At 32.8% G+C, this 72,089-nt stretch overlaps 1 protein-coding gene across 2 annotated transcripts; it reads right to left on the minus strand.

Moving 5' to 3' along the window:
• Positions 1-22,015: 22,015 nt before the first annotated feature.
• Positions 22,016-43,706, minus strand: Rgs21 (regulator of G protein signaling 21). 2 transcript variants are annotated; one of them, XM_076831820.1, is made up of 4 exons: positions 43,696-43,706; positions 39,466-39,527; positions 35,566-35,732; positions 22,016-22,219 (listed from the first exon to the last, which is right to left on the minus strand). In XM_076831820.1, the coding sequence occupies exons 1-4, from the start codon at positions 43,704-43,706 to the stop codon at positions 22,016-22,018; spliced, it is 444 nt and encodes a 147-aa protein (XP_076687935.1). The 2 variants fall into 2 exon arrangements, with proteins under 2 accessions (XP_076687935.1, XP_076687934.1); XM_076831819.1 differs by having other exon boundaries at positions 39,466-39,542.
• Between the last annotated feature and the right edge of the window lie 28,383 nt (positions 43,707-72,089).

The raw sequence follows: 72,089 nt of genomic DNA on the forward strand, positions 1-72,089 counted from the left end.
ATTTTTTGAAGAAACTGTCCTTTCCCCATTGTGTATTTTTAGCATCTTTGTCATATGTGATTTGACCACATATGTCATGTTTTATTTCTGGGCTTTCTATTTGGTTCAATTGATCTGTAGGACTTTAGGCCAGTACCATATAGGACCTTTTGATATTCCATATGAATTTTAGGATTTTTAAAAAATTTCTGCAAAATAAAAATGCCATTGGGGTTTTGATAGTGATTGCATTAATTTCATAGCTCATTTGGAGTTACTTTGGACCTTTTGACAATATTACATCTTCCACTATCACAGATGCCTTTTTATTCATTTGTATCTTCTATTTCCTTTAGTCTTTTTTAATGGTTTTCAGAGCACAGGTATTTAATTTTTTTTGCAAAGTTTGTTATTAAATATTTTATACATTTTGGTGGTATTTAACTGGATTATTTTTTAAATTTCCTTTTAGACTGCTCATTGTTAGTTAATAGGAGTCCAACTCACTTTCTGTGTTAACTTTTTTTTGCAACTTCACAGAATGTTTTTATTTGTCCAAAATTTGTTATTGTTTTGTTGTGTATGCATGTGTGTCTATGAAATCTTTAGGATTTTTTAATATGAAAGAACATGTCACCTGTGAACAAAGATAATTTTGCTTCTTCTTTTTCAATTTGGATGTCTTTTATTTAATTTTCCTTAGGCCTATAGTACTATGTCGACAAGAAAGCGTAAGAGTTATTCCTGACCTTAGAGGAAAAACTGAGTTTTTTTTTTTTTTTTTTTTTTTATTGAATGCTGTTAGGTGTAGGCTTTTGATATATGACCTTTATTAGGTTGAGGTAATTTCCTTCTATTCCCTTTTGCAGAATTTTTTCCCCCAGTCATGAAGAGCTATTAAATGTTGTCAAATGCTTTTTTTAAATGAATTGAGATGACATTTGGTCTTTGTCTTTTATTCTATAAATGTGTATTTCATTGATTAATTTTCATTTGTTGAATTGTCTTTGCATTTCACTTGTACCATAGGTGCCACTCATTTGTAGTTTATAACCCTTTTAATGTACTTTTGAATTTGGTTTGCTAGTATATATATATTATTTTGTGGGCTTTTCGTCTATATATGAAGAAAGCTCATTTGTAGTTTTCTTTTCTTGCAGTACGCTTATCTTATTGGATTTTGCTGGTAATGCTAGTCTCAAGATGAGTTTAGGAGTGTTCACTCTTCAGTTATTTGGAAGAGTTTGAGAAAGATTGTGTTAATTCTTCAAGTTTTGGGTTAAATTCTCTAGTGCAGTCATCTGATCTTATATTTTTCTTTTTGGGAAGTTTTTGGTCACTGATTCAATCTCATTATTAGTTATGTATCTTTTAACATTTCTTATTTATTCATGATACAGTCTTAATAGGTTGTATGCTTCTAGAATTTATCCATTTCTAGGTTGTAAGATTATGAACCAATAATTGTTTATAGCAGTCAAATATCTCTTTTTTTTCCTCCTCCTGGGAATCCCATATTTGTCCACCAGTCATTTTTGTGGCATCCCATAAATTCTTTAGCTTCCTTTGTTTTTCTTCATTATTTTTCTTTTTATACCTCTTACCTGATAATTCCAAATGATTTTGTTTGATTTCATATATTCTTTCTTTGGCTTTATTAAGCATGCTGTTGACTATTCCTTGTGAATTTTTCTAGTATATAGTTATATTTTCCAGCTCAAGGATTCTATTTTTTAAAAATTTTTATAGCACTTTCCCTTTGTTGATATTACTTTGTTCATTTATAGCTTTTATGATTTTGTTCACTTCTCTGTGTTCTGTAGCATATTGGGTTTCATTCTTTGGTAATTCATCGATTTCCATTTCTTTTGGGTTGGTTGCTAGAATTTTATTTTTTGATAGGGTCACGGTTTTCTGTTTTTTGTTGTGCCTTATTACTTTGTGTTATGATTTTTACTTTTGATGAAGCAATAATCTCTTGAAAATTTTGTGTATTGGCTTTATATAATGGAATTCCTTCTCTCTTACCTCAATTGTAGATTCTAGAAACCCGAAGGCAATGTACTGCATACATAGAAAAGTATATAATTTTTCCTGGAAAGGTGGGGTAAACCTTAAAATCAACTCAAATCAACTGGGATTAAGTCAAATTTCTATGATGATATGTATGTGTATTCAAGTAAATGGGAGGTGGAAGCTATAAATATCCATCTGTTAGATCATGTCAAAGTTTCCTATTATATTTTTGAATAAAAATTATTTGGTTTTAAAATAATTTCAAGAGTGAAGAATGAGGATAAAAAATTACAAACCAGTAATGCTGCTTCTGGCCCACGGGGGTGGCTGAACTTAAGATTGCTCCTGTGAATTTCCAGGGACACCAAATAAAACAGACACACACTTTACCTTTAAACAAGCTTCAGGACAGCTTCTCCGCTCTGGGCCTCAAGCTCCCCAAATGGGAGAGCAAGGAATAGTCAGGAGAGGCTGGCGAGACAGAGAGTGAGCATGTTTGGATGTGGGCTTTTATTGGGAGGGCCCTCCTTCTTAGAAAATTCCATCCAAAAAAGGTAAGAAGGGGAGGAGTTACAAGGGACATGTGAGTGTAATTCGACCTAAGGGCTTTAGGGCAACGCCCATGTCTGAAGATGAAACCTAGCAATGTCCACATCACTAGGAGATGTGGTGATGGTCAAAGCCTCTCTGCTCCAGGATGGAAGCTGTGAGTCATTCAGAGCTGCTCCCCACACAGTAATATTTTATTTTCATTGACAAATAAGAAAATAAGAGTGCCTTCAATATATAATTGCCACAGCCACATACACCCAGTAATGGTTGCAATGGTTCTTTGGGTATGGTATGTACTGGCCCACTCTCTCTAGGCTGAAAATTCACCTTGTTAATCTGCTTTGTGAAAATCCACCTGACCCCCCCCCCCTTTTTTTTTTTTTTTTGCCAGCTGGCTCTGAGTCTTTGCCAGTTCAGTGTGTAGTTCTCTGGTGTCTGACTTATTCAGTGCAAGGTAGCAGCAGGTTCCCCTTGTTATCTCCTACAAGTTTGTAGTAAAGTGCCTCTGCTGAGATATCTCCTGTGTATAACTTCACCTGGCATCTCAAAGGACATATTTGTAATAAGTTATCCTGATGGAATAGTACAGTGGTTTCTCTATAAAATGAGCCATGGCTATAGGATCTAAGTGTCAGCCCTGTGGAATCCCTTTTTTGAGTGTTCTGTCTCAACCAGAGAGGTAGTTATTATTCTTTGTACCTGCTTATTGTGGATTTTTAAATTTCTCTTTCCTTCTTACTATTCAATACTATTACCCCAATTCCTTCCTATAGTTAATAATTTCTTATACTAAATGTATGGAGCAGAGAACATTTAGGAATTATTGTTTTCTCTATCCTTTTGGAACCCATATACTACAGTGGTATTTCCATACACATATGTACAATACATCAAATACAGAAAACTGGGGAAAGAATGGAATTATCTATGGCATATATTGAAATCAAAAGTAATACTATATCCCAAAACTAATATGCCAAAACCATTGTTCACATTCTGAATTTTAACTTGGCTGCAACAAATTACATTTTCCATTATGATAATTATAAATTAGTGTTGTTAGTTTAAATTTTATCTTATTTTTATACTATTTTAAAATATTTTATTTTTTAGTGTTGTATAAATTTATTTAAAAACCAGGAATTTATTTGATTATTTATTCAAATAACATTAAAGTAAAAAAAAATTATCAACATTGGTTATCTGTTCCTATATTTTTCACCTTTAAATTGGCTTCATACCTGTTATAAATTGCAGTTTTCACCAAAATTCCTAGGTTGAAGTCCTGACCCAAGTACCTCAGAAGTGATTTTATTTGGAAATAGAATTATTGCAGATATAATTAGTTAAGATAAGGTCTAAATGGCCTGTGGGCATTAATCCAATATGATTTGTGTCCTTGTAAAATGGGGAAATTTGGAAGTAGGCATATCTTTGGGGAGAGCATGATATGCACATGAAGGTGATCATCTACTGGCCAGGGAGTGTGACCTAGAACAGATACTTTCCTTGTAGTCCTAAGGAATCTTCCCTTGCCAATATCTTTATTCCAAATGTCTAGATTTTATTGTGAGATAATTAATTTCTGTTGTTTAAGACATCCAATTTGGAGTACTTTATCATAGTAGGTTTAGTACAACGTGACTGGAGTTTTAAAAATATATATCTTTATTCTCTTCTGCAAATTTACTCAGGGTTCTTGGAGGTTTCTAACATATTTACTTGCTCAGTAGAAAGTTTTGTGTGCATCTATTTTTAAACCTTTATACTCTTTCCAAGTTGTTCCACGAGTTTTCTCATAATATTATTTTATTCAACTAACTAGAACTGGAAAGTATCTGATTTAAAATAGTCTTTATAATGTCACTTCCTTATCGGCCCACATTTTGGCTTTTAAATATTTTGGAGAATCAAAAACCCTTGGACTAAATTGGCCAACATAGAAAAAAGTTATAGAATATATGAATCTGATATGTAACTAGATTGTAATGACACTTGTGTCGAAAGAATGCAAAATAAAATAACTTGCATTCTTATTCTCAAAATTATTCTTACATAAGGTGACTGTCTCTTCTTGTGACTCTTCCTTTCTTTCTGTCTAGTTATTTCCTTATATTCCCTGTATTTTTTTATCAACAAATATTCTTCCTCTCAATTCACATTTTTTTTTTTTCCTGGAAGATGGTAATTATTTAATTACATGTTAGCAAATTTCTTGCCTATCATTTGTGTTCTTAGACTAAAGAGAAATGGCGAGAAGTCAAGAAATCAATAATACTACCAGAAAGAAAAAAAAAATATCCTCTGGATTCAATCATTTCCTATAAATCTTATTTGCTTGTTTCTATGACTAATGAATGCGGTATGGAGATTTTTCACACTGTAGCAGCAACCTGGGTGCAAATCCATTTGCAGAAGTCCTTGAATAAGAATAAAATTCAGCATGCATTCATTGTAAATGCAAATAGTGGAATCTGAGTAGGACAAGAGTGTCAGAGTGGCAGGGTCTGTTTTCAGGTCTTGTAGAAGGCTGTGGTGACTAGGAGGCATAGCATCTTATTTATAAAAATAAGTCTGCAAAAAGTCTGCCTACGCTTGCCATTTGTTGGATGGAGAATACACCTTGAAAAACCTCAGTTTGGGGATACTGAAAAAATTATTAGAGGGAGAAAAGGATAACAAAAAACTATGTCTTTACAACAAGGGAGATATAAGTTATATTCTTTTGAAGGTTTTTTTTGATATTCTGATAAGAAACTTTCTAGAATATTTTCTAAATAAAAGGCAGGGAATAATTTTTTTAAGTTTGAAATTAAAAAAAAATATGTATCTAGTGAATTCTGATTTTTATTAAATTGCACATCTTAGGTTCTATAATGATAATTTTGCAATCATCTTTCCCCACAGGTGTATTTTTCTCCAGCACTTCTCTTGATTATCATAAACTTTAATAAGTAGCAAAGGCTAGGGAATATATTGAAATTCAGAGAGAAAATTAATTGGAAATCAATCCTAAATAATATAGCTCCATTCTAAAAGTAGAATCTGCCTTCTTTCTCAGCTTGTGTATATCAGGGTAAAGTGTCACTGAAATTAGTTTGAGAAGCATGAGGTTGAAACCCTGCTCTGGGCAAAGATGTCCCTGCAGCTACTGCTGTGAGTTCTGTAGGGGGCAGACCCCAAGGCTCTGGTGCTCAGCAATTAAGCTTAATTGGCTAGCCAGCCTTCCTTGGGGGATTGTGGAGACACCTAATTAGCAGCAAGCAGTTGATTTTCCACCAGGGTACTCTTTCACTTCCTCTCATATTTCGACTTTGAACTGAATGAAAGTTTAGAGGTGAAATTTCCCCCTAATGGTGTGAATTTTGATGTGGAGTGATCAGGTAGGAGGGTCCTCTCACCAGGATGGAAGCATTTGCTCTCATTCTGAAACACTTGTGTGATTCCCACTGAGAGTGCCTTCTGGAGATTAGCAGGCAAGATTCATGTAAGAGTTTAGTCTGTGAAAAGTGTTTGTGCTAGTTGTTACTCCACCCATGATCTCACTCTCTCAAGGTGTTGGAACAAGGAGATAGACAAGAGAGAAGCTAGTTGATATTTTACAGAATGTTATTACAGTACTTTGGTCAAACTTTGACATTTTTTTTTTTCCAAATTATTGGTATACAGAACAAGAAATGTATGAGATAGTTTTTCATTACTATAGTAAAATCCCTGACCCAGGATACTAATGGTTTATTTAGTTTACAGTTTTAGAGGTTCAAAGTTCAAGTTCAGGTGGTTGGACTGGGGTATGAATGCCATCTGTTTGACCTCTGGTAAGGATGGCTAGTGTCATAATATCACGGCAGGAGTGCATGTGCATGTAAGAGGTTGCATTGCCAAATATGTCACAGAGGGAGACTGGAGTATCTCCTCCACTGATACTTCTAACCACCCAAGGACAACCCCGAATGCCTGTCTCTCAAAATTTCCACCACCTCCCAATAATACAACCTTGTATCACAAATCTTCGATCACATTGGAACCTTGGTAGACACTCAAAATGTTAGTAGCTAACAAGGAAAAGTGAAATGCATGGTAAGGTCACAAAGTGTTCTTTAAATTACTCTACAGGTTTTCTTCGAACTATCCTGAGTGGATGAGAAATCAAAGGGGGACAGTTAATCTGTGGAAAATAAATAAAAGCAAGGGAGCTATTTGCAAATCAATGTCAAGAGAAAAGGATTAATGGAACTAACTCTTGACAGGGTCCACTGAAGTTGACTTGGAACTAGGAACTCTGGCAATAAGTGTCTCTACCTGTCTGGGAAGGAGGATTCCTTTAGTAGCACAGGTGTACCAACCTAACTTCTGACCAGCTGTTGATCCCAGTGCCCTCATTAACATGAGATTGACTTGTGGATGAAGCTCCTCTAAATAGGATGGCCACCATGACAGTGACAGAGAGGACCAACTAAGGTCAAAAACTATACCACCTGACGTGAAGGTGGAGTTAAACACCTGATTGGCCAAGGGTTCTGAAGGAGGACCCCAGTTTTCAAGTCAACCATTAAACAGTGATCAATTTGGAGATAGCATTATCTCCTTTGTCTTTCTCTGCTTGGGGAATGGCCCGCTTTCTCTCTTGAGAGTGCTCTCTGTTTAAGTCTCACTTTGCTTTTACTTTACTGTCACCTCACTTTCACTTATAATAAAGTTGTCTTGCATGGATTTTGTGTCTGATTTTAAATTTTTTTTTTCATCAAAACACAAGAACTGAGGTTTGGAGTTTCAGATTCCTGCTTTCCTGTGAAAAATCCATTCCCAAATCATAGCAGATTACAAAGTCAAGGCACTTGTAATCATGTCAACCACAGTCATAACCCTTTTAGGGTTTGCAATGACCTCATTTACAGTTTGCAAGAAACAAAAGATATGTCCATCTTAAGTTGATTGTGTTTTCTGATTCTAAATTAGATATTATAAGACTATTTAAAATGTGTTTACTGTATATCAAGTACCCTCTCATTGTTCTGCAAAAGGAAATCATCTTTCTTTGGAGTTTATAACTTGCATATAAAAGAGGTCAAAGAGATAGAATGTTTTGGTGACTATTCCTATATTAACAAGATTGCACATAACATTTTATTTAATATCTGGGAGCAGAAGATGTTTATTTATTTCTAAGGCATTTCAACCCTACAGATATTTTCTTTTAGCAGAAAATTTTGATGTTGTTTTTCTAGTGCTTAAGTTCCTTCAAGAGCTTGCTTCTTACTCCAACAAACAGAATCTTAGCTGCTTTGCAAAGCTTTATCTGAGCTCTCCATCTATGTCCAGGAGCTTGGTGTATTCTTCCTTGAACTCTGCCCTTTTCTTTTAAAAGTATATATCTTTTGGGCTTGTTTAATTTCCTCTCTGTTGCTAAACTATACAATGAAGCAGGTATCCAGTCTACTTTTTCTTTTTTTGTAGTCCTTAGAAATCAGCTCATTGTATGCCTCATAGCAAGTATTCAAGAAGGATTTCTGGGAGGTGTGAATATTAATATCTCTGACTGGTGGCAACAAAGCAAAGCCATAAAGGAGAATCTTTATTTCTCCTTTGGATGGCCACCTACAATCTTGGCTTATTATGTGTGACGTGGGGAGAGAAAGCAGTAAGATTTATAGGGATGCCATACTCCACTTTCAGAAGTCAGATTTAGTAACGGGGAGATCAGCAGATGGTAACAAAGACAATTGGCCCAGTGTTGGGTTTTCCTAAACTTGTGGTGATTTCTCCTTTATCCCCCCATACTTTTTTTTTTTTTTACATCTTTTCCCTTGTCTGGTTTTATTATTCATTTGAGTCTCACTTTTTTTTTTTTTTCAGATTTCTTTTGAGGCCCTTTCTGTTCCAGAAAAACATGTGTGTCCCTTGCACACACACACACACGCACACACATACACACACACACACTTTCTCAAACTCACCTCTGCCCTACCCTGTGTGATACATTTGTGGGGACTTCTTTTATTGCATTTTTGTACTAATTTCCCTGTAATGTGATCAGTGAAAGTTCCATATTATTTAATTCATTGAGAGAAGTTCTTGTTTCTTACTCTTCTATCAATCAAAGTTTTGAAGCAACACACTAATTCGATATCTCTTACATTAATTAATGGTCCAGAGGATCACATGAATGGCTGGACAAATAGATGAATGGATAGATGGATGGGTGGATGGATAGGTGGATAATTGCATGACTTAGAACAATAACTTTCTTTTCCTATTGTCTTGTCAGCTTGCATTATTCTTCCATGTTGTTCACACAATAAATATAAAGATATTTCCTGTTTTGTGGAGCTATTTGTAAGGATTGAAGTACATATAGCATAAATCTAAAAATTAGAGCAATAAAAAAAGCAGAAGAAAGTTCAGTGAACTTTTATGTCTTTTCTGATTACGGTTTTGCTCAAAACTTCTTGCTGTAGTGCATTTAGTGTACATGTAAACTATATCTATGTACTTACCAATTCATGGATTGATAAGGAGCTGTCCTGTGTCACTTTTAGTGGAAAATATGTTTATTTTAAAAATATATATAATGCCAGAATTTGATATTACCCCTGATACACCCAGATGGATTTAAACAGAAATAGGGTAATTATGTTGATGTCCTACTGCATTGGGCTCTCTGGAATTTAACAACACAGTGAATAAGACTGGCTTACAAGTGGGCAACCTTGCTCAGCCACATAACTACAATATGGAACCACAAGTGGTGAGACAAAACTACATTTTTACATGGTAAATTTAGGATTTAAAGTGGTGACTTCCTGAGAGAAGACAGCAAACAGTGGATCTGGGAGCAGCAAAGTTTCAGTTGTGTCGTCTCACTTGTAACACATTTTAAATGCAATCTGTTTAACCTAAAGTATTACTGTCTTTAGAAAATATATGCCTCTTTTCTAAGGTATTCTCTTATTCACTTGTAGGCAGCCTGTTGATAAGCTTCCAGGGGGAAAATTCTCACCTCATACAAAATAATATACTTTGGCATATTTTTATGCGTAGTTGCTCCTCTAACAAAAGATGACTGTTACCTTTTCTGTCTACTGTTATATGAACTCCTATTCAGGGAATGGCCATCTGCAAGGTCAAATGTAGCTCTGTATACATAATCCACACAGCAAAATATCTCAATGTTTTTTCCATGTTCCTTGAAATAAGAACTTACTTACATAAGTACTAGTTAGTTTTTACTTTTGGGTTGTAGGAGACAGTTCTCCGTGGGCCTAACATTTCTACCCATTTGCCAGTAGAAGCACTGATTGCTTTTATTCTAGAATAATTTTTTAAGGGTGTTGTACAGTAAGCAGCCTTGGAAATAAAGTATCTTTCTCCACAGCAGAAGACAGACATGTTTGCTCTTCACTAGAAGAGATTCAAATTCCCTAAGCATGGACTTTCTCTCTTGAAACACAAACCTATGAGCATGTAGCCTATATGCCAGGGCTTCTGCCCATCACCTTGTGGAAATCTGGGCTTGTGGATACTGATGCTCTGACTACTATTACTAGTAGTGCACATTACTAAAAGTAATAAATGTCACTACTGCTGTGAGTTATAGCATATTTTGTTTCAGATTTAGGAGGCAGCGTTTGCTTCCAGTATCCATGAGATTATAGTAGGTTAACTTGTTATCTTGAAAGTGGTATACATCTCCAATACTTTACAACAAGTGAAGGTCATAAAGTAAGATATATTATTTTAAACACTGTGATATAGAATTAATTAATTAATGCTTTGATTTCGATTCATACTTATAACATATGTTACAAGCTCCTACTGATGGTTAAGTTGCTCTATGATAAGTTTAGAATACTACCAAGAAGTGCTTCATTATGATATGGTATGTGCATTTATTCAGTGTTATAGCAAGGGTAAAATTACATTTGCATAATGTATTACATAGATCTCCAAAGCCAGTACACTGCATTTTTTTTGGTCAAAAACTTGCTACTTTTCTAAGCTTACCATTTTAATCTTGAGAGAAAAGTAATCTTTAAGTTTTGCAATTAAAATTTTTCAGATAGTTTCTGTCATAAATTTCTTCAATTATTTTCTTATATTTCATGTTCCTGAGAAATTGTGTTTTTCCCAAGTCATGTATCTGAAATACTCATGCTTAATAAAAAATCTGTTTGTTTAATACATACATGCTTATATATTAAAATTAGATAATTTGTATGTGGTTCATTTTTATGAAACATTATTAATTTATGTTTATTAACATTTTATGTTTTAAATTTTGGGAGTATTCTTAAATTTTTAAGAAGTCTTGTTTCAACAGTAATTCTGAATAACTAATAGTTCATAATGTATGTACATCAGGCCTGAGGGCATAGCCTAGTGGTGTAGCACTTGCCTACCATGCTCAAGGCCCTGGGTTTGATTCTCAGCACCATTTAAAAAAAAAAAAGGATAGCATAATTATTATTCCATAAAATTAAAATTTTCATTCAGTACTTACATGAGGCTTTACATCCTTTTTATTTCATACTGTAAATTAGTAAAAGTAATCAACATAATACTTTTGTTATTATATTCAGAATTTCAAATTACTTAAAAATATAAATGCAGTGAAACATAATAGTGTCCTTCAATGTGAAAGTTTAGTGGATTTTAATGTTAATTTACAATGGTTGACATCTGATAATTATAATGTCAATAGTGAGAGATATACTTGAGGTTAATGAATTAAATGTATTTCATTTCTTCTATTTTTTTTATGCCCATCTTTTTTTTTTTTTTTTGGAAGATGCTAGAAACTGAACCCAGGGCCTTTTGCACTTTTGCATGTGAGACAGGTATTCTACCAACTGAGCTATATCCCCATCCCTATGCCCAAACTTTTATGCCCAACTCTTGTCCCAGATACATATCTTGCTCTGGAACTTTGACCTAATTAACTCTTTTTGCTTCTGCATCCTCGTTTGTATGGGTAACAAATTAGCCAAACTCGGAAATAAGGCAAGGGAAGATAGTAGGATTTTTGTCATCACACTAGAGTTTGGTGAAACAGGCTCATTCAAAGATTATTTTGTTGTCTAGTTCAGGGGTTAGCAAACTGTGACCCACAAGAAATTCAGCCCAAGACATGAAGTTTTTTTCAGTTCTTGAACTAAATTGTAAAAAAGGGGTGGGGGAGATTAGTATGTGACAGAGACTTCATGTGGCATACAATACTAAAATATTTACTATCCGGCTCTTTATAGGAAAGTTTGTCCATTCCTGCGCTAAAGGAATGAATCTTTGTTTGATTTAGTGTATATTGTTGACTAGGATTCAGATACAGTGAAGGTGAATAACAACTTGTTGCAAATGATTTTTGTCTATTGGAGACATAATTTATTTCTGTCTGGTAAAAAACAAAACAAAAAACCCCTAAATATTATTATTATGTTACTCTTCAGGACATTAGTTTGTCTGTTACTTAGTAATAATATTTCAGCATTTTTTAAATTGGCTATAAATACTTCAGACTCTTTCAGTCTCTTTTTAAATAGCTTTGCTATTCCACTGTTTTCCTCATTAATGAATAAAATAGGTTAGTTGACATGTATTTATTCTTATATATACAACTGAATCATATTTTTACTTTTAGAAATTTAAGCCTTAACAATAAATGGAGAATCACCTCTTTTCTATTTATTTACCAGCTCTTACAGGGTTTTAATACAACATCATTTTGGATAAATAAATGTGGATTTTTCCTATATTGCTCATCTTACAGTCTAGATGTTTCCTTAATAGAATCCCAGTTAAGGCCCTCTTTGAATGGTTATTCAATTTTCTCCATTTTTAAAGACTTTATTTTTGTGAAGTTTTAGGTTCTTAGCAAAATTATTGAGAAAGTACAGGGATTTCCCATATACTCCCAGCCCTGACACATGCCTCCTCCATTGAAAACATTCCAAGCTACAGGGTACATTTGTTACATTTGATGAACCTACATTGACAAGTCTTAAGTACTCAAACTGTGAGATTTATATTTGGGTTCCTCTTGGTGTTCTCCATTTTTAAAAATTATGTTGTCTACAACCATGTGTCCTTGCAGCTAGTGCTCATTTGTTCATGCCAGAAGCTTGTGTATTCATCCAGAGACAGATGTGCTTCTTCTTTCTTGTTTTAATTATTATTTGTTATTGCATGATTTAAGTAAGCAACATATAAACAGATAAAATCAGAGCAGGAAGAGATTTAGTTTAGTGAAGACCAAATTGAATATTTTGGAAAGATACAACAAAGGTGAATTGCTCAATCATTGCCGTGCATACAAGTGTGGGTGAAGCATTCCCAACAGATTGGTGCCTTTGGCTGTGACTAGGCTTTTTCTTGGAAGTTCCTAATTTTGAAAACACTTGCGTTCAATGGAAATCCCCTCTGTTAAATCTGAAAATCCTTATTCCTTATGGGTCAATAACAGTTACAAAGCTTATTCCTTTTTGTGTGATATGGTAATAACAAGGTAGTTACATTTTCCTCTTAAAAGGGGTTTGGGGCTAACTGGGCTTACTTAGGGATTAAAAGTCCATTACCAGTTTTTCCTCCTAAAACCTATAAGTCCAAGAATCCAGAGTGTACTTTTGAGGCATTTGGAAGGCGTGGGGGAGCAGGTGCATCTTTTATGCTGAGTAGCTGAGCTCTTTTTACCTAAATTAAGAACACAGACAATTACTGTAAATAGTCTAATGACCCACAGCTAGATTGAAATCCCACATTCGGAAAACAAAACTGGAAGTAATTTCCATATTCAAATTATTTCTTTAAATTCTCATTCACTTTAAGTAATTCTTAATTGAAGAATTTTTCATATGGGTATCAAGTCAAAAACAGGTGATAAAGCTGAAACCAAAAGAACAGATTCACCCTTGAGAGAAAAAAATATTTTTATGACTCCTCACTTTGTTACTGATCATATTGAACAAGATGACTTACAGACTAATATGGAGAATAATACTTATAAGCATAGAAGTATTAGGACAGATGTTTTGTTGATTCATTTTTAATTACAGCATCATGATCCCATAATTTCTATCTTTATAGGAAATTTCCATTATCAACTCCATTGGAACAATACACCTGTTTGTTGTTAGACACAAATATAGAAACCCCAAAGTCTTTACATTTCCTTCTAGGTGCTAGAGACTCCTCCATCAAAATAATGGATTTTTAAATATAAAAATGGATATCAATTTTATTACATTGCTTATTCCCTAATCAATGTGTGAATGGTTCATTTGTGAGCCTTAATCCAGGTTAGAAAGCACAATTAAAGAAGACATTCTTTGAATCTGTGAAGGACCAGAGAAATTTAACTATGTGAAGTTTAATATGATGACATTTCAGGCAGAAGGAACAATGAATATATATACAGATATTTGAAATGTTTTAGTCAGTTATAAGTAATATTCTAATATTACGGGGAATGGAGGATAGGCTAGAGGTGAGATTGAAGTAAGGAACTGTATTATGAAGGGTGATACATGACATAGGAAGAAGTTTGGAAGTTAGGAGCACAAGAGGGTGCTCAAAATTTCAGTTCATAAAATTCTGGCAAAATATGAGTGAATCACAATTTAGCACTATGAGTCTCAGAGAGGGAACTAGTTAGGAAAGACTTTAGAAAGGCAGATGAAATGATAAGGCCCTGGATTGTAGTGGTGGTAGTGTTGACAGGAGTACGTTGAACATTCACCTGTACCTAACAATTAATTAGATGTAAAATGGGAAAAGAAATGTTAAAATGATTTCCTGATTTTTTTACTTAGACATATGGGTAATGAGAGGAATGCTAGAGAATTAACAAAGGTGTTATGGCCTGGAATATAAGATGGTCAAGTCATTTTTAAGTATGAAAATTCGAGATGTTCATGTAATAGCCAGGTGATATCCATCTTGATGGGGCAAACTTTGGGTCACATCCCTTGAATGTTTCCAGGAGGGTCCCTAACAATGTTGTCCCATGTTGATATACTTTTGTAAAACTTTCAGAAGTCATGTATGTTAAACACAGTTGTATAAGACCACTGCCCCATTCTGCTCTCATTTTCCTCCACCACCCTGCACCTCTTGACAGTAGCTGGTTGTGCTTTGAGGATCCAGCTGAGAGGTGAAGATAATACACTATTTCAGGAGTAGAAAAACATTACTTGGGGAGTTAACAACCACTTCCCTATATAATTAAGTTTCCAGCCATCCTGGTTCAGAAACAGCCTTTAGGAACACTTATACTACCTACCATGCTAACTCACCTGACATTGTGATACACAGTGCCAAATATTCCAAGACACCTGGAATAGGAAGGATGTGGGTAATGGAGAAGAAACCAAGTTTGAAAGGTATGGCAATGCAAATGGTGCTGTGGAATGCTCTTCCAATTGTGCAGATGGTGTTGTAAGTGGAGAACTTAGCTTTTACTAATGTTTTGTCAAAACAGAATTTCTTTTTGTTTATGAACTTAGTTGATAATGAGATATAGAACTATAAATTACTATTTTTATTTTTTGAAGTTATTTATGGAAATGAGCTTTATCTTTTATCTAAATTCTGACAAATACCTGTAGTAGTATCACACATACCAAGTTCATCTGGGTGAAAAAGTCTCATGTTATTTGTATTTTAAATATCCACACTAAAAATAATATTTGATCAATCATGTCCAGTGCATTATTGATTCATAATTTTAAATTCTTTATAATATTACAAATTAATCAAGGGAAATAAAGTAAACAACAGTGGTGTGGCAGATGTTTAATTAATGAAAATGGTGTATTACCTTTTGGCTTCTGTGATGCTGTGGTCTTTATCAACCTTTTAATATTTGTAATTATACATCCTCATTTGGTGTATGAATTCACTTTTTTTTTTTTCTTTTTTTTCCAGTACTGGGGATTGAACCCAGGGCTTCATACATGTTAGGCAAGTACTCTACCACAGAGCTACACCCCTTGTCAGATGAGTTTACCTTTTAAAACTCAATTTGCCTTCAGAATTTTACATTACTTTTTCTTAAAGGGGCCTCCATATTGTATAATCGTCACAACACACAGGGCCTAAATCATTTCATGAGAAAAAATATACATACTGGGAGATTGAGGGGTGTGGATGCCTTCAGGAGACTGTGGGGAGCCACATCAGAAGGAGAAGAGAAATGGAAACCTAAAACTGAGAAACTAAGGAGCAGATAGATGGAGAAGGAAGAGGGAATCCCTGAAGCAAAGGGAAACGGAGCTTCTAGGGAAGGAAGTCACTAGTGGAAGATGGCCTCACAGGGACCTTGTTATTAAATTTTAGGAAGGAAGTGATTTGTCCTGTTAAAAGCCCCAGAATGGTCACAATGAGTTGACTAAGAATTGGTCCCTGAATTTAATCCCCCAAAGGCATAGCAATTTCAGTGAAAAAGATGGGAGCCATTGACAAAAGTCCCACTTGTACTAAGTTCATAATGAATTTAAGATGAACAAGTCAATACTGACCACGCAGAAAATTGGTCTGATACTTGATTGTGAAGAGTTTAAATTAGGACAGTTTGAGCACTAAGCATTAGTCAGAGGGAGAGGGAGAGGGAAAGAGAGAGGGGGAGAGGGGAAGGGGGAGGGAGGGAGAGGGGAGAGAGGGGAGGGAGGGAGAGGGGAGAGAGGGGAGGGAGGGGGGAGAGAGAGAAAACAAATACCTTTTTGTTCAAAAGTGGGACATTTGAGCATTTTTAACTGCTAATAGAAGCTGCAAGAGGAGGTTATGTTCACTTAAGGAGGAATTTGCACTTCTTTTACATCCCTCAAAACCATAGGACATGGGTAGCAGTTACAACTCTACTTGTTAAATGGAATGCCTTTGGTATGACCTTCCTTTCACCATTCTGCCTTTTAACAAGAGATCCCTCTTGGTTTTTACATTATTCTCCTATTCTTCCAGGGCTGAAATCATTTGTCCTGCCAACTACAAGACCATTATTCTTTGCATTGCTTCTTTCCTAGTCAGACCTCTTGACTGGGCTCTGGGCTGGGTGTCCTGGGCTTCCAGATGTTTCCTTCACACCTCTTGCTCTCTTCTCTGCTAGATGACCACTACTTTTTTTCTCCCATTGAGTTATTCTTTCTCTTTTCTGTCTCAGTGGATGCTACTTTAAGTTGTTCATGTTCCACTAGTTATATGTTAATATAAAAGTGATAAGAATACCAATATTCATATGCACGTGTCTTGAAATGATCATTATGCTGTAGCTATTTAGGTTACATATGTTATAGGGAGATGAAACTACTTTTCCTTTGAGAAAATACTTTGAATTATAAGCTGCAGTACAAATGTTGCTATCTTTTCAGTCCATGGTTTACTTACAGACTTTACAAGATTTTTTGTGCTTTTCACATTGCTTACATCTGAAGTGCTAATTTAATGAGGATTCTTAAAAAGACAGTGGCTATTAAACATTTGTAAATATACAATTATAGCCTTTAACTCCTAGTGAATTGAAATAAGTCGTTGATACTTATAAAACTGAAACTAAACTACAGAATTCATTAAATAGATATATACATGTGTTCATATATACAGGCAACCTTAGATTTCTCAATAAAGTTCTAAAGGTATTTAAAGCTACTATGCAATGATATTTATTTTCCACTGGCTTCTACTCCATAATATAAAATCTTCCTTTGGGACAAAGGGTTTTCTCTTGCTTAAAACACAGTCAGGGTTCAAACTTTAACCTTTAAGCGTTAGGGTCTATTTATTCTTTCTTAAAAGACTACTAGCAGGAAGAAAAATGTACAAAGGAATCTATAGAACTCTAGGACAAGAAACAAGACTTTAAAAGTACATTTTTAGTAGATTGATCATGAATTCAACCACTTAAATCTCTCCTAATGTGCTCTTGGTTTTTAACAATGGATTATGGCATGTTCCCATAAAAGATTCATATTCAAAAATTAAACCCTGTTTTGAATGATTAATTTTAAAATAATATTTTTTTTCTGCTGAATGATAGACATTTTCTGTTTTTTTTTTTTTTCCATTTAAGAAGAAAAAACAGTCTTGTGATTTTTGAATTCATGAAATGTCTTTGAAGTAAACCTGACATATTTGGATAGTGGAATAAAAACAAAAACTTAAGTCATCATGCACAAAAATATTTACTTTTGAAAGACCTAAACTGACACTATAAAAAATTAAACAGTGTAATTCAAATCTATAAGAAATACACGAGGAATACCCAGTATATCTAAATTAGTGAAATATGTAACTTTTTCTTATTATCAGCTTTTAAAAACAGCCATTTATTTATTGTATTTTATTTCTAAGTCATCATCATTCACAACATTAATGATCCAAATATTACAAACTATTTTCCTAAATGCACAGAAGAAAAAAAAAAGCACTAGAAGGATGAACTCACACTCTTTGTGAGGAGTTAATTGCTTCAAAATTCTTATTTGGGAAAATAGAAATGTTTTATGTAAAATATCTAGGAAGTTAATTAAACAATCACCACCCAAGGAAAAAATATGAATCGAACAAGACAATTTTCATTTCTTAGAAATATTCATAGCTGACTTTAATCTAGATATAAATGTAAAGCATAAATATTTAATGGCTAAACAATAACCTGATTAAATTTCACTGGGTATTTTTTTTCTCATTACTGTTGAATTTTAAGCAAACTGAGGAGAAAAAATAGAATATGGTTTCTTAAGAAAATAAGTTCTTTAAAAATGTTATTTCCCACCTTCTATTATACTTTGAAACACATCAGTATTTGTTCATTTATTATTACAACTAATTATATCTTATATTTTAATATACTGTATAAATAGTAATTGTATATAAAATACAAAAAAAATTCTGAAGTGACATAGTAAAGTAAATATATCAATACTTGTTTCTGATGGTTTCCCATTAAAAGCAGTGGCAAATATAACAAAACATAAAAGGATCATAGTCTATGTGAATATTCATATAATAATTGATTACTACTGAGACAACATCCCATCTTTTTTATGTAGTTGTAAAAGGAGTTCACTTTAAATTACTGACATAACCATGAAATAAGTTACATGACTTTGTGGTTGGGAAGTAAATAAGGCCAATATTAGATATAACTGGGGTGAACTTGTTATTTAGGGACTGTGCAGGGAAGGATAGAGATAAAATCTTTGTAAAAAAATAAATAACAATAAAGGTGAGAAGACCAGTGATACTGAGACCAAACTGTAAGTTTTTGCTTTGAAAAGATATTTCTTTTTAAAATTTCCTTTGCACTTTAAGAATGAATCTCTTCAGTTTTCCAATAATGATTCAAATTGATTTATGTTTATGTTATCACTATATGATTGGGAATACTGGCTAATCAGTTTTCATATAGACAAAAGGAAAGAATATTAAATCTAAATTACAAGTCCTGGATAATGCACTTGAAATGTTCTTTAAATTCCAGTAAAGAAACATAGACTAGTTCTACCAAAATTTATGGCCCAGAATGTTACTGTGCTTTAAAGGCCAAAATGCTACAAGGCTTTATTAAAAGGATGCTAAAAAGGAAAAAAAAAACCACATTTATTAAACAAATGTTTAATTATTTATTAAATAAACATGTATCCTCAACAAGAATACTATGAATACAAAAAGTTGCTACACCATAGAGATTCAGTAATATTGTAGAGAATAGTAACTAAAACAATGGAAGGTAGTGGAATGAACTGTACACATAGGATAAAAATAAAAACAGAAGCAAGATTGGGAAGATAAAGTAAGTTGGAGACTAGGTCACATCTGTAATGCCCTAAAGGTTTTAGATTTTTATAATGAATATTGGAAAAAAGAAAAAAAAAACAAAAAAACTCTTGATTTTTGTTTTGAGACTGAAATAGATCGTTTAAGACAAATATAAAAAGCTATATTTGTATAAACATAAAAGTCATTATTGATGAAATGATTAATATTTGATATACTTATTCAAAAGGATTTCAGAGAAATTTATGGATTGTAGCTCCACATGAATTATTAAAGAAGATAAGATTCTTTTAGAAATATTCCTTCTAACTTAGATCTGAGCTAGTGGTAGGAGAATGTAAGTTGCATTAAAACATTCTGTGAGAACTGTCAGAAAAAAAAAAAACACAACTGGAGGAAAAAAACAATAATTTGAAGGTTATTTCTACTTAAATACATTGCAGTTTTATTGATGTTCTACTGCTTAGTTTAGCTTTTTAATGTAAGTGGTTCCTTTCTTAAAGTCAATGGAAGCATTTTAGAAAATGAGATTACAGAATCATTGATTATTAAAATACATTTTCAGGAATGTTAATATTATTATTCATCTTTTGAAAGTTAATCTTGAATGTTAAATTTCATTCATAAAATCACTGATTGATAGTAACTGATGGAATAAAAGCATGTAGAGGGAGACATGAACAGAATCACATGTGGAAGAGCTACAGCTGATATTTTTCTGAAAAATCTTCACTACCAAAAACCTTTAATTGCTTTCTTTTCTAATTTATTAAATTGGGAGATCTAGAATCATTGCTCAGGATGAGGAGTGAGTTGAGGAGATGAGAAAGGTATTGATATTGAAGGGCTTTGGTTGGATTTCTATTAGAGGTCATTTAACATTCAATTTTCCACAAACCATCTGACAACTGCTCTATTTTAGGTATTATCAAACACCTACTGCTTCTAGTGGTGAAGGTGATATTTGTGACTTCCTTCAGCATCATTAGGGAAAACATGAGTGTCAATCATTAACCAAGAAATCTCACTCTATGATAATAAGACAGAAGTTACCAGCTATTTATATAGAGACACTTCCAATAATAAACGAAAGGATCATTACCGAGTATTTGAGGATGAGTAGGAAAATGGATCCCAGATTTCAGCAGAGTTCTGAATAAGAAAGGGGACCACACAGCTTCTGTCACTATAAGGAGTCTCAGTGGCAAGATGGGGAAGTCACAGCTTTTCCCATCTCTGCCACTTACCATGCATGATCTGAAGAAATAACTGAGCTTTCAGTGTGTGTGTGTTTTTTTTTTTTTCCTGTCCAAAAGTGGAAATGTGACTTTAATTTCTAGGCTCCTGTCTATTTTCAAAACTCTATTTCATTTTTTGGAATAATTAAAACTTACCCATTTTAAACAGAGACTAAATTTTGGTTGGAACCTCCAGAATAAATGCCGAGAAATGCATCGCTATTTTCCCCTAAGTGCACAAAAATGCACACTAAATATTTCACAACCAGTTTGAGTTATGCTGTACTTTAAAGAACTTGCAAATGTACGGGGAATATTCTATTTGCATGTGTTTAAATGTTTATTTTCCATGATGAAGGGGAGGCAAAATTTTGTCTATCAAATGAATAGTTTGCGGAAACATGAAATAAGACATTCTATTTTTTCCTCAGCTTTTAAATGTTCAATCTCAAAATAGAAATAGCAATAAAGATAAATAAATCTGTGCAAATAAAATGGAAACATGCAAGATCTGTTGATTTTTTTTTATAGCTTCTCATATCAACAGGAAGTTATCCATACTCATATGGGACATTTATATAAATGAACAATTTTAGGAAAACCTTAAAATAAAAATTTAAAAATTTTAGTTTTGTGAACAAGTCCCAGTGCTGAATGAGTGAATAGGTACTTAGCTCCACAATTGAATAAATAATGTTGCAGTTTTAAAATTTTTTGATTTTTAAATTAAAACTGTCATTTTTAAAATTTAAGAATGGGCTACATTGTTCACCATACAAGGATTTGTCCATGCTCTTTATTGTACTTTTTTCTTTTATATTCCTATTAAAATGAAAAAGTGAATATTCACTCTCAAACCTCTTTGCATACAAAAGCCTATATAATGCCATTAAATTGATCCAAGGAATGTATTTTGAAAAGCTTTGGCTCCTAGTGCTATTAGACATACCTGTAATTCTGCATACATTCTTATAATTCTTTTTAAGTACTTTGAGAGCCATAGATGTTTAGATGATCATTACATTATAAGAAATAGGTAAGAATAGTTGAAAGAAAACAAATTCACAAAATGGAAGGTTGTGTTTTGGTCCAAAATTTCACTTTTTATGGAAGTGAGTTTTTTGAATAATGCAAATGGCATTTAAAACCATAGATATGGTGCTTAACAGACTCTTACTCTGCAACAGGCAGACATATAGTTTCTTGAAATTATAATGCCATAAAAGTATTATGATTTTAAAATATATTTATCATTATAAACTCTCTCTGTACTCTCTAGTAGGAGATTTTTAAGTACCTGATAAAATGACTAAGTTCTAAACAAATGACTTAGAAATTTAGGTTTGGTGTATAAAAATATTCTGTTGGAATAAAAATGTATTCTAAAGCGTAAAATAATTAGTATTGTGCTCATACATTTGAAACATTTAGCCTTGAAACATAGTGACTAGGTTATCATTTTACCTTCTTCACAAGAAAGGGAGCCACTTTTTATGATTTCCAACCTGTTGGCTATTTACCAGTTTCTTATAAATCTCTGACTTTAGAAAGCGAGGAAAAGAATCCTTGGCCATGAGACTGTAGATTAATTTCTGAGCCTCATCAAAGCATTTGGTTGTTGGTTCAGCAATATTCTTTGAGATGAGGTCCCTGGTACTGAAGTCAATGTTAATCTGTGGAAAATAAGGTTGCATATCATTAGATTAGTTTAATCAAAGAATACATGGTTTGGACAGATGGTAGATACACATATTATTTGAATTTTTTTCCAAGCACAAAACTAATCTGATGCAAAACAGCAGAAAGGTCATGCGTTCATTTTCTGGAATGCAGAACACATGCTTGGTTTAATTATTTTCCTAGCTTAAGAGGGGGTGGCATTGACAGGAAACAAAGGTAAAGCCTTATTTCGAGATTCTCTTTTTATAAAGGCAAATGAAAAAGCAAACAATTTAAAATTATCATTTAAATTTCTTTTCCTAGTTACCTTTTCTTTTCCTAGTACTTTGACCTAAATCCCTAAAATGTACTTTCTGTAGGCAGAACTATAAATAGAATTTGGTAGGTTGAGTCCTACATTCCCAGTCCCTATGGCTCCCCTTACTGTTCTCCAAAACATCTCTTTTCCTTCCAATTTTTCTTTCTTTTTGTTTGAAAAAAATGGGCCAAATAATAGCCCCCTTTTCATTGACTCTCATACTATTCACAAAATGAATATATGTGTATATATAAAATTGATATACATTTAAAATATTTTATATAAAAAGATATCTATATATATCTTCATCAGGGTTATCTGAGATTAATAGACTCAATAGACCATTGCAACACACTACGGACCTGCAAATATGTAAAATGCCCCAAACCTTGTGAAGATACTTTCCTAACTCTACATACATTCCAGGATATGTTCTCAAAAGCAGAAAATCTTTATCTAAGATAACTAATGTAAGCCAAAAATATTCACAAGAACAGAGGAGATTTGAGATTTGAATGTCAAAATAAAATCTCCCCAAAGGCAGGTTCTGTGTCTTATTTATCATTCCATTTCCTAGCACTTAGCAGAATACCTACTATATAATAGGAAATCAATAAATATTTTTGAATAGAACAAAAACATCTCTTGGGCAAAATGGGGAGATTATAAAAATGCTAAAATTTGGGGGTCTGGTAAAATAAAAAAGGCTATAAAAGACTGTTTTATATGCTGCATTGAAATGTGGTTAAAGGAACTACAATCAATTCCCTCTGCAGCTACTAACTTGCTGTTTGTGATTGTAGAAATTTCTATAATTTCCTTTCATCTTCAATTTCCATGGTTTAAAAGAACATGGTAAAAGAACCTATCTAAAGTATTTTAAAGGATTAAATCATATAAGTACTATAGAAATACTTAATTGGTCTATAAATAAGAAAAGAAGAAAGAAAAATTAATTAGAAAAGAATCATCTGGAGTTCACTGTCTGCTTACAGATGTTTTCTTTCTTTAGGGATTTGAGGTACTCATGGATCCAAGAACACACCTGCACTTTTATTCCTTTAATCACCTTCTTAGGTTCTTCATTAATGCACCAGATAGTGTTGAACCTCCCTGAGAGGCCTCAAAACCTAGAATGAATTACCCCCTTCTTTATTCATGAAGATGATTCGAGGAAGTGGGGGGCTTTGAGATCATTATCAAACTGTCCTCTAACACTTACGATCTTGATGACCTAAGGAGAGTGAACTTGATATTTCTGAGCCTCTGCTTTCTCATCCTTAATTTTTATCCTTAATATTAATATTTCATGAATCACTAAGATGTGATGACCAATCCATTTATTGGTACCACAAATATTTATGAGTATCTATTTGAGATTAAATGCCCTGCCTTTATTTGCAGGAAGAAACCCAGTAACAAAACAAGTCGTAGTATTTTAGATTTAAAGTTGAAGGCTAAGAATAAGACAGTTCTCTAAGAATCAGAGGACTATCATTTCTGCAAATGCAGAGTCCTGATGCAAGAAAGAATTTAATTTCGAGAGCCACTGTGCCTTGATGGCTGGAGGGTAATGTGGGTGAAGGGAAGTCCTATGAAGTTCTGTGGGGTGAAGGAGATCTAAGCGAGGCCTTGCAGTGTGTCTGTGCTGTGGCAAGGTTTCCTTATTTTTCTACGGCATGCAATAGGAAGGCATAAAAGTTCTGCTCAGTGAAGGAGGGTAATAACTTATGTAATGAACCTAGTACAGTGCTTCCTTCATAGTGACAATCAATGAATAGTGGCTATTACCAGGAACTTGTAGTCATTTTTAAACATTTACTGCAGCCTTTTTTAATAAACCTATCTTGTGTTATGGAGATATGAAAAAATATGAAAATGAATAAATTTCTTCATTTAGACACATTGTTTGATTCTTTAATATAATAATCTGTTATTTAACTTTATATTTTCCCTAGTGACAAATATAGCAACTTAACATTTAGGTGCTCATCAGGGGAATTTACACTAAAAGCAGGACCAACATGTGCCAGCTATGCAGTGATAGCTATTATTATTATTATTATTATTTATTATTTTTATTGTCATCAGGACTAACTACTTGCACTGACTACCTGCCCCCATTTCCTATTTAAAAAGTCCAAACCTGTGATTTTGGCATTCATGACTTCTACAATGTGATTCTAATGTATACAGTCATTTTCTTCAATGGGTACCATATATTCCTACCAAACTAGACACATTCATGTATTTTTCTACTTTTGAACATTTTTCACACCTTTCTAGTCTAAGTGAAAGTCATCCTTTTTCACATTAGTTTTTTACCCTCCCTAAGGCTGAATTAGAATAATATATACCATGAGAAGTTTACTTGTGGATTTTTGTACTTTCTGACCTCTTAAAGGATTTTTGTGTTACTTAGTTGATATTTACATTTTGAACATCTTTCATGCCTCACACAGTAAGGACTCAACAAATATATGCTGTATAAATCAGGTGAATGAATGGTTGTATATTTGTTTAAAATAATTTTTAAATTTTAAAGAGAACTATTCATGTCAACATAATACTATTATTATTATTGAATTATATTCAACTTGAACTTCTTATTTACTTTTTGGTTTTTCTGATAATGCCTGTTTTCCTACCTCGCAACTGCTGGTGTCAGCCATTGATAGCTAAATGATGAGCAGATACACTGTTCCCAGGAGATAATCAGTAGTTTTATGAAAATATGTCTTGGCAATTACGCTTAATGTCAGTGAAAAAACATCACACCCACATGTTTAGATAAATGTCATTATTTTTCTCTAAGTTGTTCAAGCTAGAAACATAGGAATCATCTCTGACACCTCTTTTTACCCTGCTCTCTTATTAGATGTGTGTGTATGTGTTTAAAATTGTGCCTTTCACCTTGAAATTTCAGTAATATTTTTCAGATCAATCTTTTAAAAAATATTTTCGTTGTAGATGGACATGATATCTTTATTTATTTGTACGATTCTGAGAATCAAACCCAGTACCTCACACATGCTAGGCAAGTGCTCTACCACTGAGCCACAACCCCAGCCCTCATATCAATTTATTTCTCCATTTGAGGCCTTTACAACTAACCTCTTTCTTAAACTATTAAATTTATCATTTCTCTGCTACCTCTTTTTACAACAGCTTTCCTTTCTCAACACTGTGGACGGTTTTTCTACATTAATTTCACCAAAATATCACTTTTATCATATGACTGTTCAGTTGAAACCCATTATTTTCTGTGACATAAAATGTAAATATTTTATTTTAGCTTTGAGAGTGTTCATACCCTACCTTTAGCATGTTCCCAAACCAATTCCTACTTGTTCTTACTGGTCCTCATAAAGCTGCTCTACTCTATTTATAAAGTAAATCTTTCACCTTAAACTGTGGTTCATACTCTTTCATCATCTAAATTCCCTCTCACCTCAACTGTGCAAATTTTCCTCTTCCGAATGATTTATCTTGAGTTGAATATTCTCTAAGAAGCCTTACTTGATAACAGAAGAAAAGTCATTATAATTTTCTTGTCACTATATGTAATTTTGATTTCAAAATTTCAAGAAATTTGATTTCTTGCTTAAACAGATTTGGATACAAAGCTTCTGTTAAAGTTAAGTATTTAATATGATTTTCACAGAAAGAAAATTTGTCACTACAAAGGCAATTTAATAGTTCTCAGGATGGATTCACCCTGTCTTTGGTTTACTATTGTTTCTCTGCTTCTTTTACTCTTATTCTCCACATCCCTCAAAAATGTGAGCAGAGCAGATATTCATTCTCCATGTTCGGTCCCAAGTCTTTTCCTTCTAGTTTTTCGGTTTGTTTGATTTGTGTTTAGGAACATAGTGTTCTTTGATAGAAAAAATATTTTGAACAATAACCTTAATTCTGAAACAACCACAAGGATATCCAAAGATTATCTTAATCATAAAATAGTTAAGTTTTAAAAATTAAATATTAGTCCTAATGTGCTATCATCACAGGTTACCTTATATTAAATATATCACACATGTGACTGTAAGATGATTCAAAAGATTATCACCATATTTTGGGGAAAAAATCTAACTATATCTGAAAACTGGTCATTTTATTTTTACTCTTCCTGATTTTATTCATTTGGGATGTTAATTGAGTAGGTGCTTAAGAATGGTGCTAGGATCTGAGATATAAAGATGATTAATATGAAACATCAATCAAGAAGACAGATTTTGAAAAAGCAACCAAAGGGGGGAAAAAGCTTTCTGGAAGAATAACTTTCCAAAGGAAGTGAGATTTTAAACTGACCTTTGAAATATTATGAATAGGAAATATTTAACAAAAGATTTGCTCATGAGATAGTGAACTAGAAGAAGCCTGGTGGGTTTTGAGGGGAAGAAAGGCAGGATTCAGGAGAGGCATGGAGGTTCTGGATACTGTAGGACCTTATAGGTCTTGTTAAGACATGTTGTCCTTATCTTGAGAGCTTTGAGGAGAATTTTAAATAAGCAAATAGTGTCAACACATATTTTTTAAAAATTCACTGGTTCCCAAGTTGTGGAACAACAGACAGGTTTGGATATAAGGAAGAAATATTAGGAAACCAATGCATTGGGTGGTAGTCACTTTACAGGAATGAAGGGGACGATATGTATTGCAAACATACTCAGAAAGTAGAGTAGATGGGACTTGCTATTTAATACTTATGAGCTGGGGCAATGGAGAAAATCTGTAAGGATGGCTGGATCTTAGAAATATTCTGAAGAATATAGGGCTGATAGATTGGATGTGGTGGTATGAGAGAAAGAGAAGAATCAGATGATGAACAATGGCTTAGGCAGAATAATACAGAACAGAGTTGCATTAATAAAGATGGAGAAGACTTGGAAAGAAAAATGTTTTGAACAGAAAGTCAGAAGTCAGCTTTCAATTTGTGGCAAATTTGAGGTGGCCTTTAAAGCTATAAGATCGAAGAAGATGACTGGGACAGTGAGTGTAAACTGAAAATGAGTAAGGACTATCTCTGTTCATTATAGTGCCCATTAGCTTATGGGTAAGAACAGCAAAAGAAATAGCAAAGAGAGTCAGTAAGGGAGGAAATCCAGTCCAAGAAGCCAATTAAAGATATTTGCATTAAGAGAAGTGACACATTTAGTTAAATGTTGCTTCCAAGTCAATTCTGGAAACTTACGGGATTGGACCCTTTCTTCTTGACTCTATGAAATTTCAGTAATGGGGGGGTGGGGAGTGAAAAGTTAGGATACTGATATCTATCTATCCATCAATCAATTAATCATCTACCTACCTGTCTATCCCTCCGCTACAGTCACTCTGGGGAGCATATCTGTGAACTGAGTCCCTAACTTTGCACTAATCTCAAATGTGATGTTTGGTTCAGTTCAGCTACAAGGTACTTGGATAAATTTCTACCACAAACAGTCAGACATATGAGATTGTGAGCCTGGAGTGTGCTGAAGGTGGGAAACTATCAGGAGGTGACCCTCTGACTTTCTCAGAAAGGCAGACTTCCCCACTGCTTGATCTAAGGCTTTCCTGAGCTGCTTGGGAGCTATTGGAAATAGCTGAACATCTCAGACTATTATGTTTTGAGCCTTGGCTGAAGGTCAAGTCAATTAATGAAATAAAGTTTTAAATATATATATGCATATATATATATACATGTACACACACATATATACACAAATATACACAAAAGTAAATAGATATAGATATAAAAAAAATGCTTGCATTCTGTTTGGATACTCTTTAGTTTCAAGGACTTTGAGAAACATAATATTGTGTTAGTTTCTTTTTCAAAAGGGCATGAATTATCCTAGAAATCTGAGACCACCACACTGCCAATCTCAGAAAATAAGACACAGGATTGTTCTTCTTATGAAATGACAGCTGAGATGTCATCACAGCCATTTAGAGGCTTTTAAATCCTGTCAATTTCGAAAAGGCCTCGACACAGCTGACGCTGACAACAATCCATTGCATTAAAATGACTGCCTTCTGAATGATATTTGTGGTAGTTGTTTAAAAACATTTTTATTATAAAGATACAGAATAATTTAATACTCATGTGGTTTTGTTAACTGAAAGTTATGCAAGCCAAATTTCTTTCTTCTACACCAGCTTCTTAGAATTCTTCTGGCTTTCAACAAATTATTTTCGCAGGAGGAATACGTTTTAAAGTGTACCTGTTGGCTCTCCTGTGACCCTAAACTGTGCTTTATATATTTTTTACATAATTTGAATGAAAGGTTCTCAATTGTGCTCCCACATTCAAATTAGAGAGTCTTTCCTCATTTAGAATGTATAGTGTAGCAGGAGACGATGATTATGCAAAGGATGTGTGCATGCATAAGTAAAACTCCTCACAACGATGGAGCAGGCAGCATCTTAGACCTCATTCACAATAGAGCTGAAAAATTACTATTCAAATTAAAGCCGTCTATAATCATGTTTTTGGTTGCCTAATTCTATTTAATCACCACTAACACTTCTAGTATTACTTCATTTTTGACATCATCAAAGGCAAATGAATGTCCTGAAATATGTTCTTAAAGGTGTCTGTTAAAAATAGCAGTTTTGCAACATTTAGAATAAATTCATCCCTGCACAAGAACTTTATCTGTTTGTTATCATGGGGTTAGGTGACAGAAATAGATGACCCAAGCTGACAGGTAGTGCTAATAACTTAAATTGGGCAAGAAAAATGAAAGAGATAGAATTACGAAGCACCTTGATTAATTAGACAAGTAGTCAAAGCAAAGAAGGGAATGAACAGAAACCAGATGCCTCTTTAATTTCTATGGCAATAAAGGAGATGGCATGTATAAAATCACAATGTATACAGATTGATAAAATTAGCCGTATGCAAGCTACTGCTCTGCCAAAGCAGCTCAAGTGAAATCAGATTGACTGGTTTCCTTCACCACCCCAACCTGCTGGTCCAAGGCTGAGTGGCCCAGAGACATAGGAAAGTTTGAAGAACACCTGAGCTTTTTGGTTTTGACTTGAAATGCAGAAATAATTTTTTTGAGGAACAAATGATACTATAGATTATTAGAAGAAGTATTTTGGACACTTGTTTCTTCCTAATGCCTAAACCTTGGCTTCATGGTCTAAGAAGTTAGAACAGATTAGAGTGTGACAAGAGGAAGAAGGCCTTTTAGAGAGGTAGATTTTATGTGACTTGAGAATTTTATGCTTCGGCCACTAGCATATTCCTCAAGGTTTCCAGACTGTGTCATTAACACCAGGAAATAAGTAGTAGATCTAGGGAAAGGAATTAGAAATGAAAAAGCTGGATGGAATACCTCCCTCCCCATGGATTTTAATGACTGCAGGGCTCATCACTTTATCTCTAAAGCTCAGTTCATTTTTCACCTGCAACATGTAGATGATTATGATACTGTCCTAAGATGCTGAATGTGATAATGAAATGAGATAGTCCACGTAAAAGCACTGTGCAGGTATTACAGTTTTTTTAGTTCTGTTTTTCTTTCTCTTCCTCCTTCCTTTCCTCCCTCTTCTCTCCCCCTCTTTCTTTTATCTCTCTCTCACTTTTAAAGAGATCCTTATATTTTCAAATGGAATCAATAAGAATGTAAAATATTTGGGATCCAGAAGGTGTAGCTTCCTTGATTTATGCTCTTGTTACTCAGTACTCAGGGTCTTTCACAACTGGGCTTGTCTTTCGGGCACTGGCTCGTCCTTTGCTAAATTTTTGTCAAGGTTTATTAATCAGTTCTTCTGAGACATATTCCTTGATCTCCTAGATTTAGGTTTCTCTTTCACAAATGCAACCTCACTTTGTATTTTTCTATCACAATGCTCCTGACAGTTTGTTGTGATATTTACTTATTTAGTACCAGGAATTGATTCCAGGAGCACTTAACCACTGAGCCACATCTCAGTCCTTTTTATTTTGAGACGGGGTCTTGTCAAGTTGCTTAGAGCCTTGCTAAGTTGCTGAGGCTGGTTTTGAACTTGCAATCCTCCTGCCCCAGCCTCCCAAGTTGCTGGGATTACAGGCATGGGCCACCATGCCCACCATAAGTTTTACTTTTTTAAAAACTGGAATCTTCCCAACTAGATGATCAGTGACCCTGACCATCTTTTTTTCTCAGCTATACCAGCACAGTATTTAGGAGATAATTGACAAACTAATCATTAATAAACAATTTAGAAACTGAATAATAAGCAAACTTGTTATATCCAAGAAGATTACCATAGTTGAGCATGAACTTTGGGTTAGCAGTAACTTGTAGGACGCAGACTCCTAAGAACTTGAACACATTAAGGAAGTGAGTGGCATTTAAGAATGCAAAGGAAAAATATGAAAATGAAATAAAGCGCACAAATTGGCATTACCAGTAAAAGCAGAAAATGTTTCTAAGTGATGATTTTTATAGATTTCTCTCAACCAACAATTCAAATACCTATTTCTTCATTGAAGTCTCAGTTTCAAATACAACCTTATTTAAAAGATCTCAATATCCTGTCTCACTACTGTTCTATCATAATATCCTTCCCAGATAGAAGAACAATTTCATTCTTTTTTGCACTTAATCATTTGTGGCTTTGCCATTTTGCTAGTTCTAAAAATTTTATTTTTTAACCCAGTTAGATCAAAGTTTCTTCTGTGGCAAATCATAGTTTCTACTTATCTTCTTACATTTTCTTATTGAGAGGGGCCTAGTAAAACCATTGTGTTATGCTTATGTGTTTGTTATCTGTTTTTTTGCCCAGACTGAGCTTCCCTTTCATGGAGAGTTTTCTATCTTAGAAGGAAGTGAATAATAATTATAGAATAAGCCTTTATTGATGGTAAATGAAATATTAAGCCATAAATAACATTGCACCTCATTAAAAATTAAAGAAGTCAGGCACTGATATTAAAAGTGTCCTATACAGATCCATTAAGCTATCTTCTTTATGACCACAATTTTTTCTTTGTTATGAGTTATTATGTACTCATATTTAATACATCTTAGAATTAAACTTTTTATACTATTTTTTGACTTGAAAAATTAACAACATAGTTGTTCCTAGTTGGTGATAATATGAAGTTGGATTTATAGATATATATTATTTTGGTGCTGGGGATTAAACCCAGACCTTGAACTTGATAAGTACTTGCTCTACCACTGAGATATGCCCCAGTCCCTGGATTTATATAATTTTGAAACACTACAAAGTGATGTTATTTGATATTATTTTCTAATCACACAGAATGACAATCAACATAAATTATATTCTTTTTAATGACATTTTTCATCATTTACGACCAATTTTCTTTTTAATGTAAAGGAATGAGGATATAAATACATTATAAAATTTAAAATATGTCCATGTCTTATGTGAGTATGAAGGTATTATTTTAAATTTTCTAAGTTAAACATTTTCTGAAAACTAAGTGATATTATTTTCTTGAGAATTTCCAAATCCTATGAAATTAGTGCTCTAAGCTGAAGAAAGAATGAGTACAAGTTTAAGAATTCTAGTTTTCTTTGCAACTCCCAGGATCTTACTGTGTACAGACGAGGGACATTTTTAAAAAAACTACATTGCTTAATTAACAATTTTCTCATTTTCTAGTCAATTAGTCAAAATACCTGGGTCACAGTAGATTTTTCCTGCAGCATTTTCTCCTGAACCTAACGAGGTACAGTTGACTGTAAGAGTTGCTTCTTCCCACTTTTTTTTTTTTTCTGAAGCTGTTTTATTAACATGTTGTTTGATATGTTTAGATTTCTACTTTTATGAAGTCATTTAAAGGTGCTTGTCTTCAAATGATCATAGAAGTTAACTAGTGGCTGCTTTCATGTCTATAAAATTCAATAGTGCATATAGGGACTTTAAAGAAAAAAGAGATTACATTTTAAAAAAAACTGTTCTGCTTGATATAAACCCTGAATACATTATTTTGTTTTTCATTCTCATCTCTTCTATGTGGATGGGTTTGTATACTTTTTTAGATGAGGAAACTGAGGCTCAGAGAGGTGAAATAGCTTTATAGGAGATTATGTGCAAATGAGGCGTCAGGATTTGAACCCAGGTCTAGGCATTGCTAACCTTCAGATTTTCTACCATATCACAAAATTCCCTAATATAGAATCCAGAGAGACGGTCATAGTATTAAGGAGAGGCCATAAATATAGTGAAATTATTAGTTCCTTTCTTAGAGATCTAAGTATTTAGTCTCTGCCTAGTAGGGCAAAAAACTGATAACCATAAAAATTCTCAGTCTATAAATAGGGGACATTTATTAGTAAGTTTAGTATAGTCCAATTGCAAACTGTCTAATTGTAGTCAATTGAAAATTAAGTTATGCTAGCAATTTTATAGATAAGGCAGTAAAGATATAAGAAGTTAAAAAGGAAAGTAAATGGAATTTAATAGATTTTTGGATAACTTTGTCACAGTTCTTTATTTTAGGATTTTCTAATGATGAAATTGGTTATCATTTTGATTTTTTTATTAAGAATAAGCTATTCAATAATTGAATATAGAAAATTGAGACTATTTTACATGAATTTCATCTTAAATTAATATTCTACCTATGAAAATCATTGTGTCTTCCAATCTTCATATTAAATTTATCATCTAATCATGTCAAGTCAGCCTATTAGATGAACCTAGAGTATTTGCCATCATGTCTTTCTTTATCTTCACTTGCTTCCTTCCTAACCTCATAACCCCCTTCTCTGCTTGGGTTAGCAATATAAAAATACTTATGATTTATAGAACATGCTAGCGTGTCTTTTTACCTCAGTACTTAACCAGTGTACTCTCAGTCTGAAATATTCTTTCTTCATTTGCTCTCTTCGTAAAACATGACCTGTTTTTCATGACCTTTCTTTTACCTGTGGGAACCATGCTATCAATCTGTCCTTCAACTCTCCAGGTAAAATTAATCATTCTTTTCCTAGTGCTAAAATGAATTTTAAATATGATTTTATTATCACATATTCCATTGTATGTTTGTCTTGTCTTATTGTCAGTCTCTCTTTTTATTCTGTGACTTCTTTGTGGAGACAAACAAAACATCAGTTTAATGAATAAGCACATTAACAACTGTGTTGTATCTCACATAAAACTGATAAACTATAGAAAAATATTTTGAAGATTGCAACTGGTATAAAACATAGCAAGCAATGCTCTTTAATAATTTGAATTAGAAACAATGAATAGTAAATAATAGGAAAGAGAATGAGTATATGTGTGTATGTGTAAAGACATGATTTGTTTCCAATGAATTGTGTCATATCTGACAGTCTATGTTTAGAGATTCTTCAAGGAGACAATTTATTACTTGAAAAGAAGCCATAATTTAATTATATTTTATTTACTTAAAATTGATTAGATGGGTAAAGTATAAAAACCTATAAAAATTTATGTCCTAAAATAATAACTATATAACTATGATATTTAATTAAATTATTACAGTGTGCATTTACTTTGGAAGGAAAGGTTAGAAAAATTAAAAAAAAATTCTTATATATTATAACTTTGAATTCACCTGCAATTAAAATACTACATTTTTTATTAGAAGATTTTTTATACATGATATTTGATGATGCTTTTCCAAAGCAACATTTGTTAATTTTAGATGGATTAATAAAGAAGAAAAAAATGGCTTTCGAACTGATATCACAATATAGAATATTTTCAGGGCTGGTTTTGAAGCCTTTTAGGGAATGGCACATTAATCAACTTGACAAAACTTACATACTACATTTTCAATTTTCCAGAATTATTTATTGATTTTTAGATGGTGACTCGGAAATGAATGTTGAAATAACTCTGCAGGAGTTCAAGTTCCTTTTCCACCATGAATTCCTGGCCGTGTTTCAGTGGTTCATGTTTGTTAATGACAAACTAGACCAATACAGTCTGCAGTAATTAATGTCCATCTTAAACTTGAACTACTGATATGATAACTTTATGCCCTAGAGTTTATGAGGGTGTTTGCACTTCATCTCATCTACCCTTTGTCCCCAAAAGTACAACCATTCTTCTCATACCATGAATCCTCATTAGGGGTCAGAAAATATGGCAACTCTCACCTCTAAGGATCTGAGTATTTTACCTCTGTGGTAAAGATGACAGATCTCCTGAGTTTACGTGTAGTGCTTGAAGTTTAACATAGCTTCCTGTTTGCTTGCTGCTTATGCTTTAAATCTTTTTGCTTACATGATATCTTTGGCAAGGGATCTAAAGAAATTTAAAAATACAAATTGCTTAACCTGTTCAGTTAAGATGAAAAGAATATCTGGAAATGTTTGATCATAGTATTGGTGCTGGAAACTAAGTCAAATATAAATAGGTTGTTCCACACATAAAATGCTTTTGGGGGCCTATTTTCTGAGCTGTCTAGGCTTCTGTCTAAGGCCCTCTCCATTTTTCTGATTTTTAAGTAGACAGTTGGGTCCTGATCATTGGGTACAATGCTTTATACTTTAGACTTTCACCATCAAGGAAATATAAGTAAACCACCCCTCCATTCGATAATAAGATAGTATTCCATGCCATAAAATGGACTTCTAAGATATTAAAAATGAAAAATTTTATACTGTTGGCTAGTGGGCAATTTTTAACTTTTGAAGAAAGTACTCAAAATGTTATACCACATAGGCCTTTTAACTCCATGGTTCCCAAAAAGAAAAAAGAAACTGCACGGCAAGTCCAACAGCTTTTTAAAATGGGATATTTGTCATATTGACTTCAGCTGTTTAACTTGAGATATTTGACAGTCTTTTTCGAAACCCTGTGTATGGTGCCATGGAGATAGAAATATTGGTCAAGCCTCATCTATACATAGTAAGCAGGTTTTGAGAAATGTTAGCTGAGTCGTTGAAAGACAGGATCATCTTAAGGAACTTTCTTTGGTATCTACTGACATTTTCTATTTGAATACATAGCAATGATTTGATTACCCTTTAGATGGATTAAACTAATCTGCTTCTAATTGGCAGCAGATTTGTTAGGGGATGAAACTTCATTGTCCTGAAGTATTTTACTCACCTCTTTAGGGGCATCAGCTACAATGAATTCAGAATAAATTATCCTGGCTTTGGAAGCAATTTTTTCAGCACTTTCTGTTTTCTTGAAGTCTTCACAGGCAAGCCAGAACTCAACATTTTCTTCACTGAACTCTGATTTTAGGAATGTTCGAAAAGCATCTAAACCAGCTATAAAATATATAAGAACTTTTGAATAATATGATATATAGCAATAATATGTGCAATATAAATACATTGTATTGAGCATTTATTGAGTATTCAGTGGCAAGTGTTTATCATCCCACTTAATATAACATTTGTATGTTTCGATTCCTAACTTTAGAAAAATTATTTTTAATCAGTTATCAGAGACATAAAATATTTATATTTATATTCCTCAAATTAACTCCATTAACAAAGAAAATATGTACTTTTTCTTTCTACATCTGAAAAGAACAGTTATGTTAAAGAGCAGGTCTTAATGGTTACTTCATAGGAGACCCCATAGACTTTGCTTTTTAGACATACTGCCCTAAGTCAAGTCAACACTTTTATAGTAACTTTAGAGTAAGAATGACTGTGTCACTGTGAATTGATGACGAAACACAATTTGATAGTAAGATATTAATTGTGTTGGTTTGGGCTTAAAGCAAAGGAGGCAATGTTGGTCTTTATTAGTGTGGGAAGAATAGATTGGACAAATATCTTTAAACCAAGAAAGTAACTAGTAAGGTATTTTGTGTGAAGGCTCCTTCTTCTGTTTATTTGCTAATAGGAAATTTTTAATTCTGAGGCAAATGGTGGGGCTCTCCAACTTGCTTTAAGCACAATACTCATGATGCCTCCCAATCTCCCTCTCAGTACCTAGGATGGTGTTTTTCTCCTGCTTCCAGGTATACTCCTGTGCTTGTATTTCTCTGGCAACTTTAGACTAAGAACTGCAAATAGGTCCATTTATTTGCAGGTTAATTTCCTTCAACTTTGCTAGTATATGCATTTAAAAAAAATTAATAACCATAGTCACAGCTTGTGATCTATTATCCCTATATGTCTCTCCCAATTCCCAGCACCTTATCTCCAGCCAAGTTTACATCCTTATTCCATGCTCCTATAGATATTTAAGTTTGGAAAAACCATTTTAGACCCTTACTTCTCTGCTTTTCTTATCAAAATGTATCCCAAAATATTCCTTTTTGGTATGTCCAGAGCTCAATTGAGAAGGCAATTTTTCTTAAATATTTTAGGGCCAAGTACAGTTAAGAATGTGCTACGAGTTAACAGGTTAGAACAATCTTATTCAGATCCCCTCTGTTGACCACAGTAAGCTGGTGTGTTAAAGTCATGTTATTCAGTATCATAGTTTTCATTCTTCTGAGGACTATCACCATTTCTCAGTGAGGATTTATAGCTCTCTGAAGAGGAAAATGTACATCAGAGCTTTTGTCACTCAAAGGAATTTGCCTTCCAAAACATGGGTGGTTTTCTCCTTCACCTGACAGGAGGACCCCTTTGCATGTGCACAAAGCAATTCTTCTCTGCCTGCAGGCTGAGAGTTCATCCTTCAAGTTCCAATGTAGGGGAGAGGTTAAATTTTATGGAGAATCTGGAGATAGGAAAAGTTGACTAGAGAAAATAACTATATAATAAAAAAAGTTAATAGAAAGGGGACTACACCAGTTTTTTATAGGTTGCTGCCAGTAGGAAGCAAAAGGGAAGTTTAGCAAGAGAGAACAGAAAATATTTTTTTCCAGAGCAATATTAAAGTGTCTAAAATCACTGGATTAAAAATAGATTTAACATTTAAAAATTATTTGAAATAATGTTGGAGTAAAAAAGTCATTGCAAAAGGTTCCAGATGCCAATTAAAATTCTCAGCAGAAATATTGGAGAGTGTGGATGTCATTAATAAGTGAGCACTATATGAAAATTCAATTAACTACACATTGCTATGACAAAAATTTAGATTATAAAAATCTTAGTAGTACTCAATTAGAATTTTCTCTGAATGTGGTCTAAACAATGATGCATTTGAGAGATCCAAACAGGATCTATGCTGAAAGTTATTTTATATAAAGAATAAAGTCTACTTTAATAATACTGAAAGAATCTTGTGAATTAATGCCTGGCAATATTTTATATGTGCATCATTAAGGCAGATGAAACTTTCTCCTTATGAGAATTATCTAAAGGCTTCCCTTTAGATGAGAGATGGGAAGTTATAGATCAAGAAACTATTATTATTTTCTCCTGTTCTCCAGTTTTAATGAAGGGCTACTCTGAACTAACAATGTATTCTTTCTTACTTCCAAGGCTTGGCTTAGCACAAAACAGAACAAAATAAGCAACTTAAATAACTGAAACGTGCTATTTATCTCTGTCTTGGACACAATACTTAAATGACCTACTTTTCCCTTCCATACATACAATTTGAATGTTCAAAAGATGCCAAATGATTTTGGAATAATGTGCTACATACAATTAAAATCATTACCTGAGGACACCCTACAGGATGGATGGACTGGTGGGTGTTGAATGGAATAAGTCAACAATAGGGAGAGAAAAATACAGTAAGGAAGGAATATGCTCAGTCTATGCACACTGATTTTCAGGTTGACAAAAACAATTAGGAAACTTGATGAGTCCTCAGCCATTTCAAGTATTAAAAGCAAGTGTAGTTTGCTGTTTCTCCGGTATTATAAAGGCAAAATCAAATGATGAAAATTTGAACTTTCTGCTCTTTGATGCATGAACTATGAAAACCTAGGGGGTATGCAGATGGAAACATTTGTCTTCATCTCAAGGCTGTCTCTCTTTGCCTTGGTCTGTGGTACCGTTGGGTAGAATCCTTTTTTGCCTGCAGCCTGTAGAGCAAGTCACAACCAGCAGAAACACTTTGACCAGGCTCTTAGCAAACCTGATCTGTCACATTCATTATAAACATAAGAGAAAAAGAAGCACAGCATTCCAAACTTCTAAAAATGCAACTTAATATCCATAACATCTTTATTGTGTGTTTAGTTGGATTCTGGGAGTTATGTTATTATTTCACACTATTTTAGGATTTCATTATTTAAGAATGATAGATTCAGAATATCTAGATTCATGCAATTTAATCTAACATATATGAATAAATAGCTGTGAAGAAATTATTCAGTTTCATCATGTAATTTTGAACTTTTCAAATACTTCGGTTGTTTTAGTTAATTTAAAATAGAAATATCATTTGATGAGTACAAACAATATATTGTTATAATATTTTCTATATATGTGTCTATAGTGTTGTTTTCCCTCCCTGGGATGAGATAGAACTGCTGAAAAGCTGATTATGTGTAACACAACAGAAGTTGTAGATACCTTTGTGACTATTTTGTATATACTTATTTCATGTCAACAACTAGGACATTTTATTACTGGCCAAAATTATATTATTAAACTTCTTGTTAAATATAAATGAATATTCACACATATTAAAATACACACATTTAAATGTTTTTGTATTTACTGAAAATAAGAATAACTTAGTTAAAATGTGTACCTTAAAAAAAACTTTATTTTAGCTAAAAATAAAGGGATTCATTTAAGTTTTAAGCTTTTTGATAGTTGGTTATGTTTTTTTCCACTGGTCCCAAAGACAGGCACTTGTTCTATACATCAAATGCTGATGAGGTTGAAGAATTGGGAAACTTCTTATTTGTTGTTTGAACTTTTTCTTTTGTTTTAATGTTTAGAGTTTCTATAAACTTATTTTAGACCTAAGTAAATTCCTTTTGGACTTCGACCTTGGGCCTTTGAATTTGTCACTTTTAGGAGTTATATATACTTCAAATGTTGGTCATATTTTATGCCTGCCATTTTCAGAGTTTAATTATTAACATTTGATTATTGTATTTTTTTAAAAAACCTATTATTAGTTGGATCTTACCTTGGTTGGCTAAAAGTGTGTCCATATTTTCAGACCACGCCATTGCTTCTGTGGCTGGTGACCTGTAGAAACAACATCTACCCTTGACAATAGCATTGTGATCTTTTTCTTCTGTAACCTATATTAATACTAGAGCTATATATATTTGTGGAACTACATTATTTAAAATGAGCTTTGTGCCATTAATCAAACAGCAAAAGGTCAACAAAAATCATATGCTTTTTCACAGTGGACAGTTATAGCAACAATGAAGTAGGATGTACATTGACAACAAGAAATTGTTTACTAATCTATTCATTTGTAAATTGTTATTTCTAAAAAAAAATGTGAGAGCAATATTGGTGGAGTAATAGTGAATTTATTCTTAACCTATGATTAGAAATTTAGGTGGCATTACTCTGCTTTATTCCTTGAAAATTTCTTTTGATAACTATAATGAAGAACTTTAAACTATTTTCCAAGTTTTCACAGTACACAAAACTATCCACTTAATAATAATGCATCTTGAAAAAGTTCAGAAAAAATTTTAAGATTTTCTAACATCTGATGATCTTAAAAAATATTTGAACATAGTATTTCCAGGATATTTGCCCCACACTGAGTCAGCCTTTACTTCTCCTTAGACTGATACAAGCTAAATAAATTCTAGATTGATTTATTTAAATCTAGGAATCTGTCAGGACAGAGTAATGTCTTTTCCAAAGCAGTCAAAAATTTATAGACTTAAGTTGTCTGAGGAAGGTATACTTTGGGGGAATGTGATGTTGAAATAATAAATTAGGTTTAATATATAAACTTTCTGGAATACAAATGCATCATTCCTCTTAATAAATAAATGTCCTTATAAAATAAACCCCATCCACAGAAAGCATCTGCTGGCGAGAAAAACAAACAAACAAACAAATGTGTTATGTGGCTGTGATTTGAAAATGACTTAGTTATGAAAAGGGATGATGTAATTTAAAGTTTATATTAAAATGACTGACAAAATAGAAATAGTCTTGTATCTTGTCATCCTTATAAAACTGCATTTGCATATCAAGGTCACAATCACAGCCTATCACTTCTTACAATTTGCTGCAGTTTTATAATTTTTGTGAGGACTGATCGTGCTCCCTTCTGTTATTGCAGTATTAGTTGTATTTTCAGAAAACAGGGGAGGACATGCAGAATAATGTGATTGGGAATTCATTTTTCTGTCTTTTATTACTTATATTTCCTATCTCAAATTTTCTTCCCCAGTTATGAACCACTGACTTTTCTCTCTCTCTTGGATTGCTAAATTCTGAGGACACAAGATTATCTGGGAGACCATTTTGAAATGGTGGTTTTTCATTGGAATGGAAAGTTTTAAAGGTTTATATTGTTCAGTTCCCATCTTTCATAAATGGAGGATGAGACTAAATCCGAGATTTAGTTTTACATTGAAGAACTTTTGTGTATTAGATAATCTGTTACTTGAATAAACTATGTTATATTTCATGTCTCTAAATATTAGGTTTTACAGGAATTCTAAAATCAAACGAACACTTGAAATGCACGTATTTAAAAAGAAGACTAAAATTTGGTGGTTAGCAGGGTATTCCAGTTAAAAGCAACTCAGTACCTGTGGAATATATGCTAATGCAGAGGGTAGATGGGAGCCTGTCCACACAGCACACCTGCTTTGAAAGAGGAGCAGATATCCAGGGAAATACTGAGAAATAGAATCTAAGCAAATTCATTCAAGGATGAACATCTACTTCCCCTGCTGTATGTCAGTTCTCTGATGATAGAACTAAATGTTATTACTAGCATTGGGAACAGTGTGCCTGGCCCGAGACATACTTATTGAACTTATTAACAAACAAGCAATGAATGACTAAACCCCAAATAATGGCAGGTATTAAACCTTCAAAGGAAGAGGGGCAATGGCTTTCAATGGCTTTTCACTGGTAGATTACAATGATAAAAAGATTATTGAAAGGTACAGTTAATTGTATTAGCTTTCAAAGACCTAGCATGTTCTGAGAGAGGAAGACAAGAAATGATCTAATAGCATCCCTGAGGGAACGGGGTATGATGAACTTCACTCTCAACCCTGACCTATGTGAGGTAGATAGAAGGGACAACATTTAATGAAGAAGGCCTTGAGAAAGGCAGGTCCTGTAGGAAGATCCAGGTGTTGGTTAAAAGAATAGTCCACAAAAACCTTTGTGGATGTAAAGTAGTCCTGTAAAATGAAAGTGTTCAAATAAATGGTAGCCCTTCTTCTTATTGTCTTCGTTAAGGTAAGGTAGTGAAAACAGAAAGAAGAAAACAAAATCTGGGAGATATAAACAATCTATGACAAAAGAAAAACTGCTGTTTGGAGTTGCAGAGATATACTAAAAGATTACAGATGTTGTATAGATACATGCATGGAACCTTATAGGCAACAGAATTAGAGCTGCTAGGATATTCTAGCATTAATTGGGGTCCACAAATGTCTACGTTGCTATAAAGGGTTATCCCTGCAGCTGTGTGACAATGCCTAGTACCCCCACCTCACTATTTGCTAACCTACTTCTCAGCCAGAAAGTTCATTTTTTATACACTTGATATGCTGAAAGGGTTGGAGGTAATGCAGCATTTACTTTTTAGAAATTAGGTGGCATATAACCATTTTAAGGAATAATCCTCATTTATTGCCATTTAATTTCTTTTAAATGTTGGGTTTCTTGTATATTTTCAATTATGTGAAAGAGCAAATTATTGGTATTTTTGAAAAAAATCAAAAGACTATAATGCACTTTTAAAAATGCACAATGATCTATTGAATGTTTATAATGTACACTTTATTGTGCTAGCACATCACATAATTTACCTCATTTAATCTTGAAAATAGCAATGTGTTTTATTTCCACATTATTTGTGAGTTAAAAGGCTCAGAGGTGCTGGTAACTGGTACAAATCCTAGAGACAGTAATGGGGAGCTAGAATTTAATGGCGTGTGGGCTTATCACCCTAAATCTTCACACTTCTTTCTAAAACGACTCTGTGAATACATATATGCTTTTACCTTATTTATGTTTTGAAACATGTAATAAATATCTTGAAAGTGATTTTCCTGCAATTGAAATTCTATTACACTTCATACAACTGTTTTTTCTAAATAATAGTTTAATTGTGGTAATTGACTACTCAATATCAAGTTTACACAAGATATTCTTAAGGCTTGTACATTGTCAAATAAAAATAGAACATTTCTTAGGTTAGATATGAATGAGAAACATGATTTTGTGTTTTAAACAATGCAACTTAGAAATGTCAGGAAAGAAACCTATTGAATAAAAGTGAGAAGAAATAGAAGGTGGCTGGTTTAAAACTGTGCTGTCTTGGTTGATGTTTTTTTTCCTTGATGTATGTTACCTAAAGTAAATGGACAGTGTGTCATTTATTTTACTTTTTATTTGGAGTATAGTTATAATTTTAACAGAGGATTTATGAGTACTTGCATGTTGTTTGTTTCCTCTAAAATTCTGATGCATAATGAGAGTAACTTTTTGTGTGTGTATGATTTGCCATGAAAATTCACTTTGTATTACAGAGCCAAAATTGTGCTTCGTATTTCATGGGGTTTTGGCTGATTTCCTTTCTGTTTTCTTCATTAAGCAAGTGCCATCAAGGCCAGCAGTACCCATATTATATGTCCAGAGAAGAGCCAGGCCAGATGGGAACTGCGTGAAAGCTACCAGTTATCTTGCTAATTGTGCCAGCTAGAACCAGTTGTATTGCATTAAAAATGTGGAATCCAACAACTTAGCTGTTCACACTCAATTAGCAGTGTGCTGGAGAATGGAAAATTCAAGCAAGGAGTCCATGTGCCCGAGGAAGTGACAGCTGCTTTCTTACCCAGCATTTAATATCCATGTAAAAGTTTCTCCATAAGTGTTGTGATAATGAATAATTTTTGCAAGGATTGTATACATGTCATGTCTCTAACTCATCTCATAATTTTGAAAAACATCATACAGAGACACTCAGTGGTCTTTCTCCACTTTATAACCTTTCTTTAAGCCCCACATTGTTGACATATTTTAGAAAAGAAGAAGAAATCAATAGAGAAAAGAAAAAAGAATAAATCAGGAGGTAAGACAACAATTAGCATATTTATCATAAACGAAGAAAAGGCAGCATCTAGACCAATGGAGATTCAGTGTTTCATTTTTACATCTTCTGAGATAGAAATAGCTTTAAAGGGCAACTCACTTCACTGGCATTTTTCGTCCACTGTCTGACTGTCACAGATGATGCCGAATTTCTCTTTCTGACTGATCTTCAAGCTGAAGGTAATGCGACAGCAGGAACATTACAATTAGTATGCAAATACCTGTCCCCTGGGTTATAAACTGGCATTCTTTAAATCATGCTATTCTCAGCTTTTTTTCATTTTGTTAACTTTTCGCTGGTCAAAACAAACTTCTAAGTAACACATTTGAATCAACGTGACATTTCCCTGAGTCGCTATCAGAACAGACAGATATTCCATTTGAAAATTTAATACTAGAAGTTCATATACATTCATTTACAAGACAACTATTGTTCATACGACATTCAGTGAATGTAAATATCAAAATATAGATTTAATGTCTATACATTTAGTATTCACCTTTGGTTTTCTAATCTGTAGAAAAGATCATTTTGTTTTCCTTTGTTCTTCGATTTTTGGAAAGTGGGAGGAAGGCTCTACTTCTAATATACTCAAACAACTATGATGAATGCTTAAGTATTTAAGTCATGTTATACATGGGCTAAAATGTTCTACATTGAGTACTATACTTTATTCTGAAATTTCTGCAGTTTTTGTAGTATAATATCACTTATTTCCCTATGACTTTTAGCCAGGAATTTTATGAAATTTTATGCCAATCTTTTTTTCCTGCCATGTTGATGTTTAAGGTAATTATGATATATTTATTAAAACCAAAGCCATATACTGTTATTTTTATAATTGTAGTCAATGCTTTGTAAAATCCCATGCTTTGGCAAGCTTTTATCTCAATGTGATAAGAGTTCTTTGGTAGTAAAATTCTACTATCATATATTTATGAACCCCAGTGTAAATTAAACATTTCTGAAAGATTGATGATTTTCAGGGTGGAAAACAAAGCAAAACAAAATCTCAGAATGTCACAGAAAGTTGGCTTCTCCCTGACTTAATATTTATTAAAGCATCGGCATTTAGTTGCTTTATGGAAATCACAGGTCTGGGAATGACCCTGGGACTATTGAGAATGACAGAAGAAGAGATGACCTAAAAAGTCAGTGTATTATTCAGAGGGATATCATCAATTAGCTTGATTTGTTAATTCATGCACCATTAAGTAATGGTCTTATGATATGCAAAAACTGAATCATTAAACATATTTTGACTTTGTTTTGCTGAGGGGGATAATGAAGTACTAACTCTATAACATATGCATGAAAATATTATATTTTTGAAAACAAGCTGTCATTTTTAAAGATCCTTTTGATAAAATCCCTGCAAAGTCTTTAAGAAACAGGAGTCAGGAAAAGGTTTATTTTATGTTAAAACTTTAAAACAAAAATTGAAATTTCTATTTTGAGTTCAATATAATCACAAACATGACATTTCTATAAATCCTTCTACACACCAAAATTATTATTTATTTAATATGCACTTCCCATTCCTTTCAAGCTTGTTTTCAAAAATTGAATTTTATGTATCAAAGTTAAAATCCATAATACCCCGAGCAGGTGAGGAGATAAACTTTCTGCTTGAATGATTCTTTGCAATGTTCAATACATCCTCATAAAAGATTGCTAGATATAGACATTGTTGGGACATATAAATACCTCCAGATTTTTGTCTATAGGGGTTCAGTATCCATTCTCAGAGCTTTTCCCCAGGTTGAATAATGGCTCCCCAAAGATGTCTAGGTCTTAATGCTTGAAAAATGTGAATATGTTATTTTCCATGACAAAAAGGAGTTGTTTATCCTGGTGGACCCATTGTAACTAGCTGGAATTCTTTAAGAGGAATTGGCAAGAGGGTTAAAGTGAATAGTAGGGTGTGTGGGAATGGAGGCAAGAGATTAAAGGGACGAGGAGGGGGCCAAGGTCCAAGAAATACGGGCAGCCTCTAGATGCTGAAAAGGGCGAGAAGCAACCAGCTCTGCCAATGCTTGATTTAGCCCACTGAGACTTATTTTGGACTCTTCACCTGGGTCCCTAAACTAATAAACTTGTATTGTTTTAAGCTACTAAGTTTGTGATAGGTCATTATAGCAGCAATAGGAATCTAATACATCCAGGTAACTCCAGTCTTTAAACTCCTGCTTAAAATAAGATAGGAATAGGGGCTGGAATTGTGGCTCAGCAGTAGAGCCCTCATCTAGGACGGATGGGACCTGAGTTTGATTCTCAGCACCACATTAAAAAAAAAGGCATTGTGTTATGTCCATCTACAAAAAAGACTCGTTCTCATTCTCTCTCTAAAAAAATAAGATAGGAATATAACAAAATAGTTATAAATTTTGAGACAAAAGCAGTGAGTGCTTAAGTGTGGCTAATTCATACCGGACAGTAACCCTGATCTCTTTGAACCCCTTTACTACAGAAATGGAGGAAAACCTATCTCACAAAGCTACGATGTGAGATGAAGGGGAGATCAGTGCAAGTCAGTGCAACTTATATAGCATTATTTATATATGATTATTTTATTTTCTTTCTGCTTATTTAATGTTCACAGAACCATGGCTCAGATAATAGTAGGAATACCTTAGATCAATCATGCTTTTCTGCAAGGATATGAAATTTATACTAAAAATTTATAGAGTGCTTACATTGTGTAAGAGATCATGATAGGTAACAGAGGAATAGAAAATATTTACCAGTGATTATGAAATGGATAATTGTGGAAAATTAACATGATTAAGACGTGTAAAATGAATTGGAAGAATGTAAGAAAAAAGGCAGGGGGGAGTTAAGAAACATATTGTAAGTATGTAGAGTTTTTATTTATCAGTGAAAATAATTAAAGAAGAATTGGTAGAATTAGAGGTAGTTCTTTTTTTACATTTTTGGCTTATGATTTAGTAAATACTTATAAACCGTATGTTTATATTTGGAACTATTAGAGTTTGGAACTGAACTCTGCAGTCAATTTTTTAGTTTTAAAAATATACCAGTTTTTTTGTTTTTGATTTTAATAAAACATTTCAGAACTTTTTTTTTTTAAAAAGTGTGGTACAGTAGTTCAAGGCAAGAGAACAAGGGTTAAGCAAGGGTGACTGCAGAGGATGAAAAAATAAACCACAGTCCTGGGGTGTCCCTTTGTCTGGGGGAGGGGGTCAAAGGAACAGATGTCTACCCAGTGCTCTGAGCAAATGCTGTTTCCACTTGTGATCACAGCAATATCAAAGGAAAAGCTGAGAAAGTAAATATGTAAAAGAAAGCTTTGAGACGCACAGATTGTTGAGACACTATTTGATTAGTTTTCCTGTCAGAGGTTGCACCATTGTTATAGCTATTCAGAGACAATAAAGTCCTTTTAAATCTATATAAAACATCTCCATTAACATAAAAATTACTTCTATTTATATGTCATTAAGAAAGGAGAAAAAAATTAATGAGATTGATTCTCATACATGGTGCTTGCATAATTTAAGTAAAAGCAAAACATTTAACTATATGCAACTTCTAGAGAATGCTATTTTAAAAATTGATATGATATCTACATGAGGATTTCATAAATGATTTTGGGATAAATAATTAAAATAATGGAGTATTTGAACTAATACTAGCTAATGTACATTGAGTGTATGTATCAGAAAGTTATCAACCATTATTTCCTGGGTTATTGTTCTATGAGATAGATAAGATTTTTATGTCCATTTTTCATATGAGTTTAAATAACTTTCTAAAGATTATATATAAGTTGGAAGTGGTAGGGTTGGAGCATGGCCTGTGGTGAGGGTTGGTAGTTAAGTGATGTTGATTGTTCACCTCTTAGATTTAGTTTAACAAAGGAAAAATGGAACAGAAAAATAGAATGGAGAACTATGTGATAGATATTTAAATATTGCGGTAACTTCTGAACACAGAGCAACAGCTAACTTTTCGGCATAAAAGAAGAACTGGGGTGGCACAATCTTAGAGAAAGGCTAACGCTACAGAGTGGTGTGGAGATTGTCTTCTTTTTTTGGGGGGGTGGTACCAGCGATTGAACTCAGTGGTGCTCTACCACTGAGCCACATCCCCAACCCTATGTTGTATTTTATTTAGAGACAGAGTCTCATTGAGTTACTTTGAGCCTCGTTAAGTTGCTGAGACTAGCTTTGAATTTGCAATCTTCCTGCCTCAGCCTTCTGAGCTGCTGCTGCTATAACAGTCCTGCACTACTGCACTCGGTGGTGTGGAATATTTTTAGGAATACTATTCAGAGAATTTTTGGAAAAAGACAGCATAATAAAGAAGGTGGATGACAGAGAGGAATGACAAGGAATAAGAAGTGATAAAATCCTGAGGAATTTGCTAAAGTAATCTGTGGGAAAATAAACAAGACCTACAGAATAAGTTCAGATGAACAGGGCAGATCTTTGCTCTGATAATTAATCCATCTTATGTTTCTATTCAAATTATAAGAGGCAAAGAAGGAATACTAATTATTTTTTACAACTGTCTCCAGAGATTTATAAAATAGTTACATAGGCAGGTTTAATTTGGGATTAAATAATTTAAAATTTAAATTTCTTTTATAAACAAAAGAAAGAAGAAATTATTTTTTCTTGATTCTGCTTTCCCTCAAGTTACTGTTGTATGAGGTGCAATTTATAAAGCAATGAGCCTGAGTCTTGTATGGTTCATAAATTATTTCTGAGAGCAATTCTAAAGGAGAAGTTTGAAATGTTTTGAGCAATGGCAATGCTACTGAAATGTGTCTGATCTCCCAAAGTGGCTGCTTGGAAATACACTGCTCATTTGGATATATAATTCTAAGTACGCTTGTTGACAAATCAATCACATTACTTTCTAGTCACACCACATGATTATACGTCCTAAATGTACTTTCTTTATGTTTTCTTAGAATACCAAGTCACTGAGAGTCGAAGAAACATCTGCCTCACTAAAGGGAAATTTTAGAAGCTTAACAAGATTTCTGATGTGAGTAAAAATGTCTTTTCTCATGTTTTTAAAAGTAAAGTAACATTTACATTTTAGTGGTTTTATATACCTAAATTAATTAATAAGAATTAAATTTGCCTTTTTAAAATGTTTTTAATTTCTTCTTTTTAGTGGGAATTAAATTTAAAGAGCATGATAGAGATTATTGAGGTTAACAACATTCTCCATACCAAAATGTTAGCTTCTCTTTTGAAGGGAAGAAAATAATGTTTCACTCAACATTTTCATAATATGTATTATCAATTGATTCTGATGAGTTTCCTCTTCTATAGCTAAATATTCTAATAGTAGGGATCTAAATAAGCATTTAATTGTCTTTCCCCCATTCTTCAAATATCTACATTGCCATTTTGTATACACACCATGTGTTTATTCTTATGAGCTACATATTCCTTTCTTTACTCTCTGGTAAAACACTCAGTATTCAACACAAAAATATGTAAGGCAAGGTAGTATCATGGGAAATAGTAATAACGCTAAACAGTGCAATTTTTAGGAGTATATTTCAACCAGAATCTATGTATACCTTTGGCAAAAAGTACTTTTTTGACTTTTTTTTTCAGCGCAACAGACTATTGCAATCTGTGTAGGAATTTTGACATGGTAAGAAGGGCAATGCTCTGTCTATTGTAGCATTTTGAAAATCCACAATAGATAGAAGGTGATCAGGTTTTCCTTGTCTTTCTGGGCATTAACTCCTAAACTGAAAAGAATGTGCAAAAATTCAGGCTGTATGTATCTAAATTGAAATGCCTGATTATTTCCAAATGCATTTTATGCATAGCATATACTCTCTTTTACTGTTTTATAAGGGAATGGTTCTATTTATTTTTTATTATGAAATTATTTAAGCCATTACATAAAGTTTATATAATTCTTTAGCCAGATTGAAATTTCAACTATGGATAATTTGTCCTATTACATTACCTGAAATGGTAAAGAAAAGAGGCAAATGAAATTCCCACCAAGCCAATCATCTTTTTTCCTTGACAAATAATAATATTTTTTTTCATTTATTTTTATCATAACCAGGTATCTCCTTTTGTACCAAAATTTTGCTTCCATATACTCTAACTTTTCAACCTGTAAAATTTATTTTGCTAGAATGGAGAAGGGAAAAGGTAATTAAAACTATTCACTTTTTTTTTTTTTTGCAAGAATTAGTAAAATATCTGGCACAATGCTTAGTGATGTTCAATCATGCAACTTTTTTGACAGGCTGAATGGGTTTCTCTTAATTTGTAGATTATTGCTGAAAGAACTCTCTTTTCAACATTATAAAGAAGGCAGGAAGTCATCAAATAAGTGCTCTGCCGGGAATCAGAGAGTAGAAAGTCTCCCATTGAATTTATCATTCTTTGACTGCTTGAGCCTTTTAATCCTCTGATTAGTGGTGCTTAGGCTTGACTTATAGACTGGCTACAGGAAATTCAGAAATGTCATACATACATTAATTTTCAATCAATTGGTTTTTAGGCAGTATGCTATACGTGGCAGGATATTACACAGGTTGTTAACCTAGATACTATGACAGTGAATATACCTTCTTCAACAATGACCAAAATTTTTTTCCCTGGTTTCCTCTTGCTTGCCCAGTGAGTTCAAAGTCCTTGGCATGGTGATATGGAAACGAAACTATTCTTCTAAACACAGATCTTATTATCTGTTCCTCTCAGACAATGATTTTCTGTTATTCCCTCATGTGCCTTACTCTTTATTCTTTTTTTTTTTTTCTTTTTCCTTTGGTAGCAGGGATTGAATTCAGGGGAACTCGACCACTGAGCCACATCCCCAGCCCTATTTTGTATTTTATTTAGAGACAGGGTCTCACAGAGTTGCTTAGTGCCACGCCATTGCTGTAGCTGGCTTTGAACTCATGATCCTCCTGTCTTAACCTCCTGAGCCGCTATCTTTATTCTTATTCATGAAATTTCTTCTACTTAGGATTCTTGGCCCACTTTTTATCATCTGAATATTTTCAAGGCTTAGCTTCAAAGCTGCCACCTCTTAGAAGCCTTCTGTGCTTCTCCTTAGAACCCCCTAGTGACAGACAGCCTTCTGTGGGCAAAACTGTAATGCTGCTGGTTACCCATGTCCTACTGCATCACTCTGTGTTCCTGTCTTTTCTCTCATCTGAGGTGGTGATAATGTCCTATACACCTTACAGCAGATGGCATAGTGCTTTGCAATATAAGAGTGAGAAGTTACAGAAAAAACAGTGAAATGGATATGGCAGGAAGCCCATACACATAATTAGGGGACACCCTGGGAGGATTAAAGTAACACAAATATAGACGAGGAGGAGCTAAATAAATAACATCATTAATGGAAGTGATTGCCATGAATAAGCCTCTGTCATGTGCTGTACTTTGCTTATACACTCTGCATAGAGTTTATAAGTACATTTTCACACAGTTTCCCACTATATAGGTGAGGAAATGAGCAAAGTCATGCAGAAGTCACTTACATGGTGGAGCCAGGATTCAAACAAAGCTTAACTGATCCCTACACCAATGTTCTTTCTTTGCATATAATTATAAGAACAAATTATGTGCATTCTTTGGTTATAAAGGTATTTTTCATAAGTTTAAAAGAGGTATCAAGTAACATTTTGATGACCTCTGAAGTTAATTAATTTTTCGAGAAGACATATCTCCAAGAATAAAATCATAAGTATCACATATGATTTCCTAGTGCTTGTTCGGAATTGTTCAACTCATTCTTCATTTCAATATCTTGTCTTCAGCATCTATCTTTTCCTGCTCTTTTTGTTTTAAGTGGCCTACATACATTCCAGCAGGATTCAGAGGTCCCTTGTTTCTTTATTTGATAAAATTTCTAAATTAAAAATAAATATCAGGCAACCTTTCGTGATACAGCTCAAAAAAGCAGATTGTACTCATTGTCCTATGGAGAGAGGTAAATTGTTCCCAATATTGACAAATGAAATTCTAAAATAAAAATGGAAGAATGTTGGTAGAAATCCCTTCTTCATACATTTTCATTGATTTTGACAGTAATACTAAATGATAGCCCTTTATTATCTCCTCTTTAAAAAAGTGATAAACTTGGGGTTGGGATTGTGGCTCAGTGGTAGAGCTCTTGCTTAGCATGCACAAGGCACTGGGTTCGATCCTCAGCACCACATAAATGTAAAATAAACATATTGTGCCCACATAAACTTAAGAATAAACATTTTTAAAAAAGTGATAAACTGATACTCAGAAAATGCATTAACTCATACTTACACAACTAACAAACTTTTAAAATCAATAACTGCTGGATATGGGATTGAAGCTCAGTTTCTCTAAGTTCAAATGTGCTTTCTACTCTAGTTCTGTTGAGAACTTCACTGTCTAAAAATATGGCCTACATTAACAAATGTAGGACCCAAAGCCATGGCTATATATACATCTTTCCATAACCATGATATGTTTAGGGAGCCATATGTTAAAGTAGTTCATTTTTTTTCCCTGGGAGTAATGATACAATTCTGAGTTATATTTTCAGCCATACAATATGTTTTCTTTTACTTTTTAAAACTTTTATTTTGACAGAACTATAGGCTCCTAGAAAGATAAAATGATAGGTCAGAAAGGTCTTACGTGCCCATCACAATTTTTTCCAGTATTTTGTATCTTAATGTAATTGTAGTACAGTAACCAAACTGACATCGACATATGTATGTCCATTCTTTGTCATTTCATCACATGTGTAGGTTTACGTAACCAACATGGCAATCAAGATAGAGAATTGCTCCACCACCTCTAAGGTCTCCCTCAAGCTGGGCTTTTATGGTCACTCCTTGTGCATCATCTCTACATGCTGGACACCACTAATTTGAATTCATCTCTCTCTCTTTCTCTCTTTAGTCATTTTAAGAGTGTTACATAAATGGCATCATAGAGTAAATAAGCCCTCTTGTTCTTAAGGTACATCTGTATCATTTTGTGTGTAAATAGTCCTGTTCTTTTTATTACTGGGTAATATTTAATCCTCATGGATATATCACTGTTTGTTTAACCATTCACCTATTGAGCAACATTGTTTAGGATTTTTAATCTATTAAAAATGGAGCTACTATGAATAATTACATGCAGGTTTTCGTGTTTAGGTAAGTTTTCATTTATCTGGAATAATCATAAAAGATTACAAGGGCTGAGTCTTATAGTAAATGTGTGTGTGTGTGTGTGTGTGTGTGTGTGTGTGTGTGTGTGTGCATGCATGTGTATTTATTTATTTAATAAACTGCTGAATTATTTCCAGAGAGGCCATTGATTGCTCTACATCCTACCTACAGTTCATAAGAGACCTAATGTGTCTGCATCTTCCCTGGCTTCTTGTTTTGATGGTTTTGATCCACTCTCTGCTTCTATCCAATGGTGCTGACTGATCCCATATCATTCTCAATTCTTTCCATCTGTATTGCTGGTAACATGGAATATTTTGATGCTGTTCCTTTTTACGTTTCTTTTTCCTTTATTGAGCTGGACAGATGATTTATCCTTTTAATATAATTTTTTTATATTCTTCATACCTGTGAATTTTCCTTTCATCATATTTTTGACAATTTCCTTTCCTTAAATTTCCCCTCAATCTTAAAGTTTATCAATTTTAAGATTGTGAACATCCTGAATTTAACTTTTATAGTTGGTCATTTCTCATCACTGTGAACCCTCAGTCTAAGGTGATGCTTCATTTGAATGAAGTTTTTGTATCAAATAGAGTTCCCCAAATTGAAGAGATATATATATTTAAATTTAAGACCCTTCTACAGATATCTTCATTATAGTGAATATATTCAATACTTGTTCCTTTAATATTACCTTAGAGTGGTCTTGAGGGAAAGACAAAAAATACTTTCAGTGTACTAATTTGATCTGAATTCTTATTCAACCTTTAATTCTCCTCAACTCCTAGCACATTACCATATGTAACAATAATGTCGGTCAACAAATCATATGAAAAATAATATTGGATGTAAAAATATAATTCAAGAGAACAGAATTTTAAATACTTCCGTGTCCTTCTTTTTCCTCTCTGCAACTAGGGTGCACCTCATGGCAACATGACTTTTACTTGCCATGAACATGTATCTACAGGACAAACTTCTCATTGAATTGGAATATTTCTTTTTTTTCTTTCTTTCTTTTTTTTTTTTAAGAGAGAGTGGGGGGACACAGAGAGAGAGAGAGAGAGAGAGAGAGAGAGAGAGAGAGAGAGAATTTTTAAAAATATTTTCTTAAATTTTTAGTTCTTGGCGGACACAACATCCTTGTATGTGGTGCTGAGGATCGAACCCGGGCCGCACGCATGCCAGGCGAGCGCTCTACCGCTGGAGCCACATCCCCAGCCCTGGAATATTTCTATTTAAAGAAATAAGCTTCTACCCCAAACCCTGTTCATAATGTAGAAAAGGCAAAAATGTGTACTTGGTATATAAAGATTTTGGGATTTGGGGTTCTGATTTAGTATTTTCACTCATTCCTGTCCGTGTTGACCTCCTTTTCTCAGTTGTATTATTGCCTTAGGCAGTAAGATTAAAGAACAAAGATTTGGCTGCAGTTTTACATTAATTGCATGACACACCTCATTTGAGAAACATTCTTCTCCTTTATAGAATCTATGAAATTGTCTTAATACTTTAATTTCTCCCTTAAAATATTCCTTTAAGTCAGAGTAATAGGTGTTTATGCAATTTTATTTTTCTAATGTAACATGCAATTTGCATAAATGCCTTTTTTCCTCTTTATAATAATAAGCAAATAAATTTAAACATTACTTTATAAATAGGCATAACAGAAGTAGAAATAGTCCAAATTTAGCTTCTTTAGGCAGGAAATCTGGTTAATGTCAGAGCGATGGCCTTGAGAAGTGGTCACAATGAAGATACCATATATTCAAGAATAAACAGAACGGGTATTTGGATTTTATGATCATACTAATGGAAGTAGACCTATATATTTTAGTGGCCCAGAGCCTACTTTCACCAAATCCAGTAAAGTGTCATGTGAATTTGATAATATTAAGGCATTAAAAGTCCAATCACAACCAATAATGTTAAATTTTTGATTTATCAGATCAAATAACTTAAAACCTAAATCACTATGAGGTAGACTAACTCCCCTAAACTTTTTGTTGTCATTAAAAAAGAAAAAAAATTGGCTTGTGAAATTCTAACATTTGATCTATTTTCAATTGTGTAATATTTTAACAAAGTAAATTAATTGAATTTAATCATATTTGTATGTAAAAATATGAGCTATTGTTAATATTAGTCTTTAGTTCTCTATATCAGTAGTATTTTTTAATCATAGTAGCTGATGTCTGCATATTAGTTCATAATTTATTTAATCGTTCCTCTGTTAAACTTTTGGTGGTTTCCTCTTATCCACTATTTTAAGTAATGTTGTGAAGGACATTCTTGTCTGCAAATATTTTATACATATATTTCTATGCCAATGTAAATTCCTAGAAATGTTTGCTTGATCAAATTTTATGTACAATTTATGTTTTTATACTTATTGGTAAACTGCTCATTATACTTGTTTTATTAATTTGCTTTTTCATGAAGAACGTTCCTTCACATTTTTCCAACAATGAGGTTTTATGATTAAAATATTTATCATTCTGATTGATACATGCCATAGCATAGGTGATAGCCTATTTTGTTGAGACACCCATCTGAAACTCATAAATACATTTGATCTAGAAAAACACTATGGACCATAAATACGAATTATGAATGTAACTATTAAGCATTTCAATTACAAATAATAAAACCAACTTATTTCAGGTAAATAATAACCATTTGTGCTTTACTTTATTCTTCAGTTCTTTATTTCTTATACCTCCAATCATAGTTAATACATCTTATAAATGAAATTAGTATAAATTTCAATAGGTCAATAACATTGTTATGCCTTTTAAAAATAATTGAGCATATTGTGTATGGGGTATAGTTTACACTGATAATTACATCCATTTTGCTTATCAAAGTAAAGACAACCTTATTGAGGATTAGGCAATACAACCTAAAAATAAGAAGCATCAATTTAGTTACATAAGCACAATTCCTGATGTAATTAAATTGCTACAGATGCAGAAGTCAGAGCCTTAGTTTTTCTTGCCATGATAATTTTTTCCTCATATCATCATTTTATGCATATAATGGGATGAAACAGACTTTCTATATTTGCCGAATGCTCAGTTAATTATTTAATAGGACTTTGCTTTCCAGATGGCAAATCCTTTTAAGAATGTGTTCTCTTTCCCTTTAAAATGTCATTTTTAAAATTTCATACATATTTTGATTCAGCATTATTATTTATCTTTTTAATTTCCTGCTTTCTTGCATGTATAAGACTTAGGGCATTGTGTAATCTGCTTGTTGCTAAGAATGTTTTGTTGTCAGTGCCTCTCCTGCTAACCTTTTGTGTAGTTTGCTATCATCTTCTTAAAGGCTGCTCATGCTGCACTTTTCCTTTTATTCATTGCTCTTTGCCACTTTGGTAGCATCATATCTCCCTCCTTACTAAGGCTGCATAATATTTTCCCACTCGGAATTTCTCAGCTAATTGAAAAAGTTTAACAAGTTATCTATTATATGTTGCATATTGAAAGGGTTTATATATTTCTAGAAGTTCTCTTATTCTTTTTGAAGAAATGGTTGACTTCTTGGGAAAGAGTCCTCATAAAGCCATTTCACCAGAAATCAAAGCTGGTTCTTCCAACATCCTTGCTTATGCTGTAAAATGGAACTAGAGAGGACTAGAGCCTGGACTACGCTAGGACTTTTGAAGTGCTCTTTTGACTTCACTGTCTTTCATATGGGAATTATGCAGATATACACAGTAAATTATTGGTGGTGTTCACGTGCTCTGAACAACTGACTGTTACAATTCATATCCTTGGTTTACAGGGCAGGTGGATGCATAAAGATATACTTCTAAAACTTAAAATCAGCTGTTGTGCATATTATAAATACAAATGAGTTAGTACATCTTGTTTTTGAAGTTAGTATTAGTTTCCAGAGGACTGTATTATATGTTTCTTCATCTTCTAAAATTGAGGAAATTGTATTTCATTTTGCATATTAAGTAGAACTCACACTGCTAGTTACCTGAATTTTTCTCCTCAAAGGAAAAACAAAGTTCTTGACTTTCCTGTTGATTAGATAATATGACTTAAACATAAGAAGTATACATGTACTTACTATTTAGTACAAGTCATGAAATAATTGTTCATTTTATTTCAAAGTCAAAAATAACTTTCAGCAAATATTGTTATCCATTGGTTTTCATGTATGCATATTGAATAGGTCATAAAACTAATAAGCTGTAGAGTTCAAATTGAAACACACATTTTTTTTTTTTTTATGGAGAGAGTCTAATTTGGCTTCTCTATTTTTCTATCAAGTTTGGTAACACTGGATAAAACAAATTGCTAATCTTATAACTGTTCAAAGTATTTGAAAATAGATTTTGATCAATCAAAGAGTATAACAGAATAAGAAATATCATTATTTTAAAGTCATGCCTAGTATTTTCCCATTCTGGTACCACAAACACTACCCAGATTTGTCTGATATATACAGCAGCCATTTCATTTTCTTTGTACTTAAGTTATAATATTAGCCTGATTCATATATTTGAGTTATAATTATTAGTCCTAGAATAGCCATGTTTTAGCTCCATAATATAATAAACAAATTTAACCATCTCCAATATATGGCATATTACTACTTTGTGACAAAGCAACTTACATCCATATTCTTCCTGCGTGATCCCTCTATCCCAAGTAAATCAAAACAGAATTTTTCTTGGTATAGTAAGGCTTTAAAATTTGAAAAGTAAGGGATTCAAGGTAGCTCACATTCATTCTCATGGATAGTGTAAATTAAAGACAGAAGAGAACAATGGTTTTAATCTATGAAAAACCCAAATGGTTTTTTCATAGATTAAAAAATTCTCACCTTTTCATCCTACCCTTAGCTATAACAGCATCCTATTATTTCAATTCAGCTTCTTAATGATTATCTTATAACTAAGACATTCAGTGGCCTGAGATAGTCTTTATGGGCTTATCTTTGATAGTATGCAAATAACTTATTTTAGAAAAGATCAATAGTATTTAATAAATACAAATGGAACCCATATTTTTTTCTATGAATAGAGATCTGTGAATGTCAAAATCTGGCAACTATTTTATATATATATACACACTTCCAAAACTTAAAAACAGCTGTTGTGCATATTATAAATACACATATATTATAAATTTACTCTGTGAATACTTTTGGTATTTTATGAGCAGATTTCCAAGTGCAATGTAATCATTATTTCCATTTTCCCAATGTGAAATTCACATTGAGGTGAAATACTATTCCTAAGGGAACAGCAAGTCATGTTCCCAACTCTCAGTTCAATTCCACAACTAGTGCAACATGAAATCTCAGTCAAGTGCAACTACTATTGCCTTATCCTTTTATGGAATAGATTGCTTTTACAGAGAAAACTACACAAGGGAAAAATTATACCCAAATGAGCAATAATCAAACTGAAATGAAAACTTGTCTAATGAGAAAGTTATTTAAGTGTCTTGTAGAATTTGTCATTCTGCTAGGGCTTTACTACCAAAATGGAGTTATAGATATGGCTAGCCAGCAGACCCACTGATCTGTTAATATTAAAGGAAGCTCTGTATGCTGATTTTCTTATATTATGATTGTAAAAACAGTTGTTTAGAAACAGTTTGTGGAAACAGTTATTAACTATTACATGTCTATTTTTCATATCTGTAGTTACCTGTATAACTTCCTTATTAATTATAGTAATCTTAGGAATGAATGATAGAGCATGATATAGGCATTTACATATGGCAAAATTAGTTTTTAACAGTCAGTTTTTACTTACAAGATCTTTTTTGAAATACATTTCTTGTCATGATGGTATAAATCTTTCTGATAAATAACTAAATCTTTCTGATAAACAATTTGGTAAGCAATCTGTGGGTTGTGTTCTTTTATGACTTGAAGCTTCATCTTTTTCTTTTCTGAATCTTTCCTTTCTTTTGAGGTCATAGTAGTAACTGTTTGAGTCATTTTTACTAAATTCATTCATATCACCTTAAGGCTGATGATTTACCTGGTCTTCATCTGTAATTCAGATGTTCCTCTTAAGCAGCTTATCCTTATACCACTACTTAAAATTTTCTACAAGTATTAACTTTTACGTGGCCATCATTTTTACACTCTATCTAAATGTACTCTATCCTTCTTCTCTAACTTCTTTTAATTATTATTTTTCTATCCTCTACCTTTTCAGTAATTTGAGCAAACAATTTGAGAGTTACTTTTTTACCTCCCCCCCATCATATCTGATCTAATTTTATATTTCTTGATTTACTCATTTCACTTTCTCTTTACTTTCCTAGCTGAGCACAGCTTCTGTCTGCTATTTCTGCAACAGCCCTGTAGCTGCTCACCTAGAATCCTGTCTTGCCTGGATGAAGGCCACACCCCATGAGGCTACATGTTTCATCTTTCTGAAAAACAAATCTGAGGTTATGTCATTGCCTGACCAGATGCTATGCAAAGTCCTGCAATTTCCTCCAAGGCCAATCTTGATGCAAAGTTAGTAAGAGACAGCTGCCTGTATGAGGTGAAGCAAAGCTACTGTTTCTCCATCACAAATCTCTCTCTTTGCAACACTTTCACTATATCTGAAATTTCCATCTTCCTCATTCTTTGTGTTGACAAATTGAAATCTCTTTGAAATATAACATATATTTTTAAATAACTATTTTGGAATAATTTTAGTTTTACAGATAAATTGCAAAGGTAATATCAAATTTACATAACCCCTTCTCTTCCCTTAGTGTTTAATATTTTTCATGGTATATTCGTCAAAACTAAGAAACAAGTGACACATTAATGAGTGCTATTTACATTTCAAAATTCATTCATATTTCATTTATTTTCTTTTTTTTTTCAGTTCCAGGATCCAGTTGGGACTGGCACAGTGTATTTATTTTTAAATTATTTTATTGATGTATTATAATACACACACTAGTGGGATTTATTGTTGCATATTGTATGTTCATACGACATAAAATTGACTAAATTTGCCACAGTGCATTTTAACATGGTTTATGTTAACAGAAAAAAATGCTTGAAGTTACTGAAAACTTAGTTTTAGACACCCTTTTAGAATGATAAAACAAATAGGTCAATAGGCGTGAAATTTGGAGAGACCATGTTGGGGTGTTTGAGGGGTGTGCTTCAGTGTGGGGCCTTGTACTGGAAAGGTCTGGCATTGTTTGGAGACCCTAAAAAGCCAGTAACACCTGAGGGCACTTGATTTAGGAGATGTAAAATGCTTGAGGGTTATCAGAACTCAAAATGGTTCACTAGAAACAAACATTTCAATGATGTTGGAGATTAATGTTTTTGATTACACAGAGAATGCTTGAATCACTATGAGTACAACTCAGAATGGGAAAATAATTGGGGAAAAATTAAAAACATGTGCCATTGGCCAGAAGTATGAATTTACAAATCCTTCCTAAGGGGTCCTTTATGTGACAGTAGAAGGACCTATTGGTCTGGGAATGGAAACAGATATTCTGAGGTTTGGAGCAATTCGTTTGATTACTGCCTTGCCACTGTAGAGTGTTTTTCTGATATAAAATCTATAGTCAGCCTTAGGCATTTGAATGTCATGCTTCTATATTTAAACAGATCTTCTCAGGGTCTAACAGGCAAATATAACTTTCTGGCTAAGTCTTCTACGGAGGACCCTAGGGAAAAGTCTGTGTATTTGTCAACTTCTCTGGAAGTATCACCTGCAGTCCCCAGCAAGGACAGGATATTGGATTAGTTGCTCCACTTCTAATTTCCTGGGAACATATTGTGTAGTTAGAAGGACATTATAAGAAAAATATGCATTACATCCCATTTAAAAATGAGATGTACAAAAGATTTGCATGCTGTAATGTGTGTGTGAGTGTGTGTGTGTGTGTGTGTGTGTGTTTGTGAGTGCATGCTTATGTTTTTGGCTATTGTTTTTAGTCAAATTTCCCATTTTGATATAATGTAAATAAAAAACTATTCAAGTATTGAAAGTGAAAACCATACTAAAAAATCACATTATTTTCAAATCAGAGCTCTTCTTGTGTATATGTAGGATTCACAAGAAAGTAGTTTGATATATAGCAGCTTTACCTCCCTGTAGTATATCTTTTAACTTATCATCATGGTCACATTATGCATGAATATGCAAATAATTTATATAAAAGCAATCCAAAAAGTCATAAAATTAAATCAATAAGGATTTGTTAATTTTTATAAACTGTCAATAACTTTCTCATTTATTAGTTTTTTTTTTTTTTTTTTTTTTTTTTTTTTAGTGCTTATTGCCTAAAATTGTAACTGGAAAACAACAAGGATCAGGATGATTTTATATGAGTTGCATTTCATCAATATGCCAGGGGATTAGAAAATCCCCGAATCATAAAACTTTTCTCTATTTCCAATGAAAATTCAACCCTGGTGTCAAATCATTATAAGTTTATTAGGCACTTGTCATAACACTCATTATAAATTAGATCATTTTATATTCTGAAGAACAGGAAAGGTAATTAAATTGGTGGTTTCATTAGTTGATGGACAGTTTTAAAGATTTTATTTCTTCCAAAAAATCAAAGTATATTGTTCTTTCATCTTTTAAGTGTTTAGTAGAGAAATCAGACTGAATAGAAATCTAAATTTTATATAATAAAATAATATTGCTGTGAATATTGACTTGATTTCATGAATAAAATTTAATAAATATATTTTCAAGATGTATAGCTTTACTTTAGAATTTAAATATTAGGATTTTCTTTTGTTAATGTGTGACTTACACTTAAAAACATATTTAATTAGATGAATTAAAGGCAGAAAGTCATGATAACATAACCTGTTGTACAGTCTATTCTTTGAAAATATGCTAATTGCAGGAGCTATAAATAACATGGAGATGAAAATCTTTGTAAATCCTTAAACATTATAGTTAGTCTTTATGATTTCTTTTACCTGGCCAGATTTAAAGGTATAGAAGTGATTAAAAAGTCAGTCAAGCTGAAAAAAGAAATTTTCAATATTTTTAGTCAAATAGGTAATTCTGAATTTGCTTTTTTGGCATCTCATGTTATTTTCTATCCTTTTTTTTTTTTTTTTTTTTTTTTTTTTCGGAAACTACAAGTGGAGTAGCAGCAAACTACATTTATAACATGGTAAATAATGAAAGTCATGTTCTAAAGTGGTTTTAACCCACCGTTGGTGGCCGTGCTTTGGAATGCATGTTTTCTTATCAGAAAAGCATGGAGCACCATTACAAACCTCTCTCACAAGTAGTTGCCTTTACATTTTAATTGTCTGAGTTGCTTCTCTGAGGGGTGATCTGATTCTCAGCCTCCCATGCAATCATTGTTAGGTAGAACATCTTATGTGCATATATTTTGGAAAATGGATATTGCTATTTTGTATGCATGTATCTTAACTAAAATAGCCTTATGTATTTCATTCTGCTTCTTAATGTCTTTCATCCAGCACTGTGCTTTAAAAAAAAAAGATTTATTCATATTGCTGTGTGTCTTTTACTTATAATTTTTGTAATATACTTCATTGTGCACCCATCATTCTTTCCCTATAACCAAACACTTTACCTCCCAGCAACAAGTGGTAAGGTATATTCAATGAAGCATGATCCCCCAACTGCCCTTTATCACCGTTTTTTAGATGAGGAAACTGAGGCATGGAGAGTTGAGTAATCTTAACAGAATTGCACGGCTGGGATGCAGTCTGTTGCTAGATTCCACCACACTTTAAATCCCCACAGTGTGCTGCTCTGTTGTGTTATATTCCAAATAGTTTCATCCAGAAGGATGACTCTAGCCCCAACTTTGACCTTTGTACATAGCTTAAACAGAATAATTCAGTGACTGAAACAATCTAAACTGTATTTGCCTTAAGATGAGGCACATGCTATAAAATGAAGAGCTAAAAACACTATTTTATATAGCTCGGGTCAAAACTGAAATGGAAAGAAACTAATACTTATGAACTGTCTACTAGGTGCCATGCATAATAGCAAAAGTTTTGTATCCACTAGTTAACTACATATGAAGGGGCTAAAATGACCCCTTTCTAGCAAATCAGAAAAGTAGCCTGAGTTATCATATCTGTTAACTGTGGCAGAATGGCAGAATCAGAATCAGAAGTTTACTTAATACTGATCATCCTTAATGAACTGATTTAAAAAAAAATAAAATGGAAGTGAGATCTCTTGATTACTCTGATGTTTATCTAATTTTGGAAAATTGTCTGCATAGTTTCAGCAAAGGTCCAGGTGAAATTCTTCCTAAATACTAATTTCTATGTATTTTCATAGTGTTTAATAACCTATGACAATTAAAGTAGATCTATTATTTCATGTATGAATTGGAGATTAGCTTTCCTAGAAGATAAAAATTTTGAAATGAAATTGATAAAAAAATTTTTGAATGGGTTCTCATGTTAAAAAGCTTGTTGCATTCTTAGAGCTGTTTGAACCCTGCCCTCCCTTCTGTTTACTGGTGTAGAGATGGACACATGTCTATGTAAAGAATTATTTCTGTCTTCCATTTACCTCTAAGTGAAAATGACCAGCAGCTCTTTATGATGATTGTGACATGAAATTATTAAGGATTTGCACTATTTCTTGGAAGAACCACTTCTAAAAAATTGTTGAATAAAAAATTCCATATTCTTTGAATAGATAATTTTTCTATGCTTGAGCAGTGGTGAGTAGGATGATGAATCAATATCAGTTTAAGTACTAGAATGGCTCCTGAACCATAAAACCCATCAATGAAGATAAAGTAACTAAGCCAAAATTGGGAAGTAAATTATATTTCACTCAGGAGGGTCTCCAGTAGATACATTTTTTCTCCCTGTATTTCTGCCACAAGATAAATCTTGGGAGAGAGCAATGTTACAGAAGGGCTAAAACGGAGAGCTGAGCTCAACTGAAATTCTGACAGATTTTACAGTTCTGGGAGGGTCAGAGTCTAGCCCAGAGAGTGGGAAGGAAGGGGCAGACTGCTGGGGTGAGATCCTGTGATGTCCCTCTGCAAACCACAGAGGAGATTGTTTTACTCCTGTCCCAACTGCTCAGAGGCAATTAGCAGAAGTAATTAATAGTGCTACTTTGAGAATGCTGTGGCTGCTTGATTTATTTTCAAATCAAATGCAAAATTGTAGTGTCCCATTAACAAACCCAAAGGGACACTTGACATGTCTAATTTTAATGACTAGCTTTTTAAGATAATGCAATATCTCAAAAACCTATAAGCCATTTTTAAAGAACTTAAAATTTTATAGAAGTTGCAATTTTATTTAGGATGGCATGAAGATAAACATTTTTTTCCAGAAGGGGAAAGAGTTGTCAGCATTTGTCATAAATTTTAGGGCATGTTGTAAAGTACTATTATGTAATGGTATGTACATTTATACTACTATGATAATGTACTAGTGAATAATGAGTTAACCACACTTCATCTTTAGTCAAAATGCCCATGTTGACTACCGAAATCTTATTAAGTTGCAAATTAAAAACGTATAAACCATTTTTAAAGAACTTTAGATTCTGCAGGATTTGCAGTTTCACTTAAGGTGATATAAAGATACATTTTTCAAAATTATTTTTCAAAATTAAATTGGAAGACTAGTAAAAGTAATAAGTTTTATATCTATCTATCTATCTATATATATCTAAAACTTTAAACTCTATAGAAATACTGAATTTATCCTCTCATGTTCTGCCCAAGTTATTTGAAATATTTGAAATATATATATATATATATATATATATATATATATATATATATATATAGAGAGAGAGAGAGAGAGAGAGAGAGAGAGAGAAAGAGAGAGAGAAAGAGAGAGAGAGAGAACTTTTATATTAAATGTGATTTTGTGGGCTATATATAACATCTTTCTGATATTTTATTTATACGATTCATTATTTTAGGGTTGGAAATTGACCACCTACTAACTTTTTTTTGTCCTTGAATTCTGTCTTATTATTACCTTTTCTAGTTGCTTTTCTAAAAAGATATAGAAGTTGTTTTTTTTTTGTTGTTGTTGTTGTTTTATTTTTTCTTTTTCTCTTTTTTACATTTCTTCTAGCTCTAAAACTCTGTAGGTTCCATGATCCTACGACTTGGATTTTTTTTTTTTTAAATTCCTGTAGAGTCTGATCTTCTTTTTTCATCTTTTATATAAATTTGAATCATACTACTTGGAAGAGTGTCAGTTCTCTGACAATCTATGACAATATATTATTTTGTGCAAATGTTACCTAGTGAATAGCTAGTAATTTTTTTCTTTTTGTGATTCTAAACTTACTAAGTTTGATGAATAGAATCTAATATTTGGCATTTTTATTTACACATGTCATTATTTTAACCTTTATCTCAAGTTCATCTATATAACAAACTTTAAATCTCTTTATACTCACAAATGCAGTGCAGGGGGAATCACTTTCCTTCTTGCTCTTTTGATGTCTTCTTTGTTGACTGGATGGATGGGAGAATTTGTGCTTCTTTTAGATGATTTTTTTTCCCCCGAGCAATAGTTTTTCTATATTAACATGCTCCCTACCATATGTTTCTTTTCTACACAATCTTCATATAACTGCATTATTTTTGAGGTCAAGTTTAATATCTAAACACCATCGAATCCATTCCATACTCAAGATGTTTAGATTTTAGTTGGTTTTAATTTGAAAGATTTTGGTGGTGTTTTTATCAAGTTGTAGAAAATCAGATTCAACCATAACCTCTACTCTCTGAGTCTCTTTTTAGAAAATGGTCTAGGGCCTGTATATGCTTTAGTATCCTGAAGTCTTCACACTGTAAAATCACCATGAGATATGTAAATTTTTTCAGTCAAAAATATGTAAATCTTTACTTTGCAATTGTCCTCTGACGAAAGAGCTCAATTTGAGAAAAATAATGACATGCCATTTTTTTCCCTCAAGGAAGCATTTGCATGACTTTCATATGGTATAAATGTTTGCATAGGAAATTCATCTTTTATTTTACATTTGTATGGCTCATTGGTTTTAGTTTCTAAGACTCAGTTTATCTGGAAGAAAATGCTGAAAAGCTGCATATCGTTATGCAATTTTATCTATTTAAGCAATAACTTTTAATGCATAAACAACATCTTTATTAAGTCAAGTTTGAAGGGAAATTGTTAAAGTACACTATTTTTTTTAAAGACCTGAGTCTACTTGCAGATACTTGAAAGGGTGAAAGAGGAAGAGACAAGTGCTATAGATGGCTCAAATCACTCAAATTTTTCTTATATCAATGAACTATCAGTTGTTGCACTGGAATCATCTGTAATGTCCATCCTACTGAAGAATGTAGAAAAACTAAAAAACAATACAAAATGAGGGACTGGATAGCTTAGGTTAAAAAAAAAATAGAAAACAAAACAAATCCTCTATAGGATAACAGCTCTTTCCTTTTGAGCTCTATTTGTTTTAATTTCATTTAAAATGCATATTGAAAGTGACGAATAATTTTAAGTTCCATTAAAGATAATGACTTAATTTTAAATCTGGCAATACATTTATGTTTGATTACTAGTAAACTTATCTAAGTAGCCAGATTTTAGATTAATATTTGGAACCAGTTCAAACCTGGAATTAATCTCCCAAATATAGAATAGTTTTATTTTATAGACAATTGATGAATTTTGTGAAAATGATGATTGCTTTTTTTTTCTTTAACATTCAGTCTAAGGTAATTGCTTAGAGAAAACAGATGGATAAATAGGGGTATGTTTTGGCTACTTCAGTCCAATCCATGGTCAGTGACTTACTTGTATATCCTTGAAATACTTATGTAACCTTTGAGAACCTTTGTTTTTCTGCCTGGATTATGTAAAAAATAGGACTGAGCTCTTATGGTTTTAATTAGGAATAAATGAGATAATCCACTTGAGCATTTATCAAACTGATTGCTACGTCATGGAAGTACTAACAAATGTTACCTATTTTTGCTAGGGGAAGAGTATTTTAAAACAAATTCAATATGAATATAAAATTCAAATAGAACGTTATTTTTAATTAGTGAAAAGTTAAAATACATTAAAAAGGGACACACATATAATTTAGAGCAAATGCATGTAAACCAGTTAAAAACAATTGCAGTACTCACAACATATTTCCAAGTCAGATGGCTTCACTGTCATAAAGGGAGGAAGGAAGAGAAATAGCAAGATCTTAGCAACTTAATGCCGCCAGGTAGTCTGGCAAAGTTTTGAAATAGAGATGGTGAATTCTCAGCACGGGGTTAGAAAGAAAGGTCACTTGAGTGATAGAATTATGCATATTTTCTACAGATGCAAGATTCTGAAAATGTGATTTACAGAGTTTATAGAAAAGGCAGTGAAGGAAGGAGGAACTAAAGATACGGATTGAGGTTTCAGCAGAGGCATAGTTTAGCCAGGGCTATGAGTGTTGGGAGAGAAATTTTAAGGATGAATGTGGTAATATATATGAAACACTCTCTGTTCCCTGGAAGAAAGGTTCTATAAAAACATAACGTATTGCTGATTCTTAGAATGAATGGTGAAGGTTGAAAGATTTTCAGACATAGGGAAAGGGCACATTCACAATCCAGTGAGAGGCAGAGAGGATATTGAAAATGGAAAGTCAGAAACAAGAAAGGAAAAGAAAGAAAATGTTAAAGCTACTTAGAAGACTACGCACAGCACAGTTTTAGACAGAACTATTTTTCCTTGGGTTGCTTTGTAAAAATAAGGATTTTAAAAATGATTTTACTTTGAAGATAACTGTACTTAGGATTGAATAATTGAAGCACATAAAGATAGAAATAAAATAGTGGTCAAGAAGAGCCAATAATGAATTTGGGATATATGTCTAAGGAAATAATAACATAAAAGAAAGTGTAAAATAGAAACAGTAAAGTGGGTGTTCAAGTAAAATTATTTGCCAAAATATTTTGGGAAATATTTTTGGAGGATTGAATTATTTTAGAACTTCTTTTAAAAGGTTTACATGTAGTGGATAGAGTAATAGCTTACAAAAGGATTTATGACCAATTTTAGGTGCATAAACAGAATTGGAGGAAGTACAAGGAAATTAGAATGTGCCACCCAGAGTGTCTCATATGGAGCTTCTGATTACATGTCTGGATCTCATAATTGATGCAGAGGTAGCTGTCGGGTAACTTGGCCAACAGAATGATTTTGAAAGAAATCAACTATCCACATTATAAACACTACTGAAATGTGTTACTATTGAAGGTCTATACTCCCTTAATGACATAAATCTAGATGTACTTTTGATAGTTGAATGGAAGAGATATAATAATTAATGTCTTATGATTTGAGGAAGAGATTCTGAAAACAAATTTATTCAGTGCTCACAGGGAACAATTAAATAGTATAGTGCTATGACAAATAGAAATAATGTATATTGTTATGTGTCTGAAATATACTTATGAAGATAATAATAGATTTTCTTATTCGTAGCTATCATCACTGTGGGAATCTTATGAAAGCAGAAATTCAATGCTTTTGAGTTCAGAATGTTGTCAGATTCTTTTATTACACCAAAGCCCCACATATTTAAATACAAATAAAAAATAATCTCTGGCCACTTCCATAAGAATTTTTTTTCTGATACTAGCAGGAGAGTAATTTTGCTTTATTTAGAGGCTATTCCTTTGAAATTTTTTTCCTCTCACATGTCTGTTCCATTCAGTTATTAAATCATTTTGATTTTTCTTTCCAAAAGTATCCTTTGCTGTATCTTTATTTGCTTATCTTCATCCCCATTATCATGTCCCCTGGATCTGAGTTCTTTGGCTTTTCCCTCCATGTTACATTACCAATGTGGCAACTTGGGTGATTCTTGTAAGATGTCAGATTGTGTCATTCCTCAACTCACACCTCCCCATGGTTTCCCACCTCACTCAGTTAGAAAATGTCTTTGTGTGACCCAAACCTCCCTGTAGCATTTGGCCCCTGTCACCACTTACACAAGGTTTTGCTTGCTGCTCCCAGCAACACTGGTCTGCTTTCCCCTTTCCAAGCATCCTTCTTTCTCAGCATCTTCACACTAACTCGCTTTTCCTTCTTTCTGAATATTCCTAACCCTCCATTCCCATGACTGACAGCCTCACCTGACCACCATGGAGGACATTGTTAACACATGGCAGCCTCTCCCCTCTATTCACCTTTATCCTTTTTTTCACCTATGCTTTATCCATAATGTAGTAACACATTATCATCTATCATATTGCACCATTGATTTCTTTTTCTGTTTTATCTCAAGTCCCACATAAACTGGGATTTAGTCTGTGTGGTTTTCCTTTTCTATCATAGTACTCAACACAGTTTATGGCATGTAGAGATATTAAACTGTGGGGAGCGGAAGTCTCTGGCCAAAAGTCAAGAAAGTAGTACTTAGTGGGAGAGGAAACGTAGAGAAAAAGATGTAGTAAAGAGAATAAAGAGCACACAAATGTGCACAAGAGAAACGAAAAGGTCTATGATCTCATTTTACTTGAAAATTTTAGATATCTTTCCTTTATTTTCTTTTTTGAAAGGTTAAGAATGCTATGTATTTTCTGAGTAAAATTAACATTTTGGCAAATAAAAGTATACTCCAACTTGAAACTTTTTCTAAAGCTGAATGTATATTAATCTTTTTATAACAATAAGGTTGACTTTCTAATCTGCATTCTTCATATAAAGCAAAATATATTTAGGCTACTTCAAACACTTACCTTCAGTATTTAGGTCTCTATGTTTTAAATAGTTAAGATTCTTATGTATTTCAACCAAAACTATAGCTAAATATTAGTTTATAATAAACTTATGATATTCAGACTAGAGTCATTAAAAAAATCATATCTGCCTTTATAAGCAAACTAAACCTTGTCTGCTTGTTTTTGCCAATAGATGTCAGTGGTTGACCATATTAGTGAAATTATTGCAGATGCACTTGTTTTATTTCACTGTTAAAAGGCTAGTCTTTAAAGAAATGCTTTATTCCCTAAATGATCCTTTTATTATTTCACCTTGGAAAGTAATATATATTATGACATGGTAGACTTATAACAGGGAATATTAATAGATTCCCTAATTTACTGAAACCATTAAGTTTTAAAGTGCTATAAGAAGTATTCAAAAATTCAAATGAATTTTTAAAATAAATTTTTTGTTTACATAAATTTATAAGTATTTCTTAAGTCATACAGTTTTCCAAATACAAGCTTTATTCACATTTTGTAGAGATTTTTATCAAGGTTTCAAGGAACTTTAAAAAAGTTCATGGACACTTCTGAGGAAGTTTGCAAATAAAGTTTTACTTCATAAAAATTAGAAGTGGATCCATAGCAATTCACTAGTCATCTTTTTTCTTTTTTTTTACCAACAAGGGAGAATTGTGAGCATTATATTTTAACATAAAATATTCTAAAGTCTTAATCATTTCTCTCTCCTTAATGTTTCTTCACTTAATCATATCTTTTTTGACTTAGAGTTAAATTTAGACAATTTATGATAAATTTACTTGGATTAATAGTTTCAGCAAACCTTGAACACAGACCTTTGGAATTTTCAAGAATGGTAAATTGTGTTTTTTTTTTCCTTTGGTCAATCAGAAAACCACAAAACCCTGAAATATTTCAAAATTTTTCTTAATCATGATTTTTTTCATAGAAAGTTGTTATTATGTTGAAGAAAATATGGAGGCAATATTTTGGTAAAGATATCATTAAAAAGAACTGAAATATATGCCATATATTTAATGAGTAACTATGCTTTTTTTTTAACCCAAAAAGCATGGGTAAAAAGTTAAGGAAGCACACTTCATAACAGAGTGCATAAAATGCTCAATAAACTTTTAAAAGAATGTTCACCAATATCAGCCATCAGAGAAATAAAAATTAAAAACACCATACATCATCACAGTGTAAGATTTAAAACAATGGCAAGCATAGGGAAGACTATTGAATGACAGGAACCCTCTCAGTCTTCACGGGAATAAAAATGATCCCAACTCTTCTGGAAAACAGGTTGAAGTATCTTTAAAAGCTGAATATTTTGCAAAGCCAATGACCAGATAAATCTATTCCTGGGTATTTATGTAAAAGAATAGCATCTACATTAGTACCAAAAGATATGCATTAGAATGCCATTACTAGTATTGTTTGTAAAAATCTCACACTACAAACAATTCAAATATTTATTTACAATAAAAAGGATCAACTATTTGTAGAATATTCAATAAAATATTCTACAGCAATAAAAAATAATGAAATGTTGCTACATGCCACAACATGGATGCATTTCACAAACATTAAATGAAAGACCAGTCACAAGTGAATGAACCTGTATAAATTAATTCCATTTCTATAAAGTTCAAAAGCAGTCAACATTAATTTATGGAGGCAGAAACTGCAATGCCATTAAGAGGGGTAATGACTGGAAGGTATCATGAGGGCGGTATCTAGATAGTTTGCAGTTGTCTTTTTCTTCAAGTGGGCGGTTTTACACAGGACTGCAAACTTGATTCTAAAAATATGATTTGTATGCCTTTCTGTAAATCTGCTATACCACAATAAAATATTTACTTGAAAATTAAACTGACTACTCTTTACAAAACTATTAACAGAGGAACACTGACACAATTCTTTTTTTTTTTCATAAAAATACTTTACTATTCCAGATTAAAGGTTTCTTTGAATTTCTTCACAAGGTATTGGAAATAGCTTTCCTCATTTCCTCATTTACATTTTTAACAAGTACCTATATAACATGACGTGTGGGGACAAGGACAATGATGGAGGGAGAATAGAAATAATTATATCTGAGATTCTTCAGTGAATAAAGGCACTTAAATCACAGAACTTAGTTCTAAAGTCCCTTGTCCCATCACATGGGAAACATGATGGAATATAGGATATTTTTTGTTTTTATCTAACATAATAAAGCATATAAGAAGAAAAAAGGAACTTCTTTCTTGCTCTGAATTCTGAGACAATATTATATATATATTTTATTTTTACTTATATTTTTGGTATAAGGGCCATTAACAACATAATGCCTGTGCTTGTTAGCTATTTTATTTTTTGCCATATATATATACATGGGATAATTCAAATAAAGAACCATGTTACCTTTTATGTAAATGCTTACTGGCAATAATTTTTTAATTTCATTTTTAATTCACAAATATATATTTGTGGATAAAATGTCATGTTTTTATATAGATATAGTATATATTATAGAATGATTTAGTCCAGCTAATTAACATATCTGTTACCTTACATGCTTATTTTTGTGGTGAGAACATTTAAAATATATTCTCTTAGTAATTTTAAAATAA

Source organism: Callospermophilus lateralis, chromosome 13 (genome assembly GCF_048772815.1).
Source record: "Callospermophilus lateralis isolate mCalLat2 chromosome 13, mCalLat2.hap1, whole genome shotgun sequence".
Classification (NCBI taxonomy): Eukaryota; Metazoa; Chordata; class Mammalia; order Rodentia; family Sciuridae; genus Callospermophilus; species Callospermophilus lateralis.

What these genes read in the sequence shown, in the direction of transcription:
- Rgs21 (XM_076831819.1), bottom strand. An exon ending in CACACTTTTAGCCAACCAAG is followed by an intron (nt 35,733 to 39,465) that starts GTAAGATCCAAC and finishes TATATTTTATAG; the next exon opens with CTGGTTTAGATGCTTTTCGA. An exon ending in TAGCTGATGCCCCTAAAGAG is followed by an intron (nt 22,220 to 35,565) that starts GTGAGTAAAATA and finishes TATTTTCCACAG; the next exon opens with ATTAACATTGACTTCAGTAC.